Source organism: Rana temporaria, chromosome 2, assembly GCF_905171775.1.
Source record: "Rana temporaria chromosome 2, aRanTem1.1, whole genome shotgun sequence".
NCBI lineage: Eukaryota > Metazoa > Chordata > Amphibia > Anura > Ranidae > Rana > Rana temporaria.
The window spans coordinates 388,588,743-388,660,831 of record NC_053490.1 but is presented as its reverse complement, the minus strand read 5'-3'; the positions used below and the strand labels follow the sequence as shown (position 1 = coordinate 388,660,831).

The following is a 72,089-nucleotide window of genomic DNA, read 5'->3' as shown; positions in this document are numbered from 1 at the left end:
TTTACAGATCACCATGCATTGTGAAAAAATAGTGATACAAGTTCTGTGGATGGCAGAGAGGGCAGAAGGGGGCAGGCAAGCGTTGCAACTTTTATCTGTATTAGAGGTTGCTGTTTACCTTCATAGCATTCAGGGAAGTATCCCCTGGCTGTAAAGGAAACACACTATTATACATACCTAATGTGTTTGGTGCTGTATTCCAAAGAAATAAAGATGTTTGGGAGACACAAACTGTAGATCTATACTCAAACAAAAACATTTAATAAAAAAATTAATTAATTAAAAAATATTTTTTTTTCTAAAAGTATGATAATATATTTTCAAAACCTCTGCCAACAAGCCCTTCAGCCTAGGCATTGATGACATCTGCCCTGCCTCCCTGTAGTCTATGTTACTAAATGCTAGAGGTACATATCGGATATGTCTCCCAAATCTCACAAAATTGTGCTCCTGCATGACAGTACTATGTGTGGTTTGCGCAGGGCCGATCCTAGACAGGGTGCATTGCACCCAGGTGCCTGCAGAGGTGGGGGAGCCGAAGTGCCAGAGTTCTCCACTCCCTCCTTGTTTGTGTCCATCCAGAACTAGTGTTTTGAGCATAGGTGTGTGTCCGTCCAGGACTGATGTGTGAGCACAGGGCAGCCCATCCAGCCTGGCACAAGCGTTCTAGTTTTCAGTGGCTGCTGAGTGCTGATGTGCAGGAATTAATTCCCCAAACTGGTAGTCTTGGATCCCGCACTGTCTCCACCAACTCTAGTTGGAATGCCTCCCCCTTCCATCTCTATCTCGGGCTGCACAGAGAGAGAACCAAGTTGAGTCACAGTGTTTAGTGTGCTGTGTGCTGGGGGATGGCTTCCCCAGCATCCCTTTACACATGCTCTGGGCTGCTCCTGCTCTAGATGTTTTATGGCATGATAGACTGCATAGGATACACAGCCCCTGCCCTTTTCTGCGCCTCAGTAGTCCATCTACAGATGTTATGTATAATGAGATGTACCAAGAGCCCTTTCACATTGACAGTGCTGGGGCGTCGGCGGTAAAGCACTGCTAGTTTTAGCGGTGCTTTACCGTAATTTTAGAGGTACATTTAACCCCCACTAGCAGCCAAATAAAGGGTTCAAAGGCTCCAGTGCCGAAGCGCTTTGCAGGAACTGCCCCTTGATTTCAGTGGGCAGGGGCGCTTTAGGAGCAGTGTACACCACTCCTAAAGCGCCTCAAAGAAGCCACTTGCAGGAATTTTTTTGACGTCTTGCCAGCGCACTGCCCCAGTGTGAAAGCACTTGGGCTCTCACACTGGGATTGCAGATGAGGCTTTTTTTAATGCTAAAGGCTGTTTTTAATGCTAAAGCGTCTGAAAAATGTCTTCAGTGTGAAAGGGGTCGAATGGACCATCTCCTGTACTATGTCTGCAGTCTCTGATCGTCTCCTTTATCATGTCTGCAGTCTCTGACCGTCTCCTGTACCATGTCTGCAGTCTCTGACCATCTCCTGTACTATGTCTGCAGTCTCTGACCCTCTCTTGTACTATGTCTGCAGTCTCTGACCATCTCCTGTACTATGTCTGCAGTCTCTGATCATCTCCTGTACTGTGTCTGCAGTCTCTGACAATCTCCTGTATTATGTCTGCAGTCTCTGAGCATCTCCTGTACCATGTCTGCAGTCTCTGACCGTCTCCTTCACTATGTCTGCTGTCTTTGATCATCTCCTATACCATGTCTGCAGTCTCTGACCATCTCCTGTACTATGTCTGCAGTCTCTGACCATCTCCTGTACTATGTCTGAAGTCTCTGACATCTGCTGTACCATGTCTGCGGTCTCTGACTGTCTCCTGTATCGTGTCTGTAATCTCTGACCATCTCCTGTATCATGTCTGTAGTATGTCTGGGGGCTCTTTCTAACAGACTCTCTAACAGAAGCCCTCTCTGTGTCCATCAGAGAGGCCCCCCTTCAGGTCCTAATAAAGTACTCTGCTTCTCTTCCTGTATTTTGTTTATTGTTTAGAGATCATGTAAGGATCCCAGGGTAATGAAGACTTTGTGGGGGAGCATCTCTGTGGTTGAGTCATTGCCATAGAAATATTTGTAAAGGGGAGGGGTTAGTAAAATTACCACACCCATGTGGGGGCACCAGAAATATTTCTGCACCCAGGCACTTGTAAAACCTAGGATCGGCCCTAGATCTGCGCATGTGCAAGATCTGGAATGCATGTCATTATTGGGACAGGTTTAGGAAGCAGAAGGAAGCAAGCTGGCACCAGATGACATGCATTAGAAGGTCCCAGTCGAGGTATGGGCCCTGCTGAGGAAAACAAGACACAAACGCCAGCTATCAAGTGTTACTAAGTAAATTCAGACAACTGGTACTCACATTTAGTTAATGGTTAATGAAGGAGGTGAAATAAGGTACTTACAGACAGTAGACAGTGATTGAACATACACACATGCACAATCTGGCTGTAGGGTGACCACGTGTCCCGGATTGCCCGGGACTGTCCCTTAATTAATGCTTGTGTCCCGTGTCCCGGACACACTCATTACGGGACAATACAGAGTCCCGGAATTGGCCTGGGCAGATCTAATGCCCCCTAAAATAGCCTTTGTATACATCCTCTCTGTCTCAGCCTGTGGTGGACCCCTAGCTGACAGAGAGTGAGACCCCTATTCACCACTGGCTCAGTGCCCAAACTGGTTGCTACCTGGCTGCCTCCCGCTTGGCGTGTAGCAACCAGTGACGTCAGAGCAGGAGAGATGCAGAGACCTATCACAGCGGAGGAGAGTTTAACTTCCTCCTCCGCGCCTTCTGTTAAGCTCCACCCACCTCCTCGTGTATGTTCTGGAGTCCAGCCAGGCAGAGGCATGCAGAAGAAACATCGGACTGTGAGACAGACTGCAGTGTAGAAACTAAGGCAAGTAACATTGCAAAGCACTGACCAGCAGATCCATCCATGTTATAATCCTGTCAGCTCTCCCCCAGCAGTCAGAGTTCAGTAAGAAAGTGGAGTGTGTGTCTGCACAGGACACGCAGAGGCTTGCTCCAGGCTGAGTAAGATAAGGCAGATAAGGGTCGGCAGGAGAGGACACTGACACATGACACCCTGGATGGAAGGAGGAAACATCCTTAGATATCAGGGCAGGGTTCATGCTGGGACTTGTAATCCTTCACTTTTGGGGATGTGACTCCCCCCCAAAAGTGAAGAACTACAGGTCCCAGCATGAACTCCTCAGAGCTGAAGATGTTTCCTGCATCCCTGCACACATGATATCTCCTCACACCCAGTCCTGTCCAGCTGCTCAATGTCTCTTCTCTCCCACTACTTGTTTGCCTCTCACTGCAGCAGCCCCCTCCCCCCTCCTCCTTCACCCTCAGTCTTTCATGTTCTGCCACCTTTTCACCTTCTAGTCTTGTTACCCCCTCTGTATACCAAGCAATCCTCTCAGGAGTGGCTCATCAGCGACTATCACAACCTCAGAATCCTGCCAGCATTCCATTCATTGCTCCTTCAAACTGCCAGAAATGTTTTAGTTACTCCGCTGCAGCGGTGTAACTACAGGGGGCGCCATTGCAACCCAGCCTCATACTCCAGGATGGTCCATGCAGCTTCCCTCTAAACCTGGATAAGAGGGGCGGCATATAGAGGAACCGATGCCCCCCATGTTCTTCTTGCAGCCACTGAATGCCTGCAGGAGGTAAAGGAGGAAAAGCGGGCATTCAGTGGCTGCAAGAAGAACATGGGGGGCATCAGTTTCTCTATATGCTGCCCCTCTTATCCAGTTTCCTTCTGCTGCCCACAGGTCCCTCAACACTCTCCTGGCTGATCTTCCCCAGTAACTTCTCTGCTCTCTCCCACCTCACCCCCCATTCTCCAACCCCCTGCTGTCCTCTGGTCCCACCTGTGCTGTTCTTCAGCCCCCCCCTCCTGTGCTGTCCTCTGGTCCCACCTGTGCTGTTCTCCAGTCCCCCATCATGTGCTGTTCTTCAGTCCCCCCTCCTGTGCTGTGCTCTGGTCCCACCTGTGCTGTTCTTCAGTCCCCCCTCCTGTGCTGTCCTCTGGTCCCACCTGTGCTGTTCTTCAGTCCCCCCCCCCCCTCCTGTGCTGTTCTCCAGTCCCCCACCCGTGCTGTTCTCCAGTCCCCCACCTGTGCTGTTCTTCAGTCCCCCCTCCTGTGCTGTCCTCTGGTCCCACCTGTGCTGTTCTTCAGTCCCCCCCCCCCCTCCTGTGCTGTTCTCCAGTCCCCCACCCGTGCTGTTCTCCAGTCCCCCACCTGTGCTGTTCTCCAGTCCCCCACCTGTGCTGTTCTCCAGTCCCCCACCCGTGCTGTTCTCCAGTCCCCCACCTGTGCTGTTCTCCAGTCCCCCACCCGTGCTGTTCTCCAGTCCCCCACCCGTGCTGTTCTCCAGTCCCCCACCCGTGCTGTTCTCCAGTCCCCCACCTGTGCTGTTCTCCAGTCCCCCACCTGTGCTGTTCTCCAGTCCCCCACCTGTGCTGTTCTCCAGTCCCCCATCATGTGCTGTTCTTCAGTCCCCCCTCCTGTGCTGTGCTCTGGTCCCACCTGTGCTGTTCTTCAGTCCCCCCTCCTGTGCTGTCCTCTGGTCCCACCTGTGCTGTTCTTCAGTCCCCCCCCCCCTCCTGTGCTGTTCTCCAGTCCCCCACCCGTGCTGTTCTCCAGTCCCCCACCTGTGCTGTTCTCCAGTCCCCCACCTGTGCTGTTCTCCAGTCCCCCACCCGTGCTGTTCTCCAGTCCCCCACCTGTGCTGTTCTCCAGTCCCCCACCTGTGCTGTTCTCCAGTCCCCCACCCGTGCTGTTCTCCAGTCCCCCACCTGTGCTGTTCTCCAGTCCCCCACCCGTGCTGTTCTCCAGTCCCCCACCCGTGCTGTTCTCCAGTCCCCCACCCGTGCTGTTCTCCAGTCCCCCACCTGTGCTGTTCTCCAGTCCCCCACCTGTGCTGTTCTCCAGTCCCCCACCCGTGCTGTTCTCCAGTCCCCCACCCGTGCTGTTCTCCAGTCCCCCACCTGTGCTGTTCTCCAGTCCCCCACCCGTGCTGTTCTCCAGTCCCCCACCCGTGCTGTTCTCCAGTCCCCCACCCGTGCTGTTCTCCAGTCCCCCACCTGTGCTGTTCTCCAGTCCCCCACCCGTGCTGTTCTCCAGTCCCCCACCCGTGCTGTTCTCCAGTCCCCCACCTGTGCTGTTCTCCAGTCCCCCACCCGTGCTGTTCTCCAGTCCCCCACCTGTGCTGTTCTCCAGTCCCCCACCCGTGCTGTTCTCCAGTCCCCCACCTGTGCTGTTCTCCAGTCCCCCACCCGTGCTGTTCTCCAGTCCCCCACCCGTGCTGTTCTCCAGTCCCCCACCCGTGCTGTTCTCCAGTCCCCCACCCGTGCTGTTCTCCAGTCCCCCACCCGTGCTGTTCTCCAGTCCCCCACCTGTGCTGTTCTTCAGTTCCCCACCTGTGCTGTTCTTCAGTCCCCCACCTGTGCTGTTCCTGATTTGGAGGAACTGTCCCTCATTTAGAGCATTGTCCCTCTGCCCCTCTGTTCCTCTTTCCTCCTTGTGTGTCCCTCAAGGAGCCAATATAAGAGAATAGTAGTGGTAAAAAAGCACCTGTGGGTTTAACCAGTTTTTCTTTGTTTATAATTCTCCTACATATTTTTGCTAATAGGTGTCCTTAATTCCCATCTCAGAAAGTTGGGAGGTGTGCCTCTATCCATCCCACTGCCCCTCTGACTACTCTGTGCCCCGACCACTCAGTTGTTTTTCTTGATGCCTAGGGCCCACTTTTGATCTCGCACATGGGCCCGCTGATTTCATACGTCCCTGCCCCAAAAATCTGCAAAAAATGGGGGGGGGGGGGTGTCCCTGAATGGCAGTTTGGAAATGTGGTCACCCTATCTGGCTGCCAAATGACAGATCTTAAAGTAAAGGTTCCACCTGAAAAAAAATATTCCACCAAAAATCTAAAAAAAAAAAAATGAAAACTTTTTTTTTTTACTCACCCTAAATAGCTGTTGCTATGCGGAAGTGCCGAATCTGCCTCTTCATCCACCAGGGTGGATTCTCTTCCTCCTCCTACACTGGGTGTCTTCTTGTGAATGGGGCGCGCTGCATTCTGGGAACTGTGTGTGTCCCAGAAAGCAGCCGGCCCATTCATAAAGCGCTGCGCTACAGTAGGAAACGGGCAGTGAAGCTGTACCGCTTCACTGCCTGTTTCCCTTACTGTGGATGGCGGCGCTTGGAGCTGCTAGGATCGAGGATCGGCCTCGGCGGGGGCAGACATCGCTGGCGGCTAGGACAGGTAAGTGTCCTTATTAAAAGTCAGCAGCTACAGTGTTAGTAGCTGCTGACTTAAATTTTTAATTTTTTTTGTACTGGAACATCCGCTTTAATATATATTATTGTTATACTGTAATGCAGAGTAGGGGATCTTGCATGCTTGTGCCTATGAAGGAGGTGCGCTGCAGGTATCATGGCCAATTGTTTCTTCTGCTCATCCAGCCTGGCCTTTAAGCATTGGAAAACACAGAGCCTGAGCATTCAATGAGCAAATATGGCTGCCATTATTTTCACATATAGTTAAAAACTTGAAGTTTACTAGATGGCAGCATGTCCAATCAAAAGTAATTATTTTAGTATCAGATAGAGGGTGAGGGGTTAAAGCAAAGGATGTCAGTAGACATGTGATATCCAGTAGACATGCGCACAACAAAATTTTTTGTTTCATTTTGTTTTGTCTCGTTTCCGTAGATTCGTAATTTCGTAAGGCGCGGGTTTTCATATTCGGACTCGTTCGTATTTTCGTAACAGTTTTTTTTTGTTGATACTGAATGATTCGTAATTCTGTCTAATTTATTTTCTTTGATTTGAAATTTGTAATTTTGTTAGATAATAATTTTAGTTTTTTCGGTACACTACTCGTAATTTAGTAATTGTTACTTTTGTGAGATTGCCTTTTCCGTTGATTCGTAACATTGTTTTGTTTTCGTTGATTCGTGTCTACTACCGTGCTTCGAATGGATTTGTACTTTCATAAATACATCGCAGTCATTCGTAATGTATTTTAGTTTTATTTTCAACACGCGGCTATAGCCTCCGCCCCTGTACACCATTTTGAGAGGCTGTATCTTGCTTAATTTCTAATAAGTCCTGTACTTACTCCCAGTCCACTCCCTCAGTCACGAGACCTGACTTAGTCTCCTCCTCAACTGAATCTAAAAAGATTCAGGAATGCATTGTGACTCAGGCACAAAAGAGATAAGCTGATTGGCAAAAATATTAAGTAAGATACATCACTCACTACACTGCCCATTCGAAAGAACGATTTGAGAACACAAAATTACGAACAGACAAAGAAACAAATTTAGGAACATACGAATGAAAATACGAACATACAAAATTACGAACATACATATTAAGATACACTTTCTTACACTGTCCATTCAAAAGAACGATTCCAGAACACGAACAAACGAAATTACGAACAAACAAAGAAACTAAATTACGAACGCACTAATGAAATACGAAATTACGAACAGACAAAGGATTGAAAATATGGAATGCAAATCATTCGTTATAGATGTCATTTTCATTCTTTTACTGTTTCGGTGTTTAGTATTTTCGTAAGTTGTCCATTCGTAATTTTGTATTTTTGCATGTTTGTTATTTTGCTTATCTGTAATTTCGTATTTTGGTTCTTTCAGCTATTCGGATGTTCGAATTGAATACTAACAAATTGCCATTCGTTACGAACCGAATCGCACATGTTTAATATCTAGGGACCTAAAGTGAGATGCCTGACGTCAGCAGTGAATATAAAGCTGGCCATTCATAAAGCAAATTTCAGCCGACTCTTGATGAATTGGCTGAAATTCATTTAGGGGGTGGCCCTATCAACAAACCCCTGTCCAAAACAACTTCTGAAAAATTGATGGAGATGGGAAGAAAATTGTTGGCCAAGCAGTGCCTGCGTCCAATTAGACTGTCAGAATTCATCAGTCGCAGTGGGTGATTCCTCCAATAAATTTATGTGTGTATGGCCAGCTACAAAAAGCTGTCAGGGACTGCAGACATGCTGTAGAAGTTGGTCAGAGACTAAAAAATATTATTACTACCAAGCTAATCTCTTTTAAATGTACAGTATATCTAAAAAGACATTGAAAAGACTATTATGCGCAAACATAATTGACATAACCCCCATCACACAATGGATAGAGGGGGGTTGGGATCACACCTCACTGTCTTTCAATAGTCACACCTAGCCAGAATAAACAAGTGAAAACAATATGCATTCTTTTTATTACTGGTACCTTTGTAGCTGGAGATAATAAAATGCGTAATGAAAGGGAATTTGTTTTATTTGATTTGTGAAAAAATAAAATAAATCAGTCTACCTAAGATCATACATTTCCATACAAATGTTACTCATTCAATAGACCCAATAAATGACATAAAAAGCAACCTTTTAGTAGTGTCCTTTATAATCTAATACGGCTGATACATGGGATAATTAAACTGCACACAACTTTATAGCCAATGACACATTTTCAAAGCTTCATGCTGATATCTGAAGTATAATCCTTATTATTAAAGGAGTTCTCTGACCTAAAACTTTTAACCCCCGCTGTGCCCGGGCTGTAAAAAAAATAGAAAATAAACTTTCACTTACCTGCCTACGATCCCCCGTTGTTCCGATATCGCCGTCCCGTTCTCCGGTCCCGGTCTCTTCCGCTTCCTGTGTGTCGGTGACTCATAGTGCGCTCAGCCTATCAGTGGCCGCGACGGGACATTGCTGCGGCCGCTGATAGGCTGAGCGCACTATGAGTCACCGACACACAGGAAGCGGAAGGGGCCCGGGACCGGAGAACGGGACGGCGATATCGGAACAACGGGGGATCGTAGGCAGGTAAGTGAAAGTTTATTTTCTATTTTTTTACAGCCCGGGCACAGCGGGGGTTAAAAGTTTTAGGTCAGAGAACTCCTTTAAGTTCAGCTATGTTTTTTTATATTACATTTTATTATAGAATGGCCCATTTCGTGAATCAGTTTGTGTCTGATATACACAAGTTTGGAAAACAGAATACACAAAAAATAAATAATGATCTTGAGCTTGTAAATGTCATTGTTTATATGTTATTTCCACTTCAGACCACTTACACAAAGTCAATAGGAGTAAAGGTTCATGCAGTCTTTGTGCCTCTTTAATGACAGTGTAAACCAATTATCAACCTTAACATCTTTCAAGCCAGCTTGCCACAAAAACACGATGCTTGACTTTCCTGAGTGCTCATGTTTTACCTATGTAGAGGGCCAGAAAAGGCATACTCAAGACGGTAGCTTAACAAAACTTTTTTCTATTAGTTTGTAGCTTGCATCAAATATTTGTATCTAATGAATTACTAGGCAGCTCTTCTTACAGATGTGGTCATGTGTAGTGTTGAAAATATATATAAAATATTGCGCCAAAAGATAATAAATGATGGTGAAAAGCTGCTAACACAACAAAAAGACAAAAATTGTAACGTGTAGTGTTGAGCCTCAGTTAAGCTGCCCATAGATGACTGGTTGAAAATAAAAATGAACAGATTCCCCAATCCACACAAGTGAGGTGGATGGAGGTATTCCTCCTCGCTGCACTATTGTATTCTGACAGCGGGAACTCCATACGCTGATCAGATTGGCTGTAGTGCTGATCGAGTGCCACTGCCAGAATACACTGATCAGCGCTGATCGAGCGAAAATTTACCAACAGCCCCTTTCGAGTGGAGTCAGTCATTAGATCGACTCTCTCAAAATGGGAATGGCCATAGATGGATCGAAATTTGGCTGGTCCCTGCTGAACCTGTCAACATTTTGATTAATCTATGGCCAGCTAAGCTTTGGGCGCGGTTCACACCGTCACCGCATGTGGCTCACAGCAGGGGTCCGGTGTGTGCTGGTTCACCGTTTCAGGTCCGATTTCAGCCCAAATTTTGGACTGAAATTGAACCTAAAATGCACCAAAAAAGGCACGCGTTTTTTCAGGACACCGCACCGGACCCACTGCGGAGATATGTGAACCGGCTTTATAGATTCTCCTGCTATGTGAATTGGATGTGGGGAAACGCGCATTCAATTCGCATAGGTGTGAACCGAGCCTTAAGCCTAGTACACACAATGAGATTACCGGACAATTTTTTTTTTTTTTTATGCTAATCTCTATATCAAAAAAAAATAGGTTAATAAGGTCCAAAAATTCATGTATGACAGAATAAAAATTCAGAAGTGATATAGTGTATTTGTATTGCATTTTCGGACAAAAACTGGACGGATTAAATTAAAATCGTACGATCCGGTATCGGATGAGAACAGTTTTCGCGTTTGTCCCTTCGGAAAATTTTGGACGACAGCTGTGTACTAACGATCAGATTATTGTATGATCTTGTCAAAAGCGGAATTTTTTAGATGATATTCTGATCGTGTGTACAGAGCTTTAGAGTTTGTGAAACCGTATTAGGTGATCTCCAGTGATCTGTATAGAAAAACATAGACTCATCTCAAGGGCAAATGGAAAACAATTGTTTACTGTGGGGTTGATTTACTAAAGGCAAATAGGCTTGTGTACTTTGCAAGTGCAGTTTCACTTTGCAAGTGAAGTTGTTCCAGTAGTAAATGAGGCACAGATTCACTTTCCAAAGAATATCCAATCACATGCAAGGAAAAAAAACAAACAGCATTTATGCTTGAACATGATTGGATGATGGAAGTCAGGGGAGCTTACCCTCATTTACGAAGCTTTGGAGCACCTGCACTTGCAGAAAATCAACCCCTATATGTCCTGTCCCCTGTCCATTGCAAGGGCCCCATCATTCCCATTATTGTAATTTGCTGTGAATGTCCTCTTTTTGCATGCTGAATCTTTTTCTTGGCCTACATGCATATTTGCCTTCACTAACCTCCCCAGCATGCTACCCTGGGCACATCCACACTTAGCATATTAAAACATATTTGTTTGGTTTTATAATTTTGGGCTTCCCTTAACTACTAGCCGACCAGCCGCCGTCATTCTACGGCGGCAGGTCGGCTCTCCTGGGCGAGAGCCCGTCATACTACGTCGGCTCTTCGAGCGGCCACTAGGGGCGCGTGCGTGCCGCCGGAGGCACGCGCACCCCACTCGCCCCCGACTCCCGTGCGTGTGCCCGGCGGGCTCGATCGCCGCCGGGCACCCGCGATTGCTCGTTACAGAGCGGAAACGGAAGCTGTGTGTGTAAACACACAGCTTCCGGTCCTGTCAGGGGGGGAAATGCTGATCTTCTGTTCATACAATGTATGAACAGAGGATCAGTGTTTCCCCTAGTGAGGCCACCCCCCCCCCTACACAGTAAGAACACACCCAGGCACATACTTAACCCCTTCCCCGCCCCCTAGTGTTAACCCCTTCACTGCCAGTGGCATTTTTATAGTAATCCAATGCATTTTTATAGCACTGATCGCTATAAAAATGCCAATGGTCCCAAAAATGTGTCAAAAGTATCCGAAGTGTCCGCCATAATGTCGCAGTACCGAAAAAAAATCGTTGATCGCCGCCATTACTAGTAAAAAAAATATATTAATAAAAATGCCATAAAAATACCCCTTATTTTGTAAACACTATAACTTTTGCGCAAACCAATCAATAAACGCTTATTGCGATTTTTTTTTGACGAAAAATATGTAGAAGAATACGTATCGGCCTAAACTGAGGAAAAAACATTTTTTTTTATATATTTTTGGGGGATATTTATTACAGCAAAAAGTAAAAAATATTCATTTTTTTCAAAATTGTCGCTCTATTTTTGTTTATAGCGCAAAAATAAAAACCGCAGAGGTGATCAAATACCACCAAAAGAAAGCTCTATTTGTGGGAAAAAAAGGACGCCAATTTTGTTTGGGAGCCACGTCGCATGACCGCGCAATTGTCAGTTAAAGCGGCGCAGTTCCGAATCGCAAAAAGTGCTCTGGTCTTTGGGCAGCAATATGGTTAAGTGGTTAACAACCCTTAAACCGTGTCACATTTGTATTGTTGTCCTCAAATTCATGCAGAGTGCAAGGGTTCCTTTTTTGGGATGCACAAACTCTTTTGTAACCCTCCCCTCCCCAAAATGCTGAATCACCTGATACAACTACTCTATTTGCTGACTTAGCAAAACATATATGCAGTATACCCCTTTTGTTGTTGTAAGATTTCTGCCAGAATTCTCCAAAGAATGTAGTCACTAGCATGTAGTACACTATTAATTTCTGGTCTCCATTTTTTTAAACGTTAAATTATGCATGTTCAAATCTGCTTATTATGATTTTTTTGGTTTTTGTATATATTATGTCACTTCTTATCTGCCCACTGGGCTTCCAATCTTAAAAAAACAGACTGGCTTGCAAAATGTACCTTCATTTGTTCCCCATGTTGATCACATGGAAGTGGAGAGGGTTATTACCACTCCCAAAACTTTACCCATTCAACCTCATCTCCATAAAATTATTGTAATGTGCCACCAGAGAGAGTGAGGAAGCATATAAGTATAACTTTTTTACTTTTTTGTCAACATACTGCTTTAAATGTTATATTTTTATCTTGCCTCTAGAATGTATGTGTCAAAATAGCTTGAAAATTGTATGTGCTCAAGTAGTAACACATTTTTCTTTGCTTGACTCCACAGTTTCTTTCCAACCCCCAGCAATGGCAGGATGTTGCAGCCCATTTTGCCAATCTGTGGAATTTTCCCAACTGTGGGGGTGCCATTGATGGCAAACATATGAGGATTGTCCCACCACCTGACTCAGGCTCTTATTTTTTCAACTATAAGGACTTTTGCAGCATAGTTCTGCTTGCTGTTGTTTCTGCGAACTATGAGTTCCTGTATGTGGATGTGGGTATGAATGGGCACCACTCTGATGGAGGTGTCATGATGCATACGAAGTTCTACCATTGTCTCCAGAATGGCACCTTACATTTGCCACATGCTCAGGACAATGTGGAGGGCCTCAATTTCATATTTGTGGCAGATGAGGTCTTTGCTCTTGGGGAACATCTTTTGAAGCCCTTTCCGATGAGGAACCTCACCCCTGAGCAACGTGTTTTTAATTACCGACTCTCTCGTGCCAGAAGGCAGATGCCTTTGGCATCTTATCGAGTAGTTTTAGACTTTTTTTAACTGCCATTAACTTGGGGGAATATAAGCTCAACCATGTTGTGTTATGCTGCTGCATCCTGCATAATTTTTTAAGGAGGAATGCTAGCAACTACATTGGCTCCGGGCATACTGATGACCCCCCAGGTTTACGGCCAGCTGAAGAGGCAGTGATGCCAATGCTGAAAAGGGCTCGTCCTGCTGTCTCCTCCAAGAATGCCCGTCTTGTCCGGGACCAGTATATGGACTACTTTTCGGGTAGAGGGGCAGTGCCTTGGCAGCAAAATGTCCTTGACAATCTGTAAAATGTATTTTGGTTTCTTATAAAAAAAAGAATTTCTGGGCCTACTGTTGTCTGTGTTTAGTATTCTTTTTGCAAATGTCATTCTAATAATTTTTGTCATTTTCTCAACTATTGCAAACCAAGCAGATGTGCAAAATTGCTGGTAAAATCTTGCCTTTCACATTTTACAATACACTGTCAATGTAACTACACCAAATTATCAAATATACTGGTATTGATCATAGAAATAAGAAGCCACACATTGTTAATCAAAAATATTTTTACTTCCAGCACATTCAAATGTGCGTTTAAAAAAAAAAAACACATCGTTATTTGTGTATGAACATTTATATTTTCCTAATTTTCTCTTTTTTTTTCTGGCAAAACATGCATCTTCAAAAACAGAGCAATACACATCGCCAATTCTTTAAAACTTAAAATTTCAACATTTTTACATTAAAACGCCATATGAGACATTATTAATATTATTCTCAACTTGGGAATACCTTGCCTTCCTCAGGTGGTATGAGCTTATCACTTTCCTTGACAAATTTAGAAGAGGCCTAAATCTAACATTTCCCTTATGATACCCTGCCTAAAATGTGTGGGCCAGATTCACAGAATAGATACGACGGCGTATCTCCTGATACACCGTCGTATCTCTTGTCGTATCTATGCGGCTGATTCATAGAATCAGTTCCGCATAGATAGCCCTAAGATCCGACAGGTGTAATTGACTTACACCGTCGGATCTTAGGATGCAGTACCTCGGCCGCCGCTGGGTGGAGTTTGCGTTGTTTTCCAGCGTTGGGTATGCAAATTAGCAGTTACGGCGATCCACAAAGGTTTTCGCGTTCGTTACGTTGGCGCAAGTCTTTTTTTCCCGTCGCAAAGTTAAGTGTGCTATTAACATGGTGTAAAATTACTCCACCATGTTAAAGTATGGCCGTCGTTCCCGTGTCGATTTTGAATTATTTTTTTTCGGCGTAAATACGTTACGCACGTCGCGATTCACAAACACGTTGGGCCGTCGTAATTTCGCGCAAAGCACATCGGGAAAATTGCGAACGGAGCATGCGCAGAACGTCCGGCGCGGGAGCGCGCCTAATTTAAATGGTACACGCCCCATTGGAATTGGGCGGGCTTGCGCCGGACGGGTTTACGTTACACCGCCACAAGTTTACAGGTAAGTGCTTTGTGAATCAGGCACTTACACTGAAAACTTGCGGCGGTGTAACGTAAACGGGTTACGTTGCGCCACCGCAATTGTACCTGAATCTGGCCTTGTGTCCCTACAATTTTTTTTTTTTGTAAAAGTGTTGTTTCTTTCCGAATGTTAAATCCACTTTGCACTGCAAGTGCACTGAAAGTGCATTTGGAGGTGCATTCGCTGTATATCTGAGGGGGGCAAATAGGATACCAAACATACATTTTTGGATCATGCCCATGAATGGATGTTTCAATCAGCAGAGCTTCCCCTCATTTAGGCTAAATAATGTTCAGCGACTGCACTTCCAAGTGCACTTTCAGTGTACTTTAAAAAAAACACCCACTGTGTGTTGTATAGAATTTAAAATCTCCATGTAGGCAAAAAGTCTCCTAATTTTGGATAAGTGATCATGAGGGAAATTGAAGGTTTGTGTCCTCATTTCTGTGGTTCTTCACATTTTGTCTTTGAAAAGACAAGAAAAAAACTATTAGCCCAAAATATAAATGTGGGACCAGTTCACAGCAGATGCAGTTCTGTTCAGTTTGGTGTGCTTTTTTTGTGCACAACATGCATGCACATTGTTTTCCATGTATTCCAATGGTTCTAGTTGACTCTAGTTTACATCATGCAGTCAGTTTCTGCACCAGAAACTGACCGAAAACTGACTGCATGTTGTGAACTAGAGCCTACTGGAGCCATTGGAATACATGGAAAACACTGTACATGCATTTTTGGTGCAGAAAAAATGCACACCAAACTGAATGGAACTGCATTTGTTGTGAACTGGCTTAGGACAGTGTTTCTCAACTCTGCTTCTCCAGGTTCATTACCAGGTTCTATTTTCTCTATTTTTAACTTTCGCCACAGGTGCATTGTTCAGTTTTTATTGTTCAAAATTGACTTTAGTTGGTTTATACTGCCTACAATTAAGAAAAAAGGACGTGGTCAAGCACCTGGAGAAGGGGAGTGGAGAAACACTGACCTGAGACACTTAAAAAGCACATATTGTAATTTTGTGTGAATTGTCATGTGATTTGAGAGGTAAAATCGCATGAAAAGTCACATCATATGGCAGTGTTCCTTGCTACTATGAAATCACAGTAATTCAAAGGAAGTAGTGTGATTTCTAAATAACACCAATCAGAGCCTGTGCTTCAAAGTATAGTTAAATAAAGACAAGGGGCTAGATCCACAAAGAAGTTACGTCGGCGTATCTATTGATACGCCGCGTAACTTCTAGGATGCCCCGTCGTATCTTTGATTTGTATCCACAAAACAAGATACGACTGAATTGGGGCTAGATCTGACTGACGTACGTCTTAGTACTCCGTCGGATCTAAGGCCCCATGCACACGAGACGCTGGTAAACACGTGTTCAGAGGCATTTGGACAGCTTTTTCAACTGCCCCTGAACACATTCAATGTTATCCTATGTGTCCATGCACACAGTCACGTTTTTCTGTGTTTTTCGGCAGTTGGGTTTATGCTTGTTAATGCTTTTTCTTTCAGAAGCAAAAAAATGGGTTCAGACGCAAAAGTTTTCGCGTTCCAGACGCAAATCGCGGCAAAACGCCGCTAAACGCGGCAAACCGCGGTACCGGCGTTTTGCTGCGATTTCGTTTATAGCCGTTTTTAAAGGTGACCTATTTTTTTACATTAGAAATCTCAAAAATGATGGCAAATGATGAAAAACCATAAAAAAAACATAAAAATATGTAATTGCTTGCATTGCATTGTGGACAATCCACAACTTGTGGCAGGTGACGTGGCCAGGTGACGCGGCCAGTGGACAATCCACAACTTGTGGCAGGTGACATGGCCAGGTGACGTGGCAAGTGGACAATCCACAACTTGTGGTAGGTGACATGGCCAGGTGATGTGGCAGGTGACGTGGCCAGGTCACGTGGCCAGTGGACAATCCACAACTTGTGGCAGGTGACATGGCCAGGTGACGTGGCAAGTGTACAATCCACAACTTGTGGTAGGTGACGTGGCCAGGTGATGTGGCAGATAACGTGGCCAGGTCACGTGGCCATTGGACAATCCACAACTTGTGGCAGGTGACATGGCCAGGTGACGTGGCAGGTGACAAGGCCAGGTCATGTGACAAGTGGACAATCCACAACTTGTAGCAGGTGATGTGGCCAGGTGACATGGCCTGGTGACGTGGCAAGTGGACAATCCACAACTTGTGGCAGGTGACATGGCCAGGTGACGTGGCAGGTGATGTGGCCAAGTGACATGGCCTGGTGATGTGGCAAGTGGACAATCCACAACTTGTGGCAGGTGACGTGACAAGTGACGTGCCAGGTGATGTGGCAAGTGAACAATCCACAACTTGTGGCAGGTGACGTGCCAGGTGATGTAAACAGGTGATGTGGCAGGTGACATGGCCAGGTGATGTGGCAAGTGGACAATCCGCAACTTGTGGCAGGTGACGTGGCAAGTGGACAATCCACAACTTGTGGCATGTGGCGTGGCCAGGTGATTTGGCAAGTGGATAATCCACAACTTGTGGCAGGTGACGTGGCCAGGTGACATGGCCAGGTAACGTGGCAAGTGGACAATCCACAACTTGTGGCAGGTGACGTGGCAAGTGGACAATTCACAACTTGTGGCAGGTGATGTGGCCAGTTGACGTGGAAGGTGACGTGGCCAGTTGACATGGCAGGTGACGTGGCCAGTGGACAATCCACAACTTGTGGCAGGTGACGTGGCCAGGTGACGTGGCAGGTGACGTAGCCAGGTGATGTGGCAAGTGGAAAATCCACAACTTGTGGCAGGTGACATGGCCAGGTGATTTGGCAAGTGGATAATCCACTTGTGGCAGGTGACGTGGCAAGTGGACAATCCACAACTTGTGGCAGGTGACGTGGCCAGTTGATGTGGCAGGTGACGTGGCCAGTGGACAATCCACAACTTGTGGCAGGTGATGTGGCCAGGTGATGTGGCAGGTGACGTGGCCAGGTGATGTGGCCAGGTGACATGGCAAGTGGACAATCCACAACTTGTGGCAGGTGACATGGCAGGTGACGTGGCCAGGTGATGTGGCCAGTGGACAATCCACAACTTGTGGCAGGTGGTGTGGCCAAGTGACGTGGCAGATGACATGGCAAGTGGACAATTCACAACTTGAGGCAGGTGGCGTGGCAAGTGGACAATCCACAACTTGTGGCAGGTGTCGTGGTCAGGTGACGTGGCAAGTGAACAATCCACAACTTGTGGCAGGTGATGTGGCCAGTTGACGTGGCAGGTGACGTGGCCAGTGGACAATCCACAACTTGTGGCAGGTGATGTGGCAGGTGACGTGGCCAGGTGACGTGGCAGGTGACATGGCAAGTGGACAATCCACAACTTGTGGCAGGTGACATGGCCAGGTGACATGGCTAGGAGACATGGCAGGTGACGTGGCCAGGTGACATGGCCAGTGGACAATCCACAACTTGTGGCAGGTGACGTGGCAAGTGGACAATCCACAACTTGTGACAGGTGTCTTGGTCAGGTGATGTGGCAAGTGGACAATCCACAACTTGTGACAGGTGACATGGCCAGTTGACGTGGCAGGTGACATGGCCAGTGGACAATCCACAACTTGTGGCAGGTGACGTGGCCAGGTGACGTGGCAGGTGATGTGGCAGGTGACGTGGCCAGATGACATGGCAAGTGGACAATCCACAACTTGTGGCAGGTGACGTGGCCAGGTGACATGGCAGGTGACATGGCCAGGTGACGTGGCCAGTGGACAATCCACAACTTGTGGCAGGTGGCATGGCCAGGTGACGTGGCAGATGGTTAAATAATACTGTTTTTTGAGCTTAGGGATGGTCTTATGATGTTTCTTAACCGAACGCTTATAAATGCAAACGCGGTAAAAAGCCGCGAAATACGCGGCAAAAACTGGCGTTTTAAACGCTGTTTTTTGCGTTTGAAAACGTGTGTTTAGATGAGTTTGCATCTGCGTCTCGTGTGCATGGGGCCTTAGGTGCATATTTACGCTGGCCTCTAGGTGGCGCTTCCGTTGATTTCCGCGTAGAGTATGCAAATTAGCTAGATACGCCAATTCTCAGAACGTACGTCTGGCCAGTGCATTTTTTTACGTCGTTTACGTAAGGCTTTTTCCGGCGTAACGTTACCCCTGGGTCTATGAGGCGTACGCAATGTTAATTATGGACGTCGGGACAGCGTCGAATTTTCCATTGTTTACGTAAAATGTTCGTGAATAGGGCTTTGCGTAAATTACGTTCACGTCGAAAGCATTGACTATTTGCAACGTGATTTCGAGCATGCGCACTGGGATACCCCCACGGACGGAGCATGCGATGTTAAAAAAAAACTTCATTTACGTGGGGTCAAGTTGAATTAACATAAAACAAGCCCACATCTTTGTCATTTGAATTCCGCGCCCTTACGCCGACACATTTACGCTACGCCACCATAACTTGTGAATACAGCACTTGCCTTTCAAAGTAACGGCGGCGTAGCGTAACTACGATACGCTACACCTGCTTAAAATTACGCCGATCTACGTGGATCTGGCCAAATAAATCTAAAGAAAGAAAGGAGGTAACAATTGAAATAAAACATAAGCTCAAAAATTAAAATAATTTTGCTAACAGGTCGTAATAATCCCGGATTCGTCTCTGAACACCAGTGGCAGCCTCCTTTAGTTTGTCTAGCTCAGTCATTGTCTGCAGCATATCAGCACTGATCCGACCAATAGTGGTAGTTTGTGGCCTTGGAAGAAGATAAGAAAAAATAATGGGAATGATGGTCAAGTGGCTGAGGCACCAAAAATATGGGCACATTATTATTCACGGCTAGTTTTGGAAAATACTTACCTAAACCTAGACAGTCAGTTCTTGGTTGCAACCTGCTTGCTCTTCAGACACCTACACTACTAGGAATGTACACACTACAGATACTCTGGAAATATAGGCCCAAGTGCCTGTGTCTTCAAAACGTGGGTACCTAGCAACACTGCTAGCTCATTCCACCTCTTCCTTCTACATGCTAAAATGTTCAATGCACTACATACTCCTGTGTTGTGTGATTGTTTGGTTTGGACATCTAATCACTAGACATGTCTAGACTTTTGAAGCCAGATGTAAAACATAACTTACTGGGGCAAACAACAGGCTCCAAAGTATCATCTTCTATTTGATGAACTCCTCCACCCTCTGCATGTCTTGTGTCTGGGGATGTGCTGTCCACTGGAGGCTCTTTGCTGGGTCCAGCGCTCTGATCACACTCCTCCAAATGTTGGTGCTGACCACACTCACGTTCCTCTAAAAATAAACAAAGATGAAATTTTAAATGTGATAAAAAATGGCTATATGGCCACATTGAACAACTCATGCAGATGACACCCATCACTCTTGTCTCCTATGGGATAGGGCAGTGATGGCGAACCTTTTTGAGCCCGAGTGCCCAAACCGCAACGCAAAACCAACTTATTTCTTTCAAAGTGCCAACACAGAATTAAACCTACCAGCGGCTCTGAACAGAGGATGGGACTGAACATCCCTTTCTGAATGAGCCCTAAGAGACTAAAAACGTAAGATTCTGCTAGATTCGCTCAGAATGCAGGGTTCAGGAATGCATTGTGCTCAGAATGCACTGTGCAACATGCACTCACCTACCTGACACATGCACTGACCTACCTGACACATGCACTCACCTACCTGACACATGCAATGACACTAATAATGAGGCACAATGTTTCCCAAAGACACTAATAATGAGGCCAAATAACATCAATGATGGGGCACAAGATTTCCAAATGAGGCACAATGACACCAATGAGGGGGGGTAAAATGTTTCACAGTGACACTAATAATGAGGCCAAATAACATCAATGATGGTGCACAAGATTTCCAAATGAGGCACAATGACACCAATGAGGGGGTAAAATGTTTCCAAATTACACTAAAAATGATGCCAAACAACAGCAATGATGGGGCACAAGGTTTCCAAATGAGGCACAATGACACCAATGATGGGGGGTAAAATGTTTCACAGTGACACTAATAATGAGGCCAAATAACATCAATGATGGTGCACAAGATTTCCAAATGAGGCACAATGACACCAATGAGGGGGGTAAAATGTTTCCCAATTACACAAAAAAATGAGGCCAAACAACAGCAATGATGGGGCACAAGGTTTCCAAATGAGGCACAATGACACCAATGAGGGGGGTAAATTTTTTCCCAATTACACAAAAAATTAGGCCAAACAACAGCAATGATGGGGCACAAGGTTTCCAAATGAGGCACAATGACACCAATGAGGGGGGTAAAATGTTTCACAATGACACTAATAATGAGGCCAAATAACAGCAATGATGGGGCACAAGGTTTCCAAATGACACCTATAATGAGGCACAATGAGGTGGGGGAAATGTTTCCCAATGACACTAATAATGAGGCCTTTTTTAAGATAATTCCTGTCTCACCTTGTTCCGAGTCCAGCAGCTCATTCCCGCATGTCTATTCCTCATGCTCTCTCCGCATGTTTTCCCGGTCACGTCCAGCACGCCAGCGCTGATTTGTTTTGGCGGTGTGGATGAGGTGTGGATCCAATTGGATTAGCGTCCTCACACAAGCACGCACGTCACCTCTGTGTCACACCCACTCTGACACGTCACCGCTAGCCCAGAGAACTGTGGAAGATGTAGTTTGCGGGTGCGGTGTGGCGATTCGATGGATTTTCTGTGTAATTTCTCGATTTTCATGGAGTGCCCACAGAAATGGCTCGGCGTGCCGGCAGCGGCACGCGTGCCACGCGTTCGCCATCACTGGGATAGGGGATATATGATCATTCTAGCAGGTGTGACTCTGTGTGACTCTGATCCCCAGGGCCTCTCCTCTACTCATGTCTACCCTGGAAATGCATCATTAATGGGCAGTGATGAGCCATGCAGCTAACATAAAGTGTAATGTACCCCTTAAGTTACGCCCTGAGCCCATGGCCTTTGTCCTACCTAGAAACACCCCTGTCGGAGGCTAAATTTGTGTTTTTAAAGTTGTGACTTTGTTTTCGGGGTGATGCTGGCCCTGTTGTCTCCCCTGTTGGGGCCTGGCCAAGGGAAGCCTCCCTTTGTCCCCTGTGGTGTCTTGTCTGGTGTCTTTCTCTGTGCCTTTGTACTGTGGAAATCATTACATACAGTATATAAATTATTGCACAAAAAAGACTAGCCAGAAAGAACATGTATAATTCATATCTGCATTAACTTTAATTAACTTCTTCTTTAGACCCCCCCCCCCCAAAAAAAAATTGCAAATAAAGTGGGGATCGAAAGTTTGGGCACCCCAGGTAAAAATTTGTATTAATTACAGATTAGACATTCTTATAATATGTCAAAAAAAGTTAGATTTTATTTCCATCATTTACACTTTCAAAATTACAGAAAACAAAAAAATGGTGTCTGCAAAAGTTTGGACACCCTGCAGAATTTATAGCATGCACTGCCCCCTTTGCAAAGCTGAGACCTGCCAGTGTCATGGATTGTTCTCAATCATCGTCTGGGAAGACCAGGTGATGTCAATCTCAAAGGTTTTAAATGCCCAGACTCATCTGACCTTACCCCAACAATCAGCATCATGGGTTCTTCTAAGCAGTTGTCTAGAAAACTGAAACTGAAAATAGTTGACGCTCACAAAGCTGGAGAAGGCTATAAGAAGATAGCAAAGCGTTTTCAGATGTCAATATCCTCTGTTCGGAATGTAATTAAGAAATGGCAGTCATCAGGAACAGTGGAAGTTAAAGCAAGATCTGGAAGACCAAGAAAAATATCAGACAGAACAGCTCGCAGGATTGTGAGAAAAGCAATTCAAAACCCACGTTTGCCTGCACGATCCCTCCAGAAAGATCTGGCAGACACTGGAGTTGTGGTACACTATTCCACTATAAAGAGATACCTGTACAAATATGGTCTTCATGGAAGAGTCATCAGAAGAAAACCTTTTCTACGTCCTCAATACAAAAATCAGCATTTGAACTTTGCAAATGAACATATAGACAAGCCTCATGCATTTTGGAAACAAGTTCTGTGGACCAATGAGGTTAAAATAGAACTTTTTGGCCGGAATGAGCAAAGGTACGTTTGGAGAAGAAAGGGCACAGAATTTAATGAAAAGAACCTCTGTCCAACTGTTAAGCATGGGGGTGGATCAATCATACTTTGGGGTTGTATTGCAGCCAGTGGCACAGGGAACATTTCACGAGTAGAAGGAAACATGGATTCAATAAAATTTCAGCAAATTTTGGATGGTAACTTGATGCCATCTGTGAAAAAGCTGAAGTTAAAGAGAGGATGGCTTCTACAAATGGATAATAATCCTAAACACACCTTAAAATCCACAGGGGATTACATCAAGAGGCGTAAACTGAAGGTTTTGCCATGGCCTTCACAATCTCCTGACCTCAACATAATTGAAAATCTATGGATAGACCTTAAAAGAGCAGTGCGTGACAGACAGCCCAGAAATCTCAAAGAACTGGAAGACTTTTGTAAGGAAGAATGGGCAAAGATACCTCAAACAAGAATTGAAAGCCTCTTGGCTGGCTACAAAAAGAGTTTACAAGCTGCGATACTTGCCAAAGGGGGCAGTACAAGATATTAACTCTGCAGGGTGCCCAAACTTTTGCAGACGCCATTTTTTTGTTTTCTGTCAATTTGAAAGTGTAAATGATGGAAATAAAATCAAACTTTTTTCGACATATTATAAGAATGTCTAATCTGTAATTTGATGCCTTTTGGAGATTTTTCCATCTTTCCTTGGCTTCGTTATGCACATTAATACAACATTTTTACCTGGGGTGCCCAAACTTTCGATCCCCACTGTACTACTTTTATCTGTCTAATGTACAGACAGCTAATTATAACATCACCATAATGACTACAGTCATTAAATGTGCTTACTTTTTTTTATAATGGTGCAGTGAATGGAGTCTACATGTTCTTTCTCTCGGTGTTTCAAATCTGACCAGCGTTTGCGAATTTGATCTTTCGTTCGTTTGACCCCATATTCTCCTTCCAATACCACGAGGACCTTCTCAAGAACCCAGTCTTTATGGCTGTTGGGCCTATCATAATTCTCCATCTTGCAGTCATAATCATATTTTTCAAATATGCGCACCATCTCCACCCTCTCCCCCTTGCTCATGGGGGTGGCCTTGTGTTTGCGATAATCTCCACCACTGCGGAGCCTGTTAATTTTCGTGGATTCCGCCATCATGTTCTCCCTTACACATGTTCCGCCGTGTATGTCGCATGCAGAATAAAGAATGTGGTAATGCCCCAGCGTCATGACGCACGGACAGCGGAGTTTCACACATGCGCAGGCTCTAAAAATCCGATGTACCGGACGCATGAACGAATCCATAGTAGCGAAACAAAGTCAAGCCGAAGGGATACGCAAAAAAAAGGTGGTTACTGCAATATGCTGCTTAGATAAAGGCCTATATTGTAAGCAGGTTATGAGCTAGAAGCAAGCCATTATTGTTTGAATTGTATTCTTTATTGCAGACATCTGATAAACTTGAGCCCAAAATGAAGGGAAAACTGAATTCACACGAATTCATGAATGCTTTTATCGAGCAATACAGATTGCACACCTGTCTGTGGCAGGTGAAACATAAGGACTATTCTAATAAAAATAAAAGCCAGGCAGCAATTGACGAAGACTGTGTACCCCAGGGCAAGCAAAAATATGATAAAGACCAAAATTGGGGGCCTGAGGAGCATGTATAACAGGGAGATCAAGAAGATCGAGGAATCTAAAACATCGGGAGCAGCAGCAGAAGACGTTTATGTGCCCAAGCTGTGGTACTTCTCCAGCCTGCAATTTTTGAAGGATCAAACTGTGCCACGCAAACATCTCTCCACACTACCCTCCACATGAGCAGAGGCCACCGATACTGAGGCAGATCCTACACAGGATGAAGAGGAGGAGGAGCTCAGCTTGACCCAGGTATAGCATTATATAAAAGATTGTAATTCAAATATACAATGATGTTAATGTGTTGTTATGATGCCTCAAAAATTATAACATAAACAACGTGAGTTGCATATCAAATAGACAGTAGTGATATATATACATTTGGACAAGAATGAGAAATGCTGGAGGCATAATGATAGGCTTTGCTTTTTGGACACATTCAAGTTGTAAAAGTAATGAGCTGAAAAGTATTTGAGATTGATGACACAAAAACTAAAATGATGCTCCTTTTTCAGACACAGGAACTTTGTAGCCAAGAAGAGGCCGGGCCCAGCAGCCAGTCAACTGAATGCAGAATCCCTACCCTGCGCCCTCCTAGAAAAAGGGCCAGGAAGAGCCACCACCTGGATGAGGCCACAGCTGATTTCCTTACTAGGGCCACATCTGTCATCACCACAGCACCCGATAGTGCTGAAGGCTTTGGCTGTTTCACAGCTAATAAGCTCCGCGAGGTTGATGCGGATCAAAGGGGATCATCATCCAGCTCCTGAGCAAGGCCAGGAAACGAGAGCTAACCCTAGGAGTCGGTTCACACTGGGGCGACTTGGGATCCGACTTGAGGTCGCCTCAAGTCGTCCCAAGTCGCGCTGTAGAGAAAAACAATGTAAGTGAATGGGAGCGGTGTTAATACACACTACTCAAGTCGCTCCGACTTCAGAAGAGGTTCCTGTACTACTTCAATCCGACTTGTAGGCGATTTGTACCCATTGATTTCAATGGAAGTTGCCTCCAAGTCTGATCACTGTCTTAACTGAAGCGACTTTCCAGGAAGATAACATACATTTCTCAGGCAAACCTCTCCCTCCCCCTCCCTCCCCTATAGCTGATTGTTGTTTGATTGGCCACGGGAAAGTCTCCTGTCCTGGAGACGACTTCAAGTCGTGTTGTAAATCGCCCCAGATCGCCCTGTGGTTCATGCTCAAGTCGTGTCGGAGTCGCCTCTGAAAGTCGCGCTGGAAGTCGTGTTGCCCTAGTGTGAACCGCCTAAATCACATGTGTGTGAGTTGGACCACACACCTCTACCTCCTCAACAACAAGCCTACCCACCCCAGCCAACCTACCCACCCCACAAAACCTACCCACCCCAGCAAACCTACCCACCCCAGCAAGCCCACCCCACCTCAGCAACTTGGGGGTCAGTGGCCAAATCAGACCCAGGATTTTAGGGGTTACTCATTTTTGATCTATTTATTTTATTTAGCTTTTCTTGGTTCTAGTTTTTGTAGGATAATTCGCAGTTTTGTTTTCCAAATGATCATTTTGATGACAGAGAATATGTCTATTATTTGTTGGATTGTATTTATGTTGGGAATGCACAAGAAACAAAATGGCCTCAGCTGATGTGGATAGAAGTGTGGAGAGCGATGTGTGTGGTTCAGTCTGGTGTGACAAAAATCACAGCATGTTGTAGTACCACAGCCTGGGGACATATATGTCTTCTGCTGCTGCTCCCCATCTTTTGGAGTCCATGGCCTTCTTGTGCTCCCTATATTGTATGTACTCCTCAGGTTCCCAAATTTGAGCTTAAAATATAACTGATGTATGCACTGGGGTACAGAGGCTTTGCCAATTCCACCAGTTGATCTATTGCTGCCTTCCTCTTGATTTTGATATGCCATTCTTGTGCTTATTATTATTTAAATAAAATTAATATGAACAAAATTATTTGATTATGTGTTGAAATTATAATGACAGTTTGTGAGTAGGCAGGTACTTTTGTAAAATTAAAGGGACACAAATAGAGTAGTTGGTACTTTGAGCATAACAAATATAAGGGATAATGGGGTTGTGCTAACTTGACCCACAAAATAATATAGAAATATGTATAAATTATATAACCAAAAAACACTAATCCATAGTAAAGACATTTGTTTTGACTCCGTTAGTATCACCAGCAAAGCAGCTTTTAGTATTATCACATTATAAAGAAGAAGAGAATGTGCGCTGCTTTTCTTGATTTCAGAACTTGCCGCGTCACGAATGTGCTATTTCCAATACGAACGCTAGTTTTACAAGACAGAACGCTTCTGGCTGGTCCTTGCTTCTGAGCATGCGCGTTTGTACTTTGTACTTTTGTTGCCGAAAAGCTTGTCCGGTTGCAGAGCAAACTTTTGTCCGATGAAACCCGAAAAAGTTTGTCCGATGGAGCATACACACGGTCAGATTTTTTGCAAACTTGCTCATTTGGAAGTTTGTTGGCAAAAAATCAGACCGTGTGTACGGGCCTTAAGACCTAAAATTGAAAATAAAAGCAATGCAGTTGATATAATTCAGAAATGTAGATCTTCTTTGTGTGTCTCCCAACGCGTTTCAGAATCTCAGTATTAATCCCTTCATCAGGGTAATTTATTTTAGGAGAAGTCAATATACATGACAATCTATAACAAAACACAATACAGGTTTGGGCATATAAAACCATGGGCAGGAAATGAGCATCGTTAAGGATAGCAGAGGGAATCACTCACCAATCAACTGGGTGCTGTACTCTTGTACTACCAAAGTTTGTGTATATTTTTTGTATGGTGATGTATGCACCTACTAGTTTTTAAACAATATGTCAATACATTTTGTTAATTTTTTCAATATATATTTTGATTCTCTTATGAAGTCGGTCTTAAAATCTCACATTTCGGGGGATATCTTGTCTTTGTGTACAGTGCCGCCATCAGGGGGATACAGGCAGTACACCTGTAAGGGGCCTGGAGGTCCCCAGGCGCCCGTATGGCAACCAACTTTTTTTTGTAAGGGGCCGGAGTTCCCCAGGGCCCCGGATGGCAACCCCCTTTTTTTATTTTTTATATATATTTTTTATATATATATACTGTATATATATATATATATATATATATTTTATTATTATTATTAAAGGGCCCAGAGGTCCCCAGGCCCCCAGAAGGCAACCCCCCTTTTTTTATAAAATGTTTTAATATTTTTTTTTTTTTTTTATTATTAAAGGGCCCAGAGGTCCCCAGGGCCCCGGATGGCAACCCCCCTTTTTTTTTATAAATATATATTTTTATTTCTTTTTTTTGTAAGGGGCCCAGAAGTTCCCAGGGCAAACCCCCCCCCCCCAATTCATGGCACCCCCCAATTCTCAATTCACGCCCCCCCCCTTCTCAATTAGCGGTGGCACCCCCCCCCCCCCCCCTGCTTCTCAATTTGCGGCAGGTCCCCCACCTCTCAATTTGAGATGGCAGCACACCCACCCCCACGGTTCTCTGCTCCAGGGGGCCCATGCCTGAAGCTGTGTAACGGGCCCCATAATTGCTGATGGCGGCCCTGTTTGTATAATCTACTTTCGGGAAGCAGGTCCTCTTTACTGAAATTCATTAAAATTTACAAACTTCACACATTTGAAAGATAAACATAACGTTTTGCTAAGGCCCCATGTACACTGCTGCTGCTAAACGGATGTTTAGAGGCAGTTGGACACTTTTTTCAACTGCTCCTGAACTCATTCAATGTTATCTTATAAGTAATGTACACAGGTTTGTTTACTGTTGTTTTTAGGCAGTTGTGTTTATAGGCCTTTTTTTGAAGGCAAAACAATGAGTTCAGACGCTGAAGATTCCGATGTTTCACATGGTAACCCGCGTTTAGCAGCGTTTCGTTTATAGGTGTTTTTCTTTATTGTCCATTTAAAAAATAAATAAATAAATACATTTTAAACGCTTCTAAATGCAAACGTGGCAAAACGCCTCTAAACGCTGCATGTAAATGCGAAAAAACAGACGTTTTTTTTACGTGGATTACTATCTGTCAAGTTAAATCGTCCAGAAGAGGTTGTAAAATTGTCCCGTGTACATGAAGCCTAATGCTGCGTACACACGACCGTTATTCATGTCATGGAAAAAAACGAAGTTTTTCTCGACGTGATTCCTCTCAAGCCTGCCTTGCATACACACGTTTGTGATAAAAAATGCTCGAGCAAAGCATGGTGACGTACAACACGTACAACGGCACTATAAAAGGAAAGTTCCATTAGAATGGCGCCACCCTTTGGGCTGATTATGCAAATTTCCCTTCTTATAACTTGCTTCTGAGCATGCAGGTTTTTTCCCTGTCGTTAAAGCCTACACCCGACCGTTTTTCACGACATGAAAAATGACGACTTGAAAAATGACGATAAAAAAATTCTCTACACGCGACCGTTTTTCACGACCAATTTAAAAATTGCATTTTTTCTCGTCATGAAAAACGGTTGTCTGTATGTGGCATTAGAACCGTACCAAAAAGTTTTGCTTCACTTTTCATTAGTTAGCCACATACTGTAGACTCAAGTGAATTCTTTTACCATGTGCCTCATGCCTTTAAGCTTGCAGAAAAAAGTCACACATATTGGAATTTTCCAGACAGCTCTAGATTGGGGGGGGGGGGGGGAGGGTGGAAGATCCATTTAGGGAAGAACTGCTAATTTAATTAGGACAATGTTTGTTTTTACACTTGATCTCAAAAACTTCAGCTGTGGTGTATGCCCCTCTTATAAGGTGCGATTTAAATATATATATATATATATAAGTACAATAAATGTACTTTAGTACAATAATGATGAACAATCACCTTAAAGCGGAGGTCCACCCTAAAAAAAAATTTAACATTAAAAAACTTTTTTTTTTCAAATGTTTTTTTTTTTTTTTTATTAGAATTTTTTTTTTTTTACTTACCAGAAATGGCTGTTGCTAGGCGGTCTTCCTAATCTGCCACTTCCTTCTCTGCGGAGCTCCTCGGTCTCGTCCTCGCGTTGCCTCCTGGGAAATGGGGCGCGCTGTCCTCTGGGACCTGTGTGTGTCCCAGAAGACAGTTGCCCATCCACAAAGCGATGCGTGACTAGCGCATGCCGCAAGACTCCACTGCCTGTTTCCCTTCGTGAGGATGGCGGCACCGGCAGCCGATCCCATGGATGGATCGGCCTCGGGGGGCCGACATTGCGGGCTCCCTAGACAGGTAAGTGTCCTTATTAAAAGTCAGAAGCTACAGTGTTTGGAGCTGCTGACTTTAAAAACAAAAAAAAAAATTGCGGCTGAAACACTGCTTTAAGGCTAGGTTCACATTAGCTGCAGTATTTTACCATGCAGGCCAGAGAGAAGTGTGACACACGTTTGACTTTTTTTAACCACTTAAGCCCCGGACCAATATGCAGCCTAAAGACCCAAGGTGTTTTTACAGTTCGGGACTGCGTCGCTTTAACAGACAATTGCGCGGTCGTGCGACGTGGCTCCCAAACAAAATTGGCGTCCTTTTTTCCCCACAAATAGAGCTTTCTTTTGGTGGTATTTGATCACATCTGCGGTTTTTAGTTTTTGCGCTATAAACAAAAATAGAGCGACAATTTTGAAAAAAAAGCAATATTTTTTACTTTTTGCTGTAATAAATATCCCCCAAAAACATATATAAAAACATTTTTTTCCTCAGTTTAGGCCGATACGTATTCTTCTACCTATTTTTAGTAAAAAAAATCGCAATAAGCGTTTATCGATTGGTTTGCGCAAAATTTATAGTGTTTACAAAATAGGGGATAGTTTTATTGCATTTTTATTTTTTATTTTTTTTTTACTACTAATGGCGGCGATCAGCAATTTTTTTCGTGACTGCGACATTATGGCGGACACTTCGGACAATTTTGACACATTTTTGGGACCATTGTCATTTTCACAGCAAAAAATGCATTTAAATTGCATTCTTTATTGTGAAAATGACAGTTGCAGTTTGGGAGTTAACCACAGGTGGCGCTGTAGGAGTTAGGGTGCACCTAGTATGTGTTTACAACTGTTTGGGGGTGTGGCTGTAGGAATGACGTCATCGATCGTGTCTTCCCTATAAAGGGAATGACGCGATCGATGCGCCGCCATAGTGAAGGACGGGGAAGCCGTGTTTACACACGGCTCTCCTCGTTCTTCAGCTCCGGGGAGCGATCGCGACGGAGCGGCTATAAACAAATAGCCGCGCCGTGGTCCCGGATCGCTCCCCGAGCGGACCCGACCTCCGCATGTAGCGGGGGGGGTCCCGATCGGACCCCCCACCCGCTAATAGGCGAGGACGTACCTATACGCCCATGTGCCTGTACGTGCCATATTGTGGACGTATATGTACATGCGGTGGTCGGGAACTGGTTAAAGAGAAGTATGGGATTTGGATTTTTTAATCATACTTATCTAGCTGGATGTGGCATCTGTTCCCCACAGGCTCTTACACTGAGAACTGAGTGATCAAACACTGCCGATCGCTTGGTTCTCACAGGTCCGTGAGCAGAGAGTTGGTGACTGTCAGACCCCTTTCACACTGAGGCGCTTTGCAGGCACTATAGCGCAAAAAATAGCGCTTGCAAAGCGCCCTGAAAAAGCAGCTCCATTCACTCCAGTGTGAAAGCTTGAGGGCTTTCATCAGATGTTTTTTCACCTTAATGCATAGAATGCATTAAGATGAAAAAACATGAACCTTTACAACCCCTTTAAGTGGTTAACCACTTGCCACAAACCGCCGTAGCTGTACATCGGTACTTTGACGCTAAATATTGTTGTTATGGCAGCAACTAGCTGCCATAACCCCAGAAACGGCGGGCGGTCCTCTTTAGGATAAAAGTGGTCTTTGCAGCGGATTCGCTGCGAGATCACTTTTATGGAGCTGTTGGTAGCGGCGGAGATGATCGCAACCTCTCCCCTGACAGACCTGGAGCTGAGTGAGGGAAAGATCTCTTCCGCTCGGCTCTATAACATTGGATGGTGGAAGCGACACAAACGTCACTACCGTCCAATGGTCTTTTTTTTTTTTAAAAGACATTTCATTTTTTTTTTTTATTGCATTTAAAGCGGAGGTCTACCCGAAAAAAAAAAAGTTTTAAAAGCCAGCAGCTACAAATACTGCAGCTGCTGACTTAAAAAAAATGGACACTTACCTGTCCAGCACGCCCGCAATGTCGGTAGACGAGGCTGAGCAATTGCCTGGTCCTCAGATTCTGCCGCCGCCATGCTCGGTGAGGGAACCAGGCAGTGAAGCCTTGCGGCCGTCACTGGTGCCCGCTCTGTCCTGGGAACAGTGGCCCAGATTCACAGAGAGAAAGGCGCACATTACGCCGCCGTAAAGCAAACACTGTACGCTACGCCAACGCAGCGCAGAGAGGCAAGCATTGCATTCAGCAAGCCAGTGCTTCCAACGCTGCACCTGTGTGGCCTGGGTTTCGAAGGCGCACGTAGGTGGAGGTGGGCGTGAACCCATGCAAATGATGGGTCGAGCGCCAGACAGGTACGTATCGCGAACTGCGCATGCGCCGTGACGTGGACGCATACACAGCACCCCCCTGCGCCTGCTCACAACCACGCCTGCACAACTGCCTAAGCTACGTCGGATCACCACGTACGCCGTGAACATAACGTACGCCCAGCCAGACACACGTCCAACGCACAATACGCCGGTTTGTGTTCCCTGGTGCAGACCTGTGCATGTCTGTTACCGGGTTGCACCTCATGTATAGGGAATAACTTTACGCCGGACGTACAACTTACGCGCATCTCGCGTACCATGCGCCGGGCACATGCACGTTCGTGAATCTGCGTATTTCCCTCATTTGCATGTTTAAATGGCTAATCAATGGGAGCGGCACCATGCGCCCAGCCCATATGTGCGCCCACCCTATGCCGGCGTGTGCAAGATACGTCGGCGGGGTGTAGCCTGTTTTTAGGCACATATTAGTTTGTGGGTTTGGCGCACACATACGTCGGCGCACATTTGCACTTACCTCGGCGTAACGTGCTATACGTCGGTGTAAGTGCTTTGTGAATCTGGGCCAGTGTGTTTCCCAGGAGACAGCGGGGGCGGGGCGGCTATGTAGCAGGACAGGAGAGTCAGGACGCTCTCTACGTTGCAGATAGAGAAAGGAGTTGTGTGTAAGTGGGCGTCCTGACTCTCCAGTAGTCCAAGGGAGGGGGGTGAGCACGACACTCCACACCAGTGTGGAGTTAGAGACAGAAGAACAGGAAGTGAGGATTTCTCAGAAGAAATAAGGACAAAAAGCAAAATGGAAGGATGAGGTAAGTGAAGGAGGACTGCACTAAGGTAAAGGAAACTATTTAGGGAAAAAAAAATGTACCTTTACAGCCCCTTTAAGGTGAAAAAACACGAAGGTTTACAACCCCTATAAATTCAAAAAAGTGTATTTTTTCCGAAAAAATTGTGTTTGTAAGACCACTGTGTAAATACAGTGTGCGACATAAAGTATTGTAACGACCGCAAATTTTATTCTCTAGGGTGTCTGAAAAATAAAAATATATAATGTTTGAAGGTCTAAGTAATTTTCTCTAAAAAAATAAATAAATATTTAACTTGTAAACAAGTTTGAAAAATAGGCCTGGGGGTAGATCTACGTACAACGGCGTATTAATCCGCCGTGCGTAGCGTATCTAAGATACACTACGCTGCCGTAACTTATCTTTTTTTTTTCGAATCCTCAAAGAATTTGCGCCGTAAGTTACGGCGGCATAGTGTATATTTGGCGGCGTAATGGCGCGGCATTCAAATCTCTGTGATGGGGGCGTGTTTTATGTAAATACGTCATGACCCGACGTAAACAACGTTATTTTTTAACTGCGCATGCGCCGTCCGTGGGGGTATCCCAGTGCGCATGCTCGAAATGAAACCAGAACAAGCCAATGTTTACGACGAGTGACGTCATTCTACGCAAATCCCTATTCGCGAACGACTTACGCAAACGACGTAAAAAATTCAAAATGCGAGGCGGGAACGACGGCCATACTTAACATTGAGTACGCCTCATAGAAGCAGGTTTAACTATACGCCGGAAAAAGCCGAACGCAAACGACGTAAAAAAATGCCCCGGCCGGACGTACGTTCGTGGATCGTCGTAACTAGCTAATTTGCATACTCGGCGCGGAATTCGACGGAAACGCCACCTAGCGGCTGCCAAAAAATTGCACCTAATCCGAGATGCCGTCGTATCTTGTTTTGTAGATACAAAACAAAGATACGACGCGCAAAATTTGAAAATAATTCTTCTGTGGATCTGCCCCTTGGTCTTTAAGTGGTTAAAATAATATTTCTAATTATTAAAAAATAAATAAAACATTTCTGCAACTAAAAACAGTCCCAAAATCTCTGGAAAAGGGAAAGGCAGCTACGTGACCTTATTATGGAGATGTAAATGCAGTAAACAATGCAGAGGGCTGGGATGAGCTTGGGGCTGGATCTCGCCTACAAAACTTGTTTATCTCCTACACACTGCAACAGCAGCGGAAGCGACTACACTTCCCGAGAGCCTTTGCGACGGCCGCTGACTTGCGATTGGTGGAGCAGAAAGGTAGGCCCGGCCCAGCTGGCGAGGCCATAAATAAGGTAGCGGAGGAGAGGAGGCGTACACAAGGGCAGAGTTCCAAGTTGGAAGAGAGGAGTATAGATGAGTGGAGAATTATAGCAAAGACTAACCGCCGTACGTAGGCTCTTTATCACCTCACCCGCAGCCCTGGAAGCCATTTGCCCCGTTGCCCCCATTATGGTGGGAGGCAATCCCTGTACCTGCCCCAGGGTCCGAGAAGACTGCTTCCCCGGGTGCCAGTCGAGCTGTGCCCGTAGGATTGTGACGGTGAGTAGTAAACGGGAAAAGAGGGGTTACCTCACACAGAAAAGTCCGTTAAGTGTGGTAAACAGAAGCGGCCAATCAGAAATTGTTTTTCTGCTAGCAGTGCAGTTCGCTGGGAGCTGATTGGCTTGCTTGCGGTGTGGTGTACTTTGTATCCCAGCTGATTGTGGTTGCTGTGTGTGCAGATCTGAGGAGTGGGGCTGTCTGTCTGTGGAGCTCTATACTTTGCTCTGCTAGAAACTTCATTGGGGGAATCTGTTGCTGAGCACGTCCTCAGTGTGTAACCTGAGAAGCGACCTGCTCTGTCACTCGCCATCCTTGTCCCCTACGCAGACAGGTCCTCTTTATTGGTGGCCACACATTTTTTAAAGTGTTTGTTTTTTTTTCCCAAACTTTATTTAGAAAAATCTAATGGTACAAAAAATATTGCACATCAAGTCATCCCATGTCTTTCTGATTGCAATTGATGTCAAACTCGGGGAGTTGGATTTGTTTTATTGGGTTTTAAAATGCTTAATAAGTGTTTGTGTGTTTTTTTTTTTGCGTTAAAATGCTTTACAATACAGTTATCTCAATGTATTGCTACTGATTGTGTTGACCTGATCAATATATTGCTAAGGCTGAAATCCACAGTTGTGAGGGCAAATCGGTAAACAATCCACGTAAACGGCCTCTGCTTTGTATCGTACGATCTAAATGAAGGGTTTATCCAATGGCCTATATATATATATATATATACACACACACACACACACACACACACACACACACACACACACACACACACACTCTCCGAATATCGTACGACTTTTTCCGCTTAATGGTCGCAAGTAGAAATTGAATGGTTTACTAAAGGCACACATTTTCGTACGACAAAAAAAAAAATCGGAAGTGATGTTATGTACCGTATTTATCGGGGTATAGCGCGCACCCCTAAAGTTGCCCTGAATCCTGTGGAAAAAAGTTGTTTTGTACTTAGTTTTGGTGTCTTGCGCGGCGGCCTCGTCGGGTCCGTCTGCGGCTTCGGGTGTCCTCTTCGTCGGATCCGGCGTCCTCCCCGCTTGTTTCCCGCGCCAAGTTTGAACACTGCGCCGACACATACAGAGCGCAGTACACTCGTGTATTGTCGGCAATGCTCGGCTACTCTCGCGCTGACGTCCTGTACGTCCAGGACATCGGCGCGGGAGGAGCCGAGACTGCCCAACAATACACGAGTGTACTGTGATCGGTATATGTCAGCGCAGTATTCAAACTCGGCGCGGGTATCGGCGTATACCATGTACCCACGATATTGTTGGACAATGACTGCACTGACTAAACGAAAATTGTACAATCTGGTATCATACGAGGAAAATTTTCGTGCTTGTCCGATCGATTAATATCGGATGACCTGTCGTGATCGGCTCTCAAAAAGCAGTGTACACGCGATCCGAAAATGGTACGATTCTTTCTCTGAGTTTTTTTTTTTTTTTGTCCAATATTCACAATGATCGTGTATGGGCCATAATGCTGGATACACACTATACAACTTTTGTTGGTGGTTCATTCCCTTTTAGATTTACTTTCAACTATGTGGTGCAAGGGCCTGTCTGCATACAAATTGAAAGTGTTTTAGGTTTGACCTCATATGGCTATGGCAAATCTAAAGGAAATTGTATAGTGTGTGGGTGTGTGTGGCCTCTAAAGGACTGACTGCTAGCAATCAATCAGAATCCACTCCTTCAAATTGCTAACGTACGGTTGTATCCGTTTCTGCCATGTTCTCTCCTAAACTGATTGACGATTGTATTGAGCAAAACGATCTCCGTGCTGCTGATCAATGCAAGCCAATTGATGATTTTGCCACCCAGTCCGATCAACTCATTTTGATTGACTCTGGATCAAAGGAAAGTTAGTCATTCAATTTGTTTGCGGATTTGATTGTTTTGAATGGCAACGTCGATCGGATGTAAAAAACGAAGCGTGTATGATCAGTGTAACACAGGCTCCTTCTGCCATAATTTTTTGTCTGCTTTTGTTGTCTTGTAACTCTGCTGCAATGTTACATCAGCAGGAGCTTTTTGGTGCATAGATTAAATGGAGAACGGAACAAGTCCTGGGCTGTCTTTACTGCTTAGCAACCCCCTTCTTTGCTCACCGTTGTGAGATTGCTCATATTTGGGTGATTTATCCTGGTGACGCACTGGAGATATTGCAATATTTTGGCCGCTTTAGAGGAGTTAAGGTGTGTGTGTGTGTGTGTGTGTGTGTGTGTGTGTGTGTTTTTTTCCCCCCAAGCATTTGTTTTTTGCACGTTGTGTACAGTGTTTTTGAGCTTTGGTGTTTTATTTTTTTTAATAGAGTATCTGTTTTTCATCATTTTGGTGTGTGTGGTGGGTTTTTATAGTTTAGTGCTAGAATTAGTTTAGTTTTGCATCTAATAGAATTCAATGAACCCGCATCTAAAATGCAAGTGCCGCGATTTGCAGTTTGCGTTTTTTTTTTTTTTTAAATTGTTTATAGCTGGTTGTTAAAGGAAATGTGGGGAAAAAAATTGCTGGCTAAAAAAAATTAATTTATAAACAAATCGCAGTAAAAGCACTGCAAAAACGCTCAAAAGCAACATGCTGAGGTGTGAATCGAGCCTTAATTGGCCCTAGTATGTGTATGAATCTGCGTTGGGGACCTTAGACTGTAAGCTCCCTGAGGGTAGGGACTGATGTGAATGTGCAAAGTATATGTAAAGCCAGGGTTTGACAAATTTGCTTGGAGTCTGAGCCAGCTAAAAAAGTTAGGAGCCAGAAAATATGCCCCATCCCACCAAGCTCGTGCGCAGAAGCGAACACCCCTGGATCCCTTTACATTGCACAGCACGTTTAGACCCCTTTGCATGTTACAGCACCCTGCACCTCCGGACCCCTTTACATTACACAGCACTCTGGACCTCTTTACATTACACGGCACCCTGCACCTCTGGACCCCTTTACATTACACAGCACCCTGGACCCCTTTACATTACACAGCCCTTGTACCTCTGGACCCCTTTGCAGCACCCTGCACCTCTGGACCCCTTTACATTACACCGCATCCTGCACCTCTGGACCCTACAGTACAGACCCTCCCCTAGCAATAGACCCCCCAACAATACAGACACCCCATACAGTGCAGACCCCCTAGAGTGAAGACCCCCCCCCCCCCCCCCCACACAGTACAGTAGTAGTGGCTTTGCAGGGGGAGGGGTATTGTAAGCTGCATCCGAACCAGTCAGCACACTGGGACCCGGTGCCATGAGAGACCCTTCCCTTCAGACCCACCCATGTACCTCAGACCACACATGAATAGAACGAGGTAGTGGCTTTGCAGGGGGAGGGGTAATGCGAGCCGCACCTGAGCCAGTCGGCAGACCCGGTGCAATGATGATCCCATTCTCTCCGTGGTAGCGTGGACTCTTGGTTTTGATCAATCTCGGCAGCCGCTGTCACGTCGAGCAGAGAGTGAAGCCGCCTCCCCCTCCTGCATGCACAGCACTGTGTAGACATAACTGAGGAGGGGAGGCGGCTTAACTCTGCTCGGCTGTGAAAGCCACTGCAGAGACTGATCAGAGCCGCGACCACGGCGAGGAGAGCATGTGATGGTTGCGCCGGGTCCCGGGTGTGCTGACTGGCTCGGGTGCAGCTCGCAGTACCCTCCGCTAAGCCACTACCTCGGGCTCTACACGTGTGTCCTGTGACTGCTCTGTGCTGCCGCTGCCTAAACCCGTACCACTGTCTTCAGTTGCGGGAGTGGCGCTGCCGACCTGATACACCCCCCAGGGGGTGTCACCTGGGGTTGCCCGCCCCCCACTTAGTACGCCACTGCCTCGCTCCAGTCCCCTAGGAAGCATAGGCTGCAAAGCCGCGGCCTCAATTGGCGGCCATCACGGCACTACGAGATTGCGGGTGGGGGGTGGATGTCCGACGCACACAGGATACCCCAGGTCTGCTGCCCCGGGCGCCAGGTCGATAATTCTAGGCGCAAAGCGACCTGGCGCCCGGAATTTGTCGAACCCTGTGTAAAACACTGCGTAAATTGATGGCACTAAGTACCTGAAATTTTTACATTTGAGCAGGAAAAATGTGTGATAATGCGCTCAAATCAAATCTGTGTATTTGGCTTACTTTCTCTGTACCCACAATGTGGACTGTTTGAAAAAATACATTGAAATAAAACCCATGGAAACGCTTATTCAAGTGGAACAAAAAAGCTTAAAGTGGTTGTAAACCCTTACAGATGACTTTTACGTACAGATAAGGCTTACCTGTAGGTACTGGAAATATCTCCTAAACCAGGGTTTGACAAATTTGCTTGGAATCTAGGAGCCAGCTAAAGTTAGGAGCCAGAAAACGCGCCCCGTTCCGCCAAGCTCGCATGCAGAAGCGATACATATGAGGTATCGTTGGAGCGAGAGCAATAATTCTAGCCCTAGACCTCCTCTGTAACTCAAAACATGCAACCCGTAGAATTTTTTTAAAGTCGTCTATCGAGATTTTAAAGGGTAAAAGACTGTCGGCATTCCACGAGCGGACGCAATCTTGACGCGTGACATGTTGGGTATCAATTTACTTGGCGTAACAATTATCTTTCACAATATAAAAAAAATTGGGATAACTTTACTGTCTTATTTTTTTATTAAAAAAAAGTGCACTTGTAAGACCGCTGCGCAAATACGGTGTGACAAAGTATTGCAACAATCGCCATTTTATTCTCTAGGGTGTTGGAATAAAAAAAAATATATAATGTTTGGGGGTTCTAATTGGAGGGAAGGAGATGGCAGTGAAAACAGTGAAAAAACACTTTAAGAACTGCTGTTTTACTTGTAATGCCAACAGCCACCACCAGATGGCACCAGGTCACAGAAAGAAGCTTGGGCCTTCACAAGACTGCAAAGCCCTCAATTACCGGCGGGCGGCAGGTCACAATTTTTTGACGCAAGTGCGATCGGGCTCCCAGATTTTGTCGAGCCCTTTCCTAAACCTGCATGGTTTAGGAGATCTTTACCATATATGCTTGCGCCAACGTCAATGGCACATGTGCACTATAGAAAAAGCGCGATTGCTCCATTTCTATAGTGCCCGCCAGCTCCCATGCATGCACTGTGGGGGACGTTGCGCGACTCCGGCCAGTCACAGAGCCAGGGTCCGCGGCCTCGGAAAGAGGGGTGAAGATGGGATGCTTCCTCCAGCGTGGGACATCGCAGGCTTCGTTTGCAGACAAGTGGCACATAATAGGCTAGTATGCGATGCATAAACTAGCCCATTATGCTTTGCCTTTGCAAGGGAATAAAGAGAAGTAAAACCCATCAGGGCTTACTTCCTCTTTAAACGCACCAATCTGCCCGATTTGAGCTACAAAAAAGCTCCAGAACTTTAGAGCTTCAGGCGAGTTGTGGCGATGTGAACCATCTCCATAGAGAATAGTTTTTTTTTTTCTCCCTTCAAGTGACAAAACAGAGGTGTGAATGGGGCTATACAAAAAGCGGCTGTTGGGTGCAGCAAATGTAGGGAAAGCCAATCGATAAAAACCTTTTCCAAAGTGTGTGTGTGTGTGTGTGTGTGTGTGTGTGTGTGTGTTTCAGAAATTCACACAATATAAATCAAGTGGAAAAGGTTACAGCTATTCAGTGCTTCCTAAACTGATGAACATGCCCTATAAAACTCAGCTGCTGACTTGGTTAGGTGCCGTCTTTCCAAAACTGGATCTTGCATTGCGCATTCCCAGCACCGCCATCATGGCTACGGGAGTTGGCTGTGGCTGCCCATCAATAGGGGGCCCCCCCCCCCAAAGCTACGTATTAAAAAAAAATGAAGAAAAACTTTTTTAAAGTGTCCCTTTTAAGTGGGTGTGTTAAGGGCGCCGGACACATGGGTGCTATTGGAGGCATGACTTGTGTCTAAACACGTGATTGGGGATAAGAAGCTCTATAGGCGTAGTTAAGAGTGGGCTCAGGGCTAAAAGCTCTGCGCCCCGAACACTCCACCTCTAGCATTATGTTTCCAGTGCTTGTAGTTGATTGGGTCAGTAGGGTGGGGCTTTTATGGGACCTGCAGCATCATTGGCTCACAGGCTGCCTGTCTCCTACAAGTGAGAGGGAAGGCAGACAGGAAGCGATGGGTCCTTTCAGAGGCAGCTCCATTCATCTCCCTGTGACAGACTTGGCATCCAGCAGTGCACACAGAAATCTCCAGGTATACTACATGCCAGGACTGGAGGGGGGGGGGGCAGAAGGGGCTATTATTACTGTGTCCGGAGTGACTGTACAGCAGCATTTAAATCTCCAACTTTACTTCACCTCTGTGTAATGCACATCTGTACACCTTCCCTATCACACCGATACCTTCACTATCTTCTGATTGCATAGATCTTCACACTGCTCACATCATGCCGCCTCTGACCATTCCAATCTCTGCCTGACACCCTTTTCCTTTCCAGATTACTTTTATCTCTTTTAAACTGTTGAGCAGATCAGAACAATCTCTGCAATCATTTAAGGTGGCTGTAGGAATGACATTAAAAAGGAATTATCTATTCTATAGCAAGCTTAAATGAGTGTACTGATCTGCTCAACAGTTTGGAAGAGATGAAAAGTAATTTTTGGAATGGAGAGGGTGTCAGTGATTGGACCCCTAAAGAGGAATGCCCAGATCTGAGACCACAAGAAAAGAAGAACTTGGTATAGGGATGGTGGAAACCCCTCATAATGGGCACATCAGGTTACAGACCTGGGAACATGGCACAGGGATGGTGGGAACCCCTCATAATGGGCACAGTGAGGTTGCAATTGACGGCCACAGTTTTAGCTAGCAGTAATACATAATCACCTGATGGCTATTTACAGCCCTGCATTACAAAAAGTAAATTTTTTCAGTTTGCACAAAAATAGAGCACCAGCCTCCACTGCTCCTTGCTGTGCATGCGTGGTTGTGAACTGTCTCGCAAATGTCACAGGGTACTGGAGGAGGGGCAAGGTGAATCATCCTCACCTGGGCAAGCATTGCACATATGGGGGTGGGTAGGGTATCGGTTAAAAAAAAAAAATTCAGTCAATACAGTGCAATCTCTGAACGAGGAGAGCAGATGGCATCACAATCTCTACCTTGTCTAATCAGAGAATAGACCAGTCTTTCCATACAGTTGAAGTAAAGAGCTTTGCCGTACAAGTCGTATGAATGTTTTTTTTTTTTTTTTTCAACATTTTAGATGGGTGTGCACTATATGTAGGTGAGTGTATGTAATGCAATTTTCTTTGTTTTGGATAGCGTAGGGAAGGATTGGAACTCCTGTCGGGCTTTTATTTTGGTCCTCGCCAAGTAAACTTTGTATTGGTGACTTGTCATTTGAGACAAAATATTATAGAACTCAAAGTTTTAAAATGGTCACCTATATGAGAGGGGGGAGCATCTTCTAATGGGCATGCCTGTTTTGGCATCTAAGAGTGACTCCTCTGCTTGGTGGATTTCCTCACTTCCTGTTGCATCCTCTGCACAGGAAGGGAGTGGAAATCTCCAAAGTACAGGCAACAAACTGGCAAGGCTTTTGTTTTACTTGGTCTGAAATATAAAACTGTTGGCTGTATACAAACCTAATTTGTGATTTGTAATTGTATGGCCTAACCATTGGTATCCATGTGCCATGTATAATCATTGTATAAGGATAATTGCAACTATTGGAATTCATTTGGCTTACAGAACATATCCATTGTAAATCAGTGTTTAACTTCAGTCCCAACAGGTCATGTTTTTAGGATCTTACAAAATTAGGCATAACTGCTATAGCTATTAGGCTAGGTTCACACTGCTGCGAATGGGGCTCGGGTAAGTATCTGGAGGGCTGAGAGGGGTTGCTGCACACAGAAGGCTTTTTATCTTTTTTTTTTTTTTTTTTTTTTTTTTTACAGTATAAGTTTTCATTGGTTTTAAAAGACAAACAACAACACACACATAAACACGACAGTACAGAGAGTGCAAAGGTCACAGTGCAAATGGAGATAATCATACACATACAGCACAAACATAGCATACTCCTGGCGGGAGGACATACCGGCCACGCCTAGGGCGGGATAAACTGCAAGGAGGGAGCTGAGACCAATGAAGGACGGCACCATGAGGCGCCACCCGTCCGCCAATCCCGCCCCGTCGCCCCCCCCCCCCCCTTTTAGTAGGGAAGCGAGGGGGCAGAGGAGGGGAGGGGCACGGCCAGGGGGGGGTCTCACCCACCTCCCCGCCCCCGGGGGCAGAGACATGATGGAGGATGCGATCAGGGGTCTCCAACCGAATCAATCCATTTCGACCAAATGCGTTCGAATTTTGCTGGGCAGTTTCTGCTTTCGTATGTCAACCGGTAAAGGGGAAGGACTTTGCTGATCGTGGCCAGCCAGGAGGACACAGTGGGGAGCTCAGAGCCACGCCATCGGAGTAGGATCTCCCTTCTGGCATAGAATAGTGCGAAAGTGATGGATAATTTACCGTGTTTCCCCGAAAATAAGACCGGGTCTTATATTAATTTTGGCTACAAAAATCACACTAGGGCTTATTTTCAGGGGGTGTCTTATTTATTTACGGTATGTACAATAATCTACATTTATTCAAATACAGTGATGTCATCATGACAATCTTAGAGTGGTTGTAACCCCAAAAAGAAAAAAATAAATCGTGATCCTTTAAAGCATGATAGCCAGCACAGTGACCCGCCGTAGCTCTTCTTCTCCACTCTGAGCACTGCAGAGGAAGGGACCGCTGACGTTGGAGAGAAGAAGATCTCCAGCCGGTCACGTGAGCGCCCAGCGGCACTGTAAGTAAGGTAATTTCCAAAACAAAGTTACAAAAAGGAGACACACTGCACATTATATAATCTTTTTACAAAACGGATTACATGTTTTTACGACGACTTTAACTAGGGTTTATTTTTGGGGTAGGGCTTATATTGCAGCCAGCCCCAAATATAACGCTAGGTCTTATTTTTGGGGTAGGGCTTATTTTCGGGGAAACAGGGTAGTATATCTATCTCCCTCTATCTCACCCAGGTAACTCAGAAGAAAAATTTTTGGGTCCTTCACAAGCACCACCCCACAGCGGTCCGAGAGGACCTCCGCCACCTTCCTCCAGTACTCATCTAATTTGGGGCAGGACCAGACCATGTGGATAAATGAGCCTTCGTCCAAGGCTTTTTATCTTAATGCATAGAATGCATTTAAATGAAAAACATTGTGCCTTTACCATTCCTTTAGGTTTGACCTCATATTATATGGTTATGGTAAATCTAAAGGAAAATTGTATGTGGCCAGCCCTGCTTTACAGCCTCCCTGCCTATGGGGTTTCTGACTCCTTTTCCCACCTATTGACACCCAAGGTCTCTGGAAAGGCTGATCTTGTTAGCCTGTGTAATACACAAAGTTTGCCAGAAGTGATCTCTGGTGCCACACAGGACCCTTCCCACTGCCCCCAGCCATAGTGTTTTTGGCCAATCTTTATAATTTGACAGATAATTTTAAAACCTATTATGTCTAATTGGCTTTTTTTTTTTTTTTTTAACAAAAGGTTAAAGGTTAGGCTGAGTGGGGAAAGGGAGATCAAAAGCATTGTAAGGTTAATTCCACATTAAACATGTCACATGTATCCATTAGGATTAAATAAAGTATACTCATTGTGTATGTATACTGTGTGGTTGATCATGTTCTACTGCATTCCATTTGGTGTTTTTATTTCCCAGGGCAGTGTATGAACATAGAAATTAATGATGTAATATTTGAAAGCGTGCATGCGCACGTGCAACCTTTGTCAGTCCATTATTAACCGAGCAGGCAGTTGGTGTTTTGGATTATGTTCTAAAGCGGTCTTGTTTTTAACAGGATCAAAGAGAGATGACTAAACCGAGGGAGAACTGCGGACCCAGTGCTTATATACCTGTGACACAGCTACCGGGGCCAGCTCTGAATGACAACATTGCTGCAGTTATGAGCCTTCATCCTGGGTATCTACGGGTGTTTTGGAAGACGCAGCATGAGCTTTTGCGTATGGATGGAGCACTGTCCCTCCCAGAGAGACACTATGTTGCCATAATGGTGAGTCAGAAAAAATATTCTTGTTTTTAAAATGGAACAAATTTTTAGCATTGCAAGACGTTTGATATAGTACATGGCGGCAACGAAAGGTATCTTTCTGTTCCTATAAGTCCCCATTCACACCTAGGCGTTTTGTCGCCTGTAGTGTGACGCCGCTGCCGCCAGAGGGCTGGAAACACATTGCCCTCTATGGAGATGGTTCACATCTCCACGCCGAACGCCTGTCGCCTGAAAAAAGGTCCCGGACCTTTTTTTCAGGCGGCTTTCAGCGTTCGGGGACCATCTCCATAGAGGGGCACATCTAGGCGGACAATCGTGGCGTTTTGTCGCCGCAAATCGCGGTACAAAACGCCGCTATTTGCCGCCGCAATTCGCGGGACAAAACGCTGCGATTTCGTCCGCCTAGATGTGAATGGAGCCTAACTCTCCCCTTTTCTACTGGTCATACAAGGCTTGTAAATGTCTGTTTACAACCTCATTCCATATTTATAGTAAATAAGAACTCTAACCAAATGTTAAAGGCCGAAGATGACCTAAAACCCCTGAAACATGTATTTTCAAAAAGGGGACACCTTGGAGAATTGGTTTCACTTTCTGCTGCCAACATGGCCAGGCGATCTGAAAAAATTGGAAGGGTGACCTTTATTAGGGTAGGTAGTGGGTGAGTTTCACCCTAGATAAGAAAGCTTGTTACATTTTCCCCCTGTGTAGATACGCTCTTTTTCCTGTTACAGTGGCTTCCACTTTCCATTTGGTGTTGAAGGCTTTAGCCAAGTAAAATGCTTGATGCATATTGACTACATTAACGATGCATATAATGCCATTTGTGAATAAAAGTGACGTTTCTGTAGCGTAATCAAGTCATCCTGTAATGCTGTTGACACTTGTCTTAAAACTAGCACTACAGGTTTAGCGAGGTTCAGATATCTGAGAAATGGTACCTGAATAACAGCCAGCTGGTCTAGCACAGGGCCCTTGGTTAATGTATAGTTGATGGTGAACCCTGCTGCTTATCCTTATCCCTTTACTCCCCGGACACCCTTTTCACCCATGAGACTGAGAAAAAGAAACCCTGTACGATTAAAGTTTGTTTCCAAATCCATTTCTTATGACAATGCTAGCTGCCTGATCAGCCAGTCACCAAGCCCATCATGTGCAAGGAAGTTTGGTGAGTCACACACTCCCACTTACCTTGAGTACTGGGTGTTGTCACTTGGTTTTCATAAATTGACAGAGCATCGGTGGAACAAAGAAAAGGCAAGTAAAATCGGCTGTGTGGGCCAGGATTAAAGTGAACCCTTGGCTTTGTAATGCATCGATGAGCCACATGCTAAATTCTAAGTGTATCTTAATTCCCTCTTTACCATTTGCTATTTAACTGTTTCATATCTAATTTTAGGCTGCTGCTCGCCATCACTGTGTCTACTTGGTCTCACTTCATTCAACCCATTTCCTTCAAGTTGGTGGGGACCCTCAATGGCTGGAAGGCATTAATGCTGCACCACTCAAACTGCGCAGGCTTAATGATTTAAACAAGTTCCTTGCACATAGACCCTGGCTTATAACCAAAGAACTCATTGAGGTGAGTGAAACCACAGGATTTGACTATGTAGAAGGGCTATGTAACTGACTAAGTTCCAAACTTGGCCATGCACGGTTCGCACCGTGGCTGGTTCAGCAGGAACTAGCTGAGATTCAAACCAATCATGTATAGGCAGGCTGAATGTACCCAAGTTGATCGCTCTACTTGGGCGGCAAAGCAGCTTGTTGTTGTATTTTACATGCTAATCTTGCCAACGGCTATAGCCATCTCTGTTCTCCCGACCCAGGACTGCTCCCCTGCCAGGTGAGCACAGTTGCTCCAGGAGGGGATTCCCCCGGCAAATATTAATGGTGTTGATGGGTCAATCAAGATTTTCTTTCCCGTAGTTGTAGGAAAGAAAAGCGCATCTATGGCCAGCTTTAGACTCCCACAGTGACTTTCCAAACTATCTTGGTATAGGCAGCCTCTTTGCCAACACTGCTAGGCCGATCTATGCTACACATGTTTGGTTTACACTGGCAGGCAAGGGATGTTGAAATCTAATTTGAGGAACCTTTTTAGGGTTGTCTAACTAAATCTGGAATCAAATATAATGAATGTCATCATGCAAAAGCTGACTGACCCACGCAAACCAGACTTCAGGACAGAAAGGGGGGCTTAATTGCCACACAAACTGTTCAATGCCCAGGGTATCCAGTTAAACCTGCAATTTATATAGGTGTAAGTTGCTGTGGCGCAACATACAGCTTTTACTGCAGCCACATTTGTAAATAAGGCCCACAGCCTATTTGGCTGGAATAAAAAAATGGTTTACCGGTTGCCAATAAAGGACTGTTGGGTCAGCTGTCACTCTTAGGGCTCATTCATATGGGGCATATAAATTCATGCCCCATGTAATGGCCACTCTTGCTAGCAAAGGTATCGACAAGTGTTGCATGCATCATTGTGCAGGAAGTGCCATAACTGACAATTGTGACACAGCAGCTGCTCCCAATGTGACATCCATGTGGGTGCACGGCCCTGAATGCGCAGCCTCTGTGAGCCATGCACTTGCTTGGATGTCACATTGAGAACAGCAGCTGCATCCTAGTTGCCGGTTATGGGACTGCCGGTGACTTGTCCTCAATGTTCCCCTATGGGGGAAGTTCCTCCACTCACTGCGCAGGCGCAAACTTCCCGACGGAAATCCCCGAACCTCGCCCGGCATCCAGGCTCATTCTTTAACATCCCCGTGGATTGGAGGATGTTAAAAAAAGAGCCAGGAGGCCGAGCGAGCGAAGCGAGCCGTCCGAGCGCAGCGAGGACGTGAGGCCGACTGGCCACTTTCCTCTAAGTCCACGTCGCCCTGGATGCCGGCCGCCGTTCGGGGATTTCCGTCAGCAAGTTTGCACCTGCGCAGTGCTTGACGGAACTTTCCCGATGGCTGGAACCAGCTCAGCGCATCAGTTCGCGCATGCGCTGGAACTTCCATGATACATGGAACCAGCACGTCAGATCACCGGCATGGGGATGAACGCAACGCTGGTGCATCCCTGTACAGGGTAAATATCCCTGTGTAATTGAGACGTTACCACAAACTTTGGCATTCCAAACTTATGAAGAATTGCCTTAGCAGAGATTACTTTCAGTGACAATTGCAAGTCAAAGCAGTTTACAGATTCAGATCTTTTATATTGAAAGTAGGTTGTAGATTAGAAATTGGCTAGCGTTGGTTTAAAAGTGTTAAATTTTTTTTTTCCTGCAGTCTCTTGTGAGCTCTGAAGGTGGAAACTTTTGGTCTCTTGCTGAGCTGATCCAGGCTCTTGTCCTGCTTACACACTTCCATGCACTTTCCTCTTTTATTCTGGCGTGTGGCATCTATCCTCCAGAGGGACTAAATATCGAGCGCCCTCCTTCACCTGTTGGGTCCTTGAGTCCGGTATGTACATTGTCAAAAGAACCTGTTTTTTGTTTTTATTATACAAGGTTTTATTTTATATGGAGTAAAGTCTTGTGTCTTTGTTTTAAAGAAAAAAAACACGTTCTCCTTGCTCTGTGTAGTGGTTTTGCACTGAGCAGCCCAGATCCTCCCTCTACTCTGGTACCTTATTGGCTCTCCTGGTCCCTCCCTCCTGAGTGCCCCCACAGCAAGAAGCTTTCTATGGGGGCAGCCGAGCCGCAGTTCCCTGTCTATTCAGACATGGAGCTCCTTTTTTTTTTTTTTCCATGACTGACAGCAGCGGAAGATAATTGGTGCTCATTGATGGATCGAGAAGGGGCTGTTGCACACAAGTCTTTTTCTTGATGCATTAAGCTCCAAAAAACTTCTGATTTTACAACCACTTTAAGTATTGGTCTGAAATTCCTTAAAAATGGACTTTCAAAGGCCCCTTTTTTTATTGGCTTGCTTGTCCAATATTTGAAGCAAAGTAGTTGGTGGGGCCACTACTAGCTTAAGAGTGTCCCAGTTTCAGGGTGCTGAGATGTGTTGACACCTCGGTGCCTACTATACCAGGCTGTTAACTCTCTTAGGAACTAAAGGTACACTTAAGAGGATCTATCATTAAAGCTTAATTCCAGGTAGTCGGCTCCTTTGTAAAAAGTAATGGCACACCGAGTTAAGTCCCAGTAGCTGCATTACATCTCCTGTGCTGATCTCATTTCACTCTCAGATGGCTCACTGTATTTCTGGGAGCCCGACACTAATGCTTAAGATCGAACCATGAGGCCTTAAGGTGTGTTTATGGTAAATGTACTGAGGCCATCACACTAAAGTGAAAATGTGCATAAAGCGCATTCATTCATATTAAACCCTAATTTCAATGGGCATTATTATATTGGATTATTTGTCTTGTCATAGTAATGTGTAATGCATACCTGCAGGGGTCAAGCACGCCACAAGAAGCAGAGCGTTTGCTGGCTGAAATGAAGAAGTTGGATGAGGAAAAACAAGAAGCCACTCGGGAGGAAATGGAGACTAGGTTTGAGAGGGAGAAGAGAGCATGCATTATGGTGACATCTAATGGTAATTGAAGTTTTGTGGTATAATTTGCTGTTTGCACAACATGTATAGAATATAAAGTGCATCTTGGTGGTGCATGCTGCCTCATATTGAATAACTTTGTCATAGCTTGCGGGATAACGTTCAGAAAAATTTCAGAACTTTTTTTTCCTTTTTTTTTTTTTTTTTTTTTTTTTTTTTTGTGACCTATAAACTGTAAAACTCAGTTGAACAAGCTGAAATCTTTTGGGAGGGAAGAAAAAATATATGGTAGCAAGTGTGCACACCCTTAAACTAATACTTTATTGAAGCACCTTTTAATTTTATTACAGCACTCGGTCATTTTGGGTATGAATCTATCAGCATGGCACATCTTGACTTGGCAATATTTGCCCACTCTTCTTTGCAAAAGCACTCCCAAATATGTCAGATTGCGAGGGCATCTCCTGTGCACAGCCCTCTTCAGATCACCCCACAGATTTTCAATTGGATTCAGGTCTGGGCCATTCGAAAACTTTAATTTTTCTGGTGAAAGCCATTCTGAAATATGAAGTTCCTCTTCATGTTCAGCTTTCTAGCAGAAGCCTGAAGGTTTTGTGTCAATAGTAACTGCTTCCGGACCAGCCGCTGCAGTTATACTGTGGCAGGTTGGCTCCCCTGAAGAAGCCATTGTAGCTGTACATCTCCTCTAAGAATCCTCCGGCGGCGCGCATGCCCTGGAGCTGATGAGTGGGCACCCACAATTGCTCCATTACAGAACGCGGGTGTAAACGCACAAATCCCGGTTCTCTCAGGGATGACGAGACCAATCGTGTATGAACACCGATATCTCTATCTCTCTCTTCCCCCTAGTCAGTCCCGTCCCCCTACAGTTAGAGCACACAATAGGGAATGCGGTTAACCCCTTGATCACCCCCTAGTGTAAACCCCTTCCCTGTCGGTGTAATTTATACGGTAATCGGTGCACTTATTGCTGTATTAATGTCAAAGTTCCCCCCAAAAAATGTGTCGAGTGTCTGATTTTTTTTTTTTTTTTTTTGTCTGCCGCAATATTGCTGCCATTACTAGTAAAGTCATTGTGACGGTATCGGTATGATATCCCCGTCAAGCATTCCCTCCTCTCCATACAAGAACATCACAGGATCCCCCACACATGAGTCAAGACTGGATGCTGGAACCAAGACACTTTATTGACACAAAAACTCAGCTTATATGTGGTTACAGCCTGTTAGGAACGCCCCCCTCACACAGTGGGGTTTCCCATACAGATTATAGGAGACAAGTCGGAGCCGACCATGCAGACACGTTTCTTTAGATAAAGACATCAGTGGAGTTAATTAATACACTGAAGCAATCAGAATAATTAACATACTACTTCTCTAATCATTTAGCCTGATGATACAATACTCATCTTTTAAGGGTAAACACAGATCTTCTTCACACAACACAATAGATCAATTAACGTTTAGAATAGTGAGGGGACATTAGCACGTCAATAACCGGTCAGAGGAATGAATCACACATGAAATTCCTTTCTACCTCTACGGCTAGCAGGGAGCAGTAAACTGAGACATATAGGCAAATGTATCACAGTCATAAATCTGTCCCCTATTTTGAATATATGCTTATTGCATTTTTTTATTTTATTTTTTGTCGCCACTCGCAGAAGTGATGAAATACCACCAAAAGAAAGCTCTATTTGTGGGGGGGGGGGGGGGGGGAAGGACGTAAATTTTGTTTTGGTACAGCGTCTCACAACCGCGCAATTGTCAGTTAAAGCAACAGTGCTGTATAGCAAAAAAAGACCTGTCATTGGGCAGCCAAATCTTCCAGGGCTGAAGTGAGTAACTGGTATATGGAACTGTTCATAATTCCCTCTACCTTGACTAAGGCCCCTGTTTCTGCTGAACGGCCCCAAAGCATGATGCTGCCACCATCGTGCTTCATGGTGGGTATGGTGTTCTTTTGGTGATGTGTGCAGTGTTTTGCACCAAACATCTTCTTTTTTATTTTAGCAGGCTACTCCCATCCTAATCACGTTCAGGAAATACTAACCGCTCCCCCCAAGGGGAAGGAGGAGCAAGTGTTCTCTCCTGAACAACTGACGGGGGCAGGAACCACCAAAGGCCAGGGGCCTGGCCCCTCAGCTTCGACCTCATGTTTCTCCGTCCAAATCAGAAGGCTTCCACCTCGCCGTGTACTCAGGACGGTTAGCATAGCACCACCTACTGGCAACTGATAAGAACAGATACTGCATTTGATCTTGGCCAAAAGGCCTAGAAGCAATGTTGTGCCAAACATCTTTTGGAATTATGGGCAAAATTCAACCTTGGTTTCATCAGACCAGAACACATTTTTCCCACATGCTTTTAGGAGACTTCAGATGTGTTTTTGTAAAATTTAGCTGGGGTTGGATGTTTTTCTTCAGAAAAAACTTCTGTCTTGCCACTCTACCCCATAGCCCAGACAGCACTTGCCAGATATTCCTGCAGCTCCTTTAATGTTACTGTAGGCCTTTTTGCAGCCTCCTTGACCAGTTTTCTTGTGTCTTCCATACATTTTGGAGGGAAGTCCAGTTCTTGGTAATGTCACTGTTGTGCCATATTTTCTCCACTTGAGGACTGTCTTCACTGTTTTCCATGGTATATTTAATGCCTTGGAAATTCTTTTGTACCCTTCTCCTGACTGATGCCTTTTTAACAGTGAGATCCCTCTGATAAATTGGAAGGTCTCTAGACGATGGCTTTTGCTGTAGCATGCGACAAAAAAAAGTCAGGAAAGCCCTACTAGAACAGCTGAACTTTATTTTTGGTTAATCAGAGGCACTTTTAACGGCAGGTGTGTACGGATTACTATTTGACATCCGTTTTGAATGCGATTGCCTAATTCTAAACACTGCTATATCCCCAGTTATGAGGGTGTGCACATTTATCCAACCACTTTTTTTTTTTTTTTTTTTTTTTTTTTTAATGCCCCGCCCTAAAATTTGTTTTGTTTTTCTATTGGGTTGTACAGTTTATAGGTCGCATTAAATGTGGAATTTTTTTTTTTTTTATCACACAAACCTAACATATTTTAACAGATGTGTAGCCTTTTATAGTTACTGTATATATGATCTATTTTTTTTTTTTTCTTTGCAGATGATATAGCTCAGTTATCTCCTGGAATTCTCCACTTCCTGGATGATCCTGATTTTGGCTACATTGATTTCAGCAGGAGGGGTGAACAAGCTCCTCCCACATTCCGTGCTCATGTAAGTATTGTCTTTGAGTAAATTTAAAGCTCATCTTTAGCTTTTAATGAAGTTAAAATAGTTTTGACAAAGTTGGTCTAAAGCTGCTACATTTAGGAAGATATACAGCAATTGGGAGCTCTGTACTGTATGTAGCCTCAGCTGTGCTCAGACTTTCACAGGGAGCTTTGTGTTCTATGAATTCAAAGCTTCTGACTGTCAGATTGTTGCATCATCCACCCGTCTCTCCATCTAAGGCAATCGGAGGAAGCTTATGTATTTATTCATGGAATACAAAGTTGCCTGTAAGGGCTCATTTACACTTTAGCACACTTTAAGGGTTAGTTTACACTTGCTTCAAAATGAGGCTTCGGACAGGTATTGTTAAAGCTCTCTGAACGCCAGTCAAAGCTCCTGACACTAAATAAAATGGTTAGCTTACAGTCCTGTTTATTATACTCCCATGTCGCTTTAGTTGTGCTTCAAGGCCTCCATAGAAGTCTATGACAAGCAAAAGGAAGGTGTAAACGGGACTGTAAGCTAACCATTTTATTTAGGGACAGTAGCTCTTTACTGGTGTTCAGAGAGCTTTAACAAAGCCTGTCTGAGACCTTGTTTTGAAGAAAGTGTAAACTAGCCCAAAAAAAGGCTGAGTGCAGCTCAGCCCAACTCAACTTTTGTTCTGGATGTGGCGTAGGAAGTTGCCCTTCTACTGCTGGAAAACGGCTGTTTTGTGACACTTTAGTGTAGTTGCTTTCAAATCCCACTGTTGTGTTCCAATTCACACACGGCATACCATTTTTTTTTTTTATATATAATCTTATGGACAGAACATTATATATTAGTATTATAGTAATTGATTCATGGACCATGGGTTAGGACACTGGCGAAAACCTTGCTGGGTCTGCCCCCCTAGTGTCCCCATATCTTTTGGTTTTAAAGGGGGTTGTAAAGGTACTTCTTTTTTTTTTTTTTTTCTTTTTTTTTTTTTCTTCTAAATTGCTTCCTTTACCTTAGTGCAGTCCTCCACTTGCCTCATCCTTCGATTTATGTTTTTTAAATGTCCTTATTTCTTATAAATCCTCACTTTCTGTTGTTCTGTCTGTAACTACACGCAGTAATGCAAGGCTTTCTCCCTGGTGTGGAGTGTCATGCTCGCCCCCCCTCCCTTGGACTAGAGGAGTGTCAGGACTCTCCTTTAGTCCAAGGGAGGCATGACACTCCACACCAGGGAGAAAGCCTCGCATTACTGTGTGTAGTTACAGACAGAAGAACAGGAAGTGAGGATTTTTTTAGACGAAATGAGGACATTTAAAAGCAAAATGAAAGGATGAGGTAATTGGAGGACTGCTTTTAAGGTAAAGGAAGCTCTTTAAGGAAAACATTTACCTTTACAACCCCTTTAACCACTTGCTTACTGGGCACATATACTCCCTTCTTGCCCAGGCTGAATTTCAGCTTTCAGCACTGCGACGCTTTAAATTAAAATTCCGCGGACGTGCGACGTGCCTTCCAAACAAAATTGACGTGTTGTGTTTTTTTTTTTTTATTTTTTTTTTTTTTTACAAATAGAGCTTTCTTTTGGTGATATTTGATCACCTCTGCGGTTTTTATTTTTTGCGCTATAAACAAAAAGCAACAATTTTGAAAAAAAAAACACAATTTTTTACTTTGTTGCTATAATAAATATCCTTTTTTTTGTAACTATTTTTTTTCTCAGTTTAGGCCGATACGTATTCTACATATTTTTGGTAAAGAATAAAATCGCAATAAGCGTATAGTGATTGGTTTGCACAAAAGTTATAGTGACTACAAAATAGGGGATAGAATTCTGATTTTTTTTTTTTTTTTTTTTACTAGTAATACGGCGATCTGGGAATTTTGTCAGGACTGCAATATTGCGGCGGAAACATCGGACACTTTTGACACATTTTTGAGACCATTCACATTTATACAGCGATCAGTGCTATAAAAATGCATTGATTACTGTATAAATGTGACTGGCAGGGATGGGGTTAACACTAGGGGGCGAGGAAGGGGTTAAATGTGTATCCTGGGTGTGTTCTAACTGTGTGTGGAGGGGGGTGACCGATGCTGTGTCCCTGTTTACACACAGAGCTCCACGTCCCTGGCTCTGTCATTGCCGATCGCGGACATCACGGCCGCCAGGCACGCGCATCGGCATCTCGGACCAGCCGGGTGCGAGCGCACGCCCCCCAGTGGCCGGAGGACGTCATGTGACGTCCTCCTGGATTTATAGAGCCACCTTGAGGCCGTCTTTTGACTATGGCCCGGGGCTCAAGAAGTTAAGCTGCACTGAACAATTGTGAATTGAAAATGGAGACACAAAGTGGGACACTTGTTTCTCACGATCATACAATGCAGAATCTAATCTGTTGGGGCATTGTTCAAATCTAGTTTACAACTGAGATCTACCAGCACAATACAGACAAGATTTATTATAGTAAATATTAAATCCATCCCCTCCACATTACAGAACTGGGGAAATACTGGGTCCCCCCCCATACTTCCCTTTTGGGTTACATGAGTGCACTTATGTTTGCACTCCTGTGACTCAGTTAGCCAACAATGTGCTAAAGCCCACTGGCAGCTGGAATCGGAGCTGCTTCAGGCTGTGGAATGATTCCTGGCCATATTGTCAGGATCCTCTAGACTGCCTGATTGACCCCCCCCCCTTCAGTGAGAGCCATTGGTCTCTGAAGACGGAGCTCAGCAATCGGCAGTCCTGTAAACATTTGGGGTTTATTTACTAAACCTGCATGGTGCAAATCTGCATAGAAACCAATTGGCTACGATGTACAGCTGCACCAGAGTCTGAGTCTACCAGTTTTGGTAAACTCCTCCCTGGTTCTCGGTCTTTTATAGCCAAAGTGGGACAGCTGCAACACAGAGGCGAGTTTAGATTTTTGTATTCCAAGTCCATACTTTCCCTTCAAGTGTTATGATATGCAAATCTGTACATTTTAACAGATATAAAAAGTTGTTTGGCTGCAAAATGGAAATACACTTTTAAAAGTAAATTCCTTTTTTGTTTTTTTCCCACAAGTGTCAAGTAATGCTTTTTCTTGGGATGTTTGAAGTGCTGACACCCTCGCATGCTTGCACATATATATTGAAATCCTAAAAAACAAGTAATTGCCCCACACCCAAACTAGCCTTAGCTGATGTTTCCTGGGTTGCCTGCATACTAAAACGTCCCATATATATGAATGTGATATTAGGGGGCAGCCTGTTGGTATAATTTTACCTGCCAGAATCTAAACAATGCCAGCGGTCATTGCCATTGGTGGAGCTTGGCTTTAGCTTGGGCTAGTTTTACAAGGTTAAAGATCATTAATCATCTAAACCTTCCCCCCCCCCAAATCCTTATGACCAGGTAGAATGGAGGGTCTAGGGAGGTGTAGGATAAACTTTACTTCATGGTCAGCTTACCGGGTTAATGTATAGCCTCATTTGTGCATGTTGCCTGAACATGGGTGGTTTTTCACGTTTTTTTAATATATTGCTCTGACTTTTCTGGCATCTGCAGGACTTCACATGGAATACACATGGATATTCACTGCTACATAGGTTGTGCCCAGAAGTGGGGCAACTTCTGGATGATAAGTTTCAGGTGGCCTACGACTTGACATATCACACGATTGCTTCACATCAGGGAGTGGATACATTTAAACTGCGTAGAGCTATATGGAACTATATTCAGTGCATTTATGGAATCCGGTAAGGACAGCAAATTATATGGTTGCAAACTTTAGGTAATTTCTGTCTCTATTTTTATTTTATTTTTTTTCTTCATGGCACTTACTATTTTGTATTTTACTCCTGGTAGATATGATGATTATGATTATGGTGAGGTGAATCAGCTGCTAGAGAGAAGCCTTAAATTGTATATGAAGACTGTGACCTGTCACCCAGAGAGGGTAAACCGGCAACTATATAACGACTTCTGGCGGGAGTTCAAGCCCTCTGAGAAGGTAAATTAAAACGGGACAATAGGTTTTGGTACTATATTTCCAATTTGGGGGGGTTGAACAGATTGGGTCCTATACACACATGGGCATTAAAATGCTGCACTTTTTTTACTTTCTTTACTTTTACTTTTTTACTGCTTAGTAAATTCCAAGGATAAATATATTTTTGGGCAAATTAACTTGATCCACAAGTTTCTAAATGCCTGAACCATGCATTGGTTGAACAGTGTTTTGTACCACCTCAAAGTTCATATATTGATGAGAATATTTCATTTTATTTAAAATTTTGAAAAGTTTACTTATACCTGCAACTTTTTTTTTATTTTATTTTTTGTAAAGTGCACTCCATTGAAGAATTAAAACTAAAAGCCAGACAGTTTGTTTTTAAAACAGTGTTTTTATAAAAAAAAATGGCTTTGGTATGTTTGCAAAATCTGGTTGATTTCAGATTGTACAAAAGGTTCCAATGTTGGGATGCTGAAAGATGCATTTAAAGATGTGAATTGTGCATTAAACATGCTTTTTGTCTTGTAGGTGCATTTGAACTTGTTACTGTTGGAAGCCAGACTACAAGCTGCACTGCTGTATGGTCTCAGAGCGATCACCCGCTATATGACGTGAGCCTGTGGAAGAATGGGCTGCGCCACACAGGACTGACTCTCCTTCATTGCTGCATATTTGCACACTTTAAAAATATATGGGTGTACTCCTACCCTATGCTGCAGGCACTGTTCACCTTATAGTATAAACACTGCTGGTCAATAAGGTACTAAGCACCTCTAAGCTCCTTGGAATCGATTTTTGTCATTTTCTGCAGTGGTAGTTATCTTTGTTTACATTGTCACTGTGCAGGTTTTTTTTGTTTTGTTTTTTGAGTAAATATTTCACAATAACACAGAATATCTTCATTCACACATTGCTTTTAATACTAATTCACCTTCTAGTAGACCCTCACCTTGTTCCTGAAATGATAAGCTGCCAGTGTTGAGTTGCTGATGCAGTAGCTTTAACACTTTTGAAGACCAGAAACAATTGTACAGATCAGGTGTTTAGATCTTGCTTGCTATGTACATGTTGGGTCTCCAGGAATGGTAATACATTTACATTGGGCCTGCATGGCTCTAGGAAATTATCCTAATGCCACCTTCATGTTGGCTGGTGGGTAATCTTTAATTTGGTGATGTAGCCTATGATACACAAAGTGTTTTTCTTCCAGGGTGTACTACTGCAAATTCCTCTGTGCACTATAGAGCATAGCTTTCTCCACTAATCGAGAGAAGCCTTGTATTGGGTAAAAGCATTCCTCTGGCTGAAGCAGAGATTGGTGGTATCTGCCATCTGTCTGATTTGGCCAATTAGGGGGAAGCCTTGTGTTCAATAAAAAAAAAAAAAAATTACAGGGCTTCAGATTGGTGGAGGCACTGGAACAAGTGACTGTTGGTGTACAGTGGAAGTCACAGGAGCACCAGCTGGAAGAAGATGCCCCTTGTGGGTCGTAAACGACAGCACCAAATTAAAGGTTATCCCTTCGCCACATGGGCCTGCCATTAGGATAATTTGTTGGATCCAAGCCGGCCCAAAGTGAATGTATTCTGTATTGCCATTTGTGGAGCTCTTAAACTATATATATATTTTTTTTTTTTTCATGTGTCCAAAATTGAACATGGTCATTGCACAGGTACTCCAATTCACTAAAGGAAAGCTTGCATTCCTGAGGGAACATTTTTTATTTCTAGGCCTGAAACTTTGATGTTTGTTTACAACACTAATTGAATAAAGGCCCTGTGGCCTTTGTGACTGCAGTAAATATTTGCACATTTTTAAGGGGTGTATGCCTTTTTTAGTAAAGCTGTTTACCATTTTCATTAGCTCAGACTAAATGTTGCATTTGGAAATATTTTTGTGAAGACTTGCTGTTTTGCACACACTGGATCAATCCCATCTGTAAATACTACGTTCTAGAGTACCGTTTTAGGCCTCATTCACGTGAGCACACTGTTCCATGCAGAGGGCTGTGATTACTTTAACTGCATTCTGAGCTGTTCAGTGGTCTGTACAGATGTACACTTGGGGATCCATGCAGACATCTGTCATTTTAACAGCTTGGCTGCACAGAATGCCCATGCAGGTAAATGCAGCCCTTTGCATGGGTGTACAGAACAGTACCGCTCTTTGAATGAGGCCTTGAGCTACATCAACATGAGTGGCTCAAGTCCTGCAAACCTCTGCAGAGCCATCCTCAATTGTCAGTTGCTCTCTTGTTCACGTATATGTTAATGTCTTTATGTGTTATAGCAAAGGTCTGCACAGCTGAATACAATGCAGGGAGATGTCGCTATTCAAAAATGTTTGGCGTGGTGCTCAAGGATTGGTAAAACTAGGAGGGTTTACGATTTACTTTTTCTCTAGAAAACCTATCCTGCTTGCCTTATGCATTTCTAAAACTTGTAGCACAAACAAGTTCCAAGGTAGTGACGACTTGATGCATTTCACAAATTCTACTTTGGTATACATTGGGCAAGGGTTTGCTTCTCCCCAGAAGGGGCATTGAAAATGCCACATTTACTCAAACTGAACACAAGGTAATAAGCCTAGGATGTATTCTTGCAGTTGGGAATGAACCACGTCTATCTTTCCATCAGCCCTGTTGGGTACAGTATTTTGAGAATTACAAGGCTATATTCCTGTATTCTACCTCTCATTCAAATGCACCTTTTCGGTACTCATTGATCTTTTATACTGTGAATTTTTCTTGGTTTTCTAGAACTGCTGATTGTATATGTTTAAGGGTAAAAGTAGGGGCAATATGACCCTATAATTTACTATGGTTTTTGTCTTTTTTAATCTTTCTTTGTAAAATCTTGTTGCAGGTTAATTTGTTTAAACGTGTGGAATAAAGATTTTCATTATTTTGTTTGACGTGTGTTTTTATTTTGTCTGTATATAGTATTGCCTTTGTAGTCTTGTCCTAATGCCGGCTGAATGCTGCACCAACATTGAATGTATTAGTACAGCGCTCTAAGGTTTTTCAATCTCCCTGCTGAGCTATTGTGTTCTGATAGAGGGGCCTCAAACAGTGATGAGCATACAGGCCTATTGGCTGCGGGTGCTGGTTTCCCAACATGCTAATTCAATAGAAGTCGTGAGACCTTCTGTGCACAGGCCAAAAGTTGGCTGGTAACTGCCAAACCGACTGTTTTTGGCTCATGTGTCCCTAACTTAAAGGGTAAATGCTTTTTCACCTTATGCCTTATTATTCACAATCCTATGCATTAAGGTGAAAAAACATTGACAGTAACCCCTTCCCCGAGCCCCTTTTTTACTTTCCTGACCCCTCAAAAGTCCTGCACTCACCCCCGTCATCCTCCTCAGTTCTCAGCCTGGCCGTTGATTGGCTACCGTGAATGAATTGAAAGCAGCGCAGCCATTGGCTGTCACTGCTGTCAATCGCATCAATGACGCAGGGTCGAGTGATAGTCGCGCCCGCAAGAGCTTTCCACCATGCGAGCTCGCTAGCGTGAATGTGGAAAGCTCTTGCAAAAGGAGGAGCTACAGCCACCGAGGGGCCCCAGAAGATGTGGTTCGGGGCCACTCTGTGCAAAACAAGCTGCACAGTGGAGGTAAGTATCATGATTTTATTTTTAATTTTTTTTTTGCCTTTTTTTTGCCTTTTTTTTTTTTTAGGGGTTTTTTTTTTTTTTTTTTTAAGACTAAAGATGCTTTGACAATATCCCAATACAGGTCTGAGGCCATGCTGAGTAAACTTGTGAGCTAAAGGAATAGTTCACTTTATTAAAAATACCTATTAAAGCACACTACATCATAGCAACACTCTATGCCGGGCATCACTAAATGGTGGACCCAGAGCTGTATCCTGGCCTAGGCCAACACTTTGCAAGGGGGCAGCACGGAAAGAGTCCCTGCCGGCTTGCGCTGTTGGTGTAGCGGCAGTCTTATGGGGCGGACTGAGCTGAGAGGCAAATTAGTCTAGCGCCCCCATAAAGCGGTCGCACTGCTTCTGGTATGCAGGCAGCCGGCATTCTGCAACTGTGGGGGGGGGGTGGGGTTCTGCTGCACCATTTCCATGGTTATATCTTCTTAGTCCTCTCCATAAAATTATCAGAAATGTGTGCTTAAAGTAGAACTATAGGCTACACTTTATTTTTAATTGTGGATAGATTAATGGAGGGGGGGGGGGGGGGTAGAGCCCCTGTCAGTTTATTTTACCCGTCCCATTGCGGAGATTTCCCTTCACTTCCTACCTCGAGCCTCAGGATTGCAGTCATGTGGGGGGGGGGGCTGAGGACTGTCATGTGGGGTTATGATGTAAATAGGGGCAGAGGATAGTACTGTTAATTGATGTTAAGGAAGTGTGAGGACACTCCTGTGGAGGGGGGTGATGTAAACGGGGAGCTGAGGACCCTCATCAAGAGGGGATCTTGATGTGGAAGGGACTGTGACGTGCACAGGGGGACTAAGGATGCTGATCTAAGAATGGGTTAAGATCTGTGCATGTGGTGCACTCGTCTAGGGTTGATCAGATCATTTTAATGGGCTTCACTACTCACAAGAAACTGAGAAAAGTCCTTGACCCTTTTATAAAAAAAAAATAATAATTGTGCCGCACCAAGCTGCATTGTGCTGTAGTAACATGTAGTTTGGTTCATGCGAAAATGCGTTACAGGGAACCGACATATTCAGACCTCTGCGAGAAGAGAATTTTACTGACCGGACCTCAGCGAATTGTAATGCAATACCCCTGCTCTATGCCAATCAGATCTTGCAACAATGCCTTTCTAGTAGGCCAGAGCAGCTGGGCACTTTTCACACTGCAGCTTGCTTGTGGATTATCATAGAATCGGTATTGGATCATGTGTGTATTTATTTTTGTGCATTTTCTGCCATGCATGCTGCATTTTTGGTGCGGTTTTAGAAAATGCACCAAACAATTATCAACCGATTCTGTCGAAGTCTATGGAAAAAAAAAGCATGGTTTACCTGCAGGTATGCTGCACTGTGGGAAAACCAGACTGAAGTTGTGTAAGAGGTTAACGCTTTAAAGCCTAAGTCAAACCAATTTTATTTTGGCTGATTCCCCTGGCAAATGAGGGGAAAAAATGTGGCTCTGGCTGTGATGCTTACATTCTCACTTCTCAGTCCTAAGTCTTCCTGGTTGAATGTACCCTGCATGGTTTACCAGAGAGGACTGTACTGTAAATGTGTTGTGGGCCTGCCCACTAAAGGGGCTTCCCCCCTGGTACTCATTCAGTGTATTAATGCTGAGAGCTGCACTGATACCACTCAGTCTTCTCCCAGGGGTGGGCAGACCTGCAAAGCGGTTTAAAGGGTTTGTAAAGGATTTTTTTTATTTTTATATCTTAATAGCTTCCTTTACCTTTAATGCAGTGCTGTTTTTTTGTCCTCATTGTTCGTATTTGCTCTCAAGTTGCTGTAATTCTCTGATCTCCACAATTCCTGGTTGTCTGTTTCCTGATAACCACAGTACTAGGAGCTTTCTCTCTGTGCTCATTAATCAAGGAGGTGTGATTACTGTGTGTCTAAAACCCCTCAGCAACAATCGGTTTTGTTTTCCAAATCATCACTGCCCTGTATTGGCTCTGTGCATCACAGAAGCAGGAAACATGCAAAAATGAAACTAGAAACTACAGGTACATTATATGATTGATTTTTAATAGTTGTTTTTAAAAGGAATCAGTTAACTATTATGTCTCTATACCCTGTAAACCAGTGGTCTCAAAGTACCGGCCCGCGGACCAGTTATAAATGGCCCGCAGGCAGGGTGGAAGTGAGGGGAGCGCCATCTGGTGGTGAGCCGTTGGTATTACAAGTTATTACCACCAGATGTGAGCTGGCGCCATCTGGTGGTGGCCGTTGGTATTACAAGTTAAGCATTACAAGTTAAACAGCAATTCTAATGTCATTTTACAATATTTTCACTGCCATCTTCTTCCCTCTAATTAAAACCCCCAAACATTCTATATATTTTTTTATCCTAACACCCTAGAGAATAAAATAGCGATCGTTGCAATACTTTCTGTTATGCCGTATTTGCGCAGCGGTCTTACACTTTTTTGGGAAAAAATTACACTTTTTTTTTAATTAAAAAATAAGACAACCGTAAAGTTATCCCCATTTTTTTTAATATTATGAAAGATAATGTTACACCGAGTAAATTCATACCCAACATGTCACGCTTCAAAATTGTGTCCGCTCGTGGAATGCCAACAAACTTTTTTACCCTTTAAAATCTTCATAGGCGACGTTTAAAAAAATCTACAGGTTGCATGTTTTAAGTTACAGAGGAGCTAGAATTATTGCTCTCACTCTACCAATCGTGGCGATACCTCACATGTGTGGTTTGAACACCGTTTACATATGCGGGCGCTGCTCACGTATGTGTTCGCTTCTGCGTGCAAGCTCGTCGGGACGGGGTGCGTTTTCTGGCTCCTAACTTTTTTAGCTGGCTCCTAGATTCCAAGCAAATTTGTCAAACCCTGACTTACACCAGTGCTGGTGGTAATAATGCGCTCGCTGACACCAGTGCTGGTGGTAATAATGCGCTCGCTGACACCAGTGCTGGTGGTAATGATGCGCTCGCTGACACCAGTGCTGGTGGTAATGATAAGCTCGCTGACACCAGTGCTGGGGGTTAATAATGTGTTCGCTGACACCAGTACTGTTGTTTTTGAAGTTTGAAAGTTTGCATGCGGCCCCCCATGGCATATGAAAACTTGTCTTGTGGCCCTCAGGTAATTTGAGTTTGAGACCCCTGCTGTAAACAGTCATTTCAGCAAAAATAATAATAATAATTTCCTTTACAATGCCTTTAAGTTAACCAATAATAAAAAGCTAAATGTACAAGGGGTGGGGGGTGATCAGCTGGTGGGAGGAATTGAACCTGGAGTTGGACTGTAAGCCTATGTTCACATTGGAGACAGGTTTGAAACGTCAAATCTGCATTTCAGCGCAGGGGTAATTTGAAAGATATCTGTGTGGGTTCATGCAGATGTCTATTGAAATTGACCCTGAAGTCGTCAATAATACAGGAGTGTGGTGCTGAAAAGTCGGCACCGCACCAATTTGGACGGGGCTGTTGCTGGCTGACAGTGGGCTGCGATTTGGCATGTCAAATTGTGCCGACGTGAACCGGGACTTAAGAGGAGTTGTGGTCTTACTGAAGCGTTCAGCAGAGTACGTTCCCTGTACATGTTTTGGGTCAGTAACTTAGTGTACCAAGATACATCTAAAACCAAGAAAACAGAACGCTAATGTTCCATCTGACCAGTCCTTTGATGTAATGGTTACGTCAATTTCCTCAATCGTACATCACAGGACTTTGTATTCATGACAAATTTGGTTAAGCTGCCACCTTTAAGTTAATAATCCCTTGCCAGGCAGGTGACCGACGTCTGAGGTGTTTTTGTAGCACTTGATGTCAAATTTTGTCCTCTTAAAGCCCCTTTTGGGGGAAGAGAATGGCTTTGTCTGGATTGGTCACTATTGCCAGCAGGCATACAGTATCTCACAAAAGTGAGTATATCCTCACATTTTTGTAAATATTTTATATATTTTTCTGGAACAAAATGACACTTTGCTACAATGTAAAGTAGTGAGTGTACATCTTGTATAACAGTGTAAATTTGCTGTCCCCTCAAAATATCTCAACACACAGCCATTAATGTCTAAACCGCTGGAAACAAAAGTGAGTAAGCCCCCCCCCACTCACACTGAGGCGCTTCTAAACGGCCAGTAAAAACATTGAGCGCTTTTGAAGAGCTTTCCCTTAATTTCATTGGAGAGGGGATTTTTTTTTATATATATATATATATATATATATATATATATATATATATATATATATATATAAATAAATACACTGCCCCAGTGTGAAAGTGTCAATTGCTTTTAATGGGAATAGGTTTTTGTGAGCTTTTTAGGTGCTGTTTTTAGCGTGAAAATGTCCAAATTGGGCCCAAAGTGTCAATATTTTGTGTGGCTACCATTATTTTCCAGCACTACCTTAATCCCCTTGGGCATGGAGTTCACCAGAGCGTCACAGGTTGCCACTGGAGTCCTCTTCCACGATGACATCATGGAGCCGGTGCATGTTAAAGGCCTTGCGTTCCTCTACATTCCATTTTAAGGAGGCCCCACAGATGCTCAATAGAGTTTAGGTCTGGAGACATGCTTGGCCAGTCCATCACCTTTACCCTCGGCTTCTTTAGAAAGGCAGCGGTCATTTTGGAGGTGTGTTTGGGGTTGGTATCACACTGTCCTATGGCCCAGTCGCCAAAGGTAGGTGGTCATGTATGTCACAGTACATCACACTCCCACCACCATGCTTGGCTGTAGGCAAGACTCACTTTTCTTTGTACTCCCTACTTGGTTGCCGCCACACACACTTGACATCATCTGAACCAAATAAGTTTATCTTGGTCTCATCAGACCACAGGACATGGTTCCAGTAATCCATGTCCTTAGTCTGCTTGTCTTCAGCAAACTGTTTGCGGGATTTCTTGTGCATCATCTTTAGAAGAGGCTTCCTTCTGGGATGACGGACATGCAGACCAGTTTGATGCAGCGTATGGTTTACACACTGACTGACTGACCCCCCACCCCTTCATCCTCTGCAGCAATGCTGGCAGCACTCGTACATCTATTTTCCAAATGTTAAATCACTGTATGGTCTCGGCCACCGTGCTGCAGTTCAGTTTCATGGTCTTGTCAATCTTCTTATAGCCTGGCCATCTTTATGTAGAGCAACAAACCCCCCCCCCCCCCCCTCATATCCTCAGAGTTCTTTGCCATGTTGAACTTCCAGTGACCAGTATGAGAGAGTGATAATACCAAATTATACATCAGACAGGAGGCTCATATCTTATGCATTATCTTTCTTTAATAATGCCCATAGCAGAAATACAGTAAACATTTATTGTAACAAATAAATTCAAAGAACTACCCTTCCCAGCAGTCCCTGGGCCAGTGTAGCCCCTCCCAGACCGTAGCCTATATAAGGGACTGTCTGAGGTAACCTATTCCTCTTTCTTTCTGCTCATAGCCAGAACTCAGATAAGTACATTACTCTATGTTTATAATTTTTATGTAGGCTTGCTTGTTATTTGGTTATCAGCAGCCTTTTTAATTTGTGTAGATCCTAATGTCACATCGTCTTTCCACAGGGTGCTGGGGATCCCCCCCCCCCTCCCACCCCGGCTTTTATTACAGCTAAGGAGGTTTTTCCCTCCTCCGCTATTCCCTTCAACTTCCACCTGTATCTGTATATACCCTCTGATCCCCTCAGACCTTCATCTGTGTGTTGTTCTATCAACCTTCTGTCTTATGAAGCACAACTGATATTTCTAAAAATGATAGACGTTTAGTTTTTGCTGTATGTTTTTCCCACTTTGCTATCTGTGCCACCCGTTTTGTAGAGAACGCGGTTTCCTCTGATGTGTACATCTTACAGTCATTGGGCTTCTTTATTTGTTTATTTTACAAAATACCGCTGCTTTGCTTCTTTTGTTTCCCCCCGGTGCGCTCTGCACACTGCTCGTTTTCTGACTGGAGGTAGGACGGCGCCATTTTAACATCTCGGCGCCTTTTTTTCCTACCTCCCTTCTTCTCCTTCTCCTCAGAGCGTCTCATCTCTGAGGGGGGCGTGGCGGTGAGGATCTCCCTGCACCAATCGCGCTATTGTCGCAAATCGACGGCGCCATTGCTGCGGACCTGTCCTGGGGACCCCATCCTCCGTGTGCTAGGCCGTCTCTCCCCATCGCCGCCACGCCAGGGTGCGGGCGGCTGTATGGTTGGAACTCTGTGTAGATCTCACTGATCTATGCGAATCACGTTAGGCCGTAGTCTCGCGAGACTACGGCCCCGAGCCTCACGTCTAGCTCCCCTTGTGGTGGGGAATATCTCCCCTCATCTAACTTCTGTCACTCACACCTAGCTGGTGGGGAATTCCTCCCCTCCCCTGCTTCTGTCACTCCTTCACCTTCAGTCACATTAAACATCAGTTCTTGTTCTGGGAATGTATTCCCCTGTAGTCCATTCTACATATAATGAATATATTAATACATGTAAATAAATAATAAATTTGAATAATTATACGAATGAATAAATTATTGACTTATTAAATAAATATAAATAAATCAATGAACATAAATGTCTATAAATAAATAATTTATACAATCTATATGATTGAATAAATAAATAAATATATATAATAAACAAATTTTAAAATATAAACTATTGAACTATACTTTATATATAATTGAATAAATAAATACATATATATATATATATATAAATAAACAAATTATAACAATAATTGAATGAATTATAGAAATTACTATACAAGTTATAGTACATAACTTCCGTATCTTCCTGTGCTGCACGGCCGTGCTGTCCGCAGACAGCTGACTCCTCTCCTGTGGCTGGCGACAGATCCTTTACTCCCTACTGGTGCCACTGAAGTGGTGGACGCAGCCCTGGAAGGCCCTACCTACCTCAGTGCTGCACTGGTTCCTGAGCTGGTCGGTAGGTCCGTCCAGACTACCAGGGCATCGGTTGTTCCAACCCACATGCACCCCTATGTCCGGATCTCCCGGCAAGGATATAACGCCCCTGAGTAGGGCATGGCGTCCCGTATGCGCCGTCACATTAATGTGGCCTCCGTCTCCCCGGCAGGGGAAGTAATTAACATGCCCCAGGCAGTACCCTCCCAGGACTGCCGACCCATTGACTCCCCGGCAGGGGAAGTACATAACATGCCCCAGGCAGTACCTTCCCAGGACTGCCGACCCACGGACTCCCCAGACTCCAATCGACCCCCGAGCCTCGGGGAGATGCACATGCAGAGGCAGCGATCCGCTAGACGGACTGAGCCAGACTCCTCGTGGACTCTTCCAGAGTCGTCCGCGGAGTACGAGGCGGCTAACACCTTTGAGTCTGAGGATGAAAATGATGATGATAATGATGATGATTATGTGAGCAGTGGGCACATGGCGCTCCATGACGACGCCAACCCTAGGTCCCAGGGTAAAACCTTATTGGACTCTTGTGGAGTACCATTTTTCGATCAGGAGGTGATTGGCCACCCACACTCCGGTGACTGGGCACCTCTACCTGAGGTGATCCAATAGATCGAATGCTGGACCTGGAGATCGATCGGTACGCTAACCGGACAAGTTAAGGGTGGAATACTCACCCTTCCATTACCAAATACGGTGGTGCTCACTCCAGAGGTGGATCCCATAATCATTCAGTATTCCAGGAAGGGAATAGAGAGGGCCGTTGGGACCTCACAGTACTGGGTCTTAGATCTCTGGACCTATCACCTAACCCTACGCCTTAGTGAGCAGGCTACCGCCTCTGTAAGCCGGTTGACCTAGCACAATGGGATCACGCTAATTGATGATATCTTTAAGACGGTAGGACAAATGGAGTTATATTACCAGGCGTATACCTGGTTCACCATCCCATTCGGTTTTTCAAACCTAAACACCGTCCTAATGGACAACAGGTTGCTAGACCTTGGACCAAACAGCCAATAGTAGAGATGGACCCGCTCTCTTTGAACTTCCTCAACAACATCTTCCCGATCAGGAAGAAGAAAGGCGGTTTTTCGTCCGGTGGGAGCTTGAGAAATCTCTCCAACATACTGCCCTGTGGAACAAGGGTGAGGTTGAACATCTACTTGAACGACCTACTTCTAATGGCTGGTTCCCCTCGCCTAGCGAGCGAACACGCCTCCTGGATGGTCGGATCGCTTCGCGATCTGGGACTCCTGATAGATCACGAACACCTATTATCTCCCCATTTCAGGAGATAGAGTTTTTTTGGGGTTCTTGGTGGACACCAACCCAGCGATCCTTCGGCTACCCATACCCAATTAGCCGCCATCCGCAAAGACATCAGTATCATGCTGGGCAGCAGCGGGTGTCCTTACGCGGACTGACTCGCTTAGTCGGCCTGTTCCCGGTGTCAATCCAGGCCACTCTCCAGCCCCTCTTCACTGTCGAACCCTCCAGAGACTCGAGACTCTACATCTTCGCTAGGGGCTTCGCTATACAAACTAAGTGAAGCCATGGTGGACCTACGGTAGTGGTTACGTCATGCCGTCAAATGGAACGGCGAGACATTTTCAACTCCTCACCGGATTTCGTCATAGGGTCGGATACCAGCCGCCTCGGCTGGGGTGCTCGGTGCAGTCCCTCGTCCTCCGGTAGGACGTGGTCCGCAGAGAACCCTCGGCTGCACATCAACACGTACACCCCTGACGGCCTTTTTTGCCATCGGAAGTCTGTTGCCACGCACGTCCATCTGCTGTGTGCTATTGCGTTCGGACAACGTACCCGCAGTCCGGTACGTCGATCGCTTGGTGGGCCCCTGATCCAGAATCCTAGCGGATCTAGTAAGACTTCGGGCACTTCTGCCTGGAATGCAACATCGTCCCGATTGCGGGATATGCCACAGACTATCCCTATAGGGTGGCAGATTGGATTTTCGTTACCTGACCGATTCCAACGATTGGCGACCGCACCGGTCAGGGTCCCTGATCCTCGCTCACTTCGCGGATCCTTCTCTATGGACCTGTTCGTTCCCCGTATCAACCACCAGTTTCCGCGCTCTTACAACCGGAGGCCGGATCCGGAGGCGCACCATGTGGACGCCCTCCACCAAACGTGGTCACAGGGGACACATTACGCGTTCCCCTGTTCCCGGTGACCCTCAGGGACCTCCTTCACTTAGCGAGCTGGAGGGCATCAGTCGTGCGGTTCACTCCGTGGTGGCCGACGCAGCCATGGTTTCCCCTCCTTCTGAGGATGACGGTGGAACTCCCCAGGTTGTTCCTCATTCCCCCCACCTCCTCGCTGGTCCGAACGGGGATCTGCAACCTCTACTCACGAAGCACATCCTACCTCTCCTCACATGGTTAGTATCGGGGTTCCGGTCGCAGACTACGACCTTTCGGGAACAGCTAGGGATTCCCTGCCTTGGACTGGGCCCCGGGACTAGATCGGCATCTCGATCTACCTGGGGACTCTGGGTTACTTGGTGTGATCAACGACGGGTCGACCCCGTTCAAGCGCCAGGGTCTGTAATAGCCAATTATCTGGCGGACTCTTTGGATCCGTTGGTGTGTCAATTTTGAAGGCGTTAAGTTTAAATCGCCCAATGTACCAGCACACTTGGGATTTTTCCAAGGTCATGATCATGTTCTCGGGCTGGGGGACGTTGACACTCTGTCTTGAGGTTACTGTCTTTCGAGCTTACTGTCTTCTTGTGTCTGATTTCCACCATCGTGGGTCAGACGTCAAGGCTTTGGACATATCCAGGCGTCATTCCTCGCCTCAGAGACTCAAGTCTTTTTCCGTCGTGCGTTGGACCAGACGGTACTTCGATCGGTTTTCTACCCGTTCTTCCCCGCACATCCACAACTGTATGTGGTCCGCTGTCTACAGACTTATATGTCCTTGACAGCCTCGCTGCGATCTTCGCAAGTCTTTCAACTCCTCGTTTCCTACGTTAATCCTCTCTTCCCGGTTTCCTCTGTGACTTACTATAGCGGCGGACTGTTGTCAGCGACCGCTTTTCCGCCAATCCCGCTTTGAACAGGAGGTACACATATCTATGTCAGTGTTGTGGATTATTTTGATTGTTATTGGTCATATGCATTGTTATAGCTTTGAACTTGCATAAGATATGAGCCTCCTGTCTGATGTATAATTCGAGATTTTCCTAGCTTGTGACGGAAAATATTAATTATATGAAGACAGGAGGCGAGTATCTTCCCTCCCAACCCAACCCTGTCACGAGGTTGTCTCTCTCTCTTTCTAGACTGATGAACCACGCACCCTGCAAGTCGGAGGCTGGTACGCCCCGGGAGTTCGTTTTCACTATCCCCGTTGGGATTGCTGTCCATTTCGATCCATGGGTTTAGTTCACCGCAGATGGAGGTTCCTACTGCATTCCAGATCCGGAGTCGGGATGCTGTTGACTGAATCCGTTGGTCCATGTTCCTGAGGACAACTGACCGGTCGGCTCCGAATGGTTTGGGTTTCCTATAGTCCCCGTTGGGATGAAGTTGGTCCGGATGAAGTTGGTCCGTGTTGGCCTTGTCCTTTAGTTTCCTCCAGATTCGGATGTTGTGTTCCGGTCGGAAGGTTCCCGGCAGCCGCGGAGATGTCTAATTGGACTTTCGGTTCCTGTTTACACTAATTCGCATGAAGAAAGAGGAATAGGTTACCTCAGACAGTCCCTTATATAGGCTACGGTCTGGGAGGGGCTACACTGGCCCAGGGACTGCTGGGAAGGGTAGTTCTTTGAATTTTTTAAGTTACAATAAATGTTTACTGTATTTCTGCTATGGGCATTATTAAAGAAAGATAATGCATAAGATACTCGCCTCCTGTCTTCATATAATTAATATTTTCCGTCACAAGCTAGGAAAATCTCGAATTTAACACACCTGCTCCCCATTCACACCTGAGATATTGTAACACTATTGAGTCACATGGCATCTGGGAGGGAAAATGGCAAATTGGGCCCAATTTGGACATTTTCACTTAGGGGTGCACTCACTTTTGTTTCCAGCGGTTTAGACATTAATGGCTGTTTGAGTTATTTTGAGGGGACAGCAAATGTACACTGTTATACAAGCTGTACACTCACTACTTTACTTTGTAGCAAAGTGTAATTTCTTCAGTGTTGTCACATGAAAATATATAATAAAATATTTACAAAAATGTGAGGGGTGTACTCACTTTTGTGAGATACTGTAGAGGGGACATTTGTGACAAAGTACAACTTCAAAAAACAAAATGCCTCAGACTGTCTACTTTCCCCCCCCAAAAAAAGGGTAATTTGGGGTATATTTGTACTGTTCTGGTGTTTTAGGGTATGGGGTCTTCAAACTATGGCCCTCCAGTTGTTCAGGAACTACAATTCCCGTCATGTCTGTGAATGTCAGAGTTTTACAATGCCTCATGGGATGTGTAGTTCCACAACAGCTGAAGGGCCGTAGTTTGAGGATCCCTGTAGGGCCTCAAGAAATAAGATAGGCCGTCAGTACATCGGGACTAATCAGATTTTAAATATATATCGGTGTTCCAATCACACATGTGAGGTATCACCGTGATCATCAGAGCGAGAGCAATAATTCTAGCAAAATACCTTCTCTGTAACTTTAAGGCCCCTTTCACACTGGGACTGAAGGTGCGGTGGTAGTAAAGCGCCACTATTTTTAGGGGCACTTTACCGCAAATTTCGCTGCGCTATTCGGCTGCTGGCGGGGTGGTTTTAGCCCGTGCTAGCGGCCAAGAAAGGGTTAAAACCACCTGCAATGCGCCTCTGCAGAGGCGCATTGCTGGTGGTATAATCGTGGTGTCCCATTGATTTTAATGGACAGGAGCGACACACCGCTCCAAAGATGCTGCTAGCAGAGGACCAGTGCGCCACTCCAGTGTGAAAGCCCTTGGGCTATCACACTGGAGAAACAGCAGCTGCTGTTTCAAGTCGGTTTGCAGGTGCTATTTTTAGCGCAATAACGCCTGCAAACTGCCCCAGTGTGAAAGGGTTCTAACTGTTAAAAAAAAATGCAGTGTGCGCAATTTTAAACCATGACATGTTAGGTGTGTATTAAATCATCTTTCACATTATACAAAAATATTGGGCTAACTTTACTGTTTTCTTATTTTTCAATTCAAAAAAGTGTATTTTTTCCAAAAAGATCACGTTTGAAAGAGTGCTGCGCAAATACCGTGTGACATAAAATATTGCAATGACATTTTATTTTCCAGAGCCTTTGCTAAAATTATATATATAGGGGTTCTACGTAATTTTCGAGCCATGAAATACTGATTTTTAACTTATCTCAGAAATAGGCTTGGTCCAGCATAAAATGGCCTGTTCATGGAGGGGGTAAAAACTTCTGAAGCTCAAGTGGTTAACTGGTGTTAATGTTTTGCTCCTTTCTTTTGTATACCTTTTTTCAAAACAAAAAAACAATGTTTTTTAATGAAAATGCGTTA

General features: G+C 44.8%; 2 protein-coding genes and 1 pseudogene across 3 annotated transcripts; 2 read left to right on the top strand and 1 right to left on the bottom strand.

Moving 5' to 3' along the window:
* Positions 1-4,674: 4,674 nt before the first annotated feature.
* LOC120928655 (extensin-1-like) lies at positions 4,675-5,463 on the top strand (the record flags this gene model as incomplete). The annotated part of the gene is made up of 1 exon (XM_040339667.1): positions 4,675-5,463. A coding segment is annotated over one exon (789 nt), but the record flags the coding sequence as incomplete, so codon positions are not given.
* A 28,501-nt stretch (positions 5,464-33,964) lies between these two features.
* Positions 33,965-57,428, top strand: SESN2 (sestrin 2). 2 transcript variants are annotated; one of them, XM_040337979.1, is made up of 9 exons: positions 33,965-34,062; positions 44,075-44,287; positions 45,687-45,869; positions 47,575-47,748; positions 48,693-48,834; positions 51,951-52,063; positions 55,593-55,783; positions 55,893-56,037; positions 56,569-57,428. In XM_040337979.1, exons 2-9 carry the CDS (start codon positions 44,087-44,089, stop codon positions 56,653-56,655), a joined length of 1,236 nt encoding a protein of 411 aa, XP_040193913.1. In that variant the 5' UTR covers positions 33,965-34,062; positions 44,075-44,086; the 3' UTR covers positions 56,656-57,428. The 2 variants fall into 2 exon arrangements, with proteins under 2 accessions (XP_040193913.1, XP_040193912.1); XM_040337978.1 differs by having other exon boundaries at positions 33,967-34,215.
* On the bottom strand, positions 50,892-51,097 carry LOC120930004 (annotated as a pseudogene).
* Positions 57,429-72,089: the final 14,661 nt, after the last annotated feature.

Excerpts from the sequence above, each read along its gene's own strand:
- SESN2 (XM_040337978.1), top strand. The coding sequence starts at position 34,126 with ATGGTGGGAGGCAATCCCTGTACCTGCCCCAGGGTCCGAGAAGACTGC. Across the intron at positions 34,216-44,074 it reads GTGCCCGTAGGATTGTGACG|GATCAAAGAGAGATGACTAA; the intron begins GTGAGTAGTAAA and ends TGTTTTTAACAG. Across the intron at positions 52,064-55,592 it reads CTCCCACATTCCGTGCTCAT|GACTTCACATGGAATACACA; the intron begins GTAAGTATTGTC and ends TGGCATCTGCAG.